Source organism: Nuphar pumila, chromosome 12 (genome assembly GCF_984573655.1).
Source record: "Nuphar pumila chromosome 12, dmNupPumi1.hap1.1, whole genome shotgun sequence".
Classification (NCBI taxonomy): Eukaryota; Viridiplantae; Streptophyta; class Magnoliopsida; order Nymphaeales; family Nymphaeaceae; genus Nuphar; species Nuphar pumila.
Window position 1 is genome coordinate 57728404 of NC_143260.1, and position 72089 is coordinate 57800492.

General features: G+C 37.2%; 1 protein-coding gene across 1 annotated transcript; it reads right to left on the reverse strand.

Moving 5' to 3' along the window:
• Nucleotides 1-952: 952 nt before the first annotated feature.
• Nucleotides 953-36775, reverse strand: LOC149820931 (proteasome assembly chaperone). The gene is made up of 6 exons (XM_089982978.1): nt 36631-36775; nt 35969-36224; nt 3574-3642; nt 3333-3408; nt 3191-3255; nt 953-1510 (listed from the first exon to the last, which is right to left on the reverse strand). Exons 2-6 carry the CDS (start codon nt 36164-36166, stop codon nt 1430-1432), a joined length of 489 nt encoding a protein of 162 aa, XP_089839104.1. The 5' UTR covers nt 36167-36224; nt 36631-36775; the 3' UTR covers nt 953-1429.
• Nucleotides 36776-72089: the final 35314 nt, after the last annotated feature.

The following is a 72089-nucleotide window of genomic DNA, read 5'->3' on the forward strand; positions in this document are numbered from 1 at the left end:
CAATTTGTTTATATTCTTTTTATTGTTCTTCTGAATTCTTGCTGCAGGTGACCAAAAAATAACATAAAATAATCATCACACTTGTTCATCCCATGTTTTAAGAATGATGTCGAGATTGTATCTCAACACTCATTCATCATTTTTCTACGAATCAGGTATCTTTGAAAAGGTATTTTTATCTTTTTTTTTGTTCTTTTCTGTGTTTTTCCAAAACTTTTCATTTTTTGGGTCAAAAATGAGTAGCAAGGTCTATCACAGATCATGGATACAATACTTGAGCACATTTGAGAAGAAATTTGTATATCTAAATAAAATTCATTTACACGAAAGTTCAAATGGTCATTTTAATGCCAAACATTTGTGGTTTTAGACATCGAGCATATTTTTAAAAAATGTATGGTTTTTCGAGAAACACATCACTTTTGTCATACACTACGGTCATTTTCTGTAAATATATCACCATTTGCAATTGCCACACGCTAAAAAGCAATAACCCATGGTCTTAAACAGCAAGTTCTAATCCAACCATAAGTCACATCACCATGAAAGTGAACTTCAACGTTTAATGTTTGAAATCTGGCTCATGTTCCCATTATACCACTGAAAATAATGGTGACATCACAATTATAAACCCTTTAACACAGAATAATGATGCTTCTAAGACATTTCAAAATCATGCATCCTTATAAAACAATTAAACTTCACACTCGTATTTTATATGGATGTGTAAAACTAATAACAAAAGTTGAAGTTGCACAAGCAAAAGTTTTAAGTTGGTACGTACATAAGATCATTGTTTGAACAACCGAAATACAATTCTATCACAACCATAAACCCTTTTAAAACCATACCTCAAGAAAAATTAAAAAATCGCCTTTTTTTTAAAGTCCAAAGAATTCTTCATGCTCTAAATTCTCATGGTTACATAACAATTAAGAAGTAATAACAGCAATGAAAGATGAAGCCACATAAATGGCCGTTTAACCTATTGTTTCTTGGCTACATAGATCTGTTCATGAGATCTTTGTTTGAACTAAAAATCATTCTAATAGGAGTCATCGACTTGCCAATCTAGCCTCGGCTGCCAATCCAAAGCAAAAAGTCAAGTTGAAACATGTAAATCAGCACTAACCAAACCTGAAGAATTTAAAGCAGCCTTAGCCAGCAGGTTTGCCTGTCCAGATGGTCCATATGGCTCGACCACCAATTGAAAATTTTGGCTATGCAACCTCATGCTGCTGGCTCTCTAAACGATAATAAAAAACGGTATCATTTATTGAAGAGACGAGAAGCTTGGTCCCCATTACCAAGGTCATTTATCACAGCTCTCAGTAGCTACAACTGGCGACAAATATCTTAGGCAACAGCATAACATGAAGCATTTCAGTGCTCTGCAGTGTTAGGTTGATGATAACTCAATGTAACTGGATTAGTTAGCAAAATCTTCAGATTTTGGCTTTACATAGCCTAGGCTCTTGAGCTTCTGTACCAGCAATCTCTCTGCATCAGCCTGCAAAAAATTTATGATGATGAACAAAAAGGGCTGCAATATTTTGCACCAACATGAAGTACCACATATATGCATGTATGTGTGTGCACATGTACACGCACATGCCTGTACACTGCACATGCATAACTGTAATGCCAAAGGAAACTCTAACAGGAAGGGCAGATGTGAGGATTATATGATGTAGTATGTGGTAATATACTTTTTCCTCAGTGAGATCCAGAATGACTTGCAGGATAACCAGCAGGTTTGACATAGCAATGACGAAGATAGTTCAAGCTGCCAAAATAATGCCAGTCGAGGAGGAATTTGAACAATTACAGAACCACCCACTATGTTCAGTAACCATTGAGAAGATAGTTTGCCTACGTGTTTTGAGTTGAATCATCCCCTTGGTCAGTAAAAAACCCACGTGATTTTGACATGGAAAGCAACTGTCCAGTGTATTGATCCCATACATTAGCATGTATAGTATCCCTATGCACTTGGGTGCATTGAAGAACCAATAACTCTACTTGTCCCTGGCCGACCATACTGATTTTTGGCCACAGAGTCGAAAATGGTGTCCCTGATGCTGGGTCCAGTTTTGTCATGCCCAAGCATGGGTAGTAAAATGTCCTTTTGGATGAATGCACTGGATAAGTCCATTTTAAGGCTAGTTCAACCAACTGCCATCCCCCTGCGTGACCAAGGCCATTTGGACATCCATTTAACCAGATGCCAATTTATGGAATCATCCATAATAGACAGTGCCATCCATTGCGTTCAACCAAGCTGGTGCCAGTTTGCTGAAAACCACCAGAGTCGCTTAATATGCATATGATTCATTGCCTGAACAAAGTGTAGCAGACATGAACAAATTCATAAACTAGCCTGAAATTATCAAAATATTTGTGGTTGTGCACCATATTCTTAGCACAACCAACTCTTACCTATTTAATTTTATATAAAGAATAATCACATTTATCAAGTTGCAGTTTTCCATGATTAAAAGAATCCATTTTTAAAAGGGCGGTAGTACTTTTCACATATTTACAGAAGTACATTGGCAGTGCCAAATAAGGGAAGATAGCACAATGGAATTTGACAATCTCTTAGGGGCAATAAAAGTTATGGTGACAAGGCAGCCAATCAGCACTTTCCAAGTAGTTAGTGAACCAGTTTGTGTCTAATGTAAGTTGCAGAGAAATACAATTAGTATGTATGCACACACACACACACACACACACACACACACACACACACATATATATATATATATATATATATGAGGGAAACGTGCTAAATGGGATTTTTGGCTTTTCCAATGCTTCTTTCACGATTCCGACCCAGTAGATGTGTTCGGCATGGTCGATTTAATAGAAATCAATGCCCGGACCATGTGTTTTCAATGAAAAAAATGATATTTGGAGCCTCAAAATTTTACAAAGATTTTGGACCGTTGAATTTTACCTTACTCACCCATGCGTCGGAATCGAACGCTCCAAGAGATGATCCCTATAAAATCGAGTATGTAGATCACATCTGTATGCTCAGAATTTAAAATAAAACGAAAGAAGCCCGAAAAACTCATTTAGCATGTTTCATGTCTCCCTCACTCATATATATATATATATATATATATAGATAGATAGATAGATAGATAGATAGATAGATAGATAGAGAGAGAGAGAGAGAGAGAACCTCAATCATGGGGGAGTTCTTGGGAATATTGCAAGCCAGCATTATATTGAGACCTGTCTTCAGCACTGAAAGGAAAAGCTTGGACAGTGAATGAAATGGAGCAAACAAAGAACCACAAAAGCCAACATCCTTATGAATCTACCTAGGCGACGAGCAATACTAAGACCAGTGTTATCAGCTCCTCCACCCAGTATTGGAGAAACGGTCACCACATTGTTCTGGATAAAATCACCAATGAACATGGACAACAATATCAGAATCCAACAAAAATAAGGAACCAAAAGGAACATAATGGCTTTCAAATTGTCCCCTACTCTTTTCATCCCACCAGTGCAGGTTATGGTTTACCAAATGAACAAAAGAAAAAAGCTAAGCTGACTTACTGGTCGAGTGGGTGCCGCTGCATATAAATGACCAAACTTGGAAGAATTGCAGCCAATCCACACATATATCTACTCATTCAAAACAATTTGAATTAGAAAAATCTACATCTTAGATTGCCAGAACCTGATGTCCTAACAGCATTAAGAAGACACATAAAAGAACAAAAGAAAAAGAATGCATCTATAAGTGTTCGAGATAAAAACAAACAATGACAGTGTAATCTTTTACACAACTCTTAAACACAAGCACCGTTTAAACATCCATTGTTGAGGATTAAGCACTCCAAGACTGGTTGATGTTCCATATGTTTTAAATATGTTCTAAACTGCCACCTAGCAATGGCCATTCAAATATCACATGTATAGGGGCAACATTTGGTCATGTCGACCTGACCATTAGAATGAGCTAGAAGTCATAAGTGCAGGTTGTCTCAACCCAATCAGACCTCATAGATAGATTCAGCATGGTCCAAATGTTAGGAACTGGCTCTTGGATCGTATCTTTGACGAAAAAACATGATTTTGTGACCCTAAAAAATATTGCAGATTGTAAGACTGATTTTTCAAGGCTAATAAAATTGTGCCCATGTGTCGTAATTGGGAAATCCAAGAGCCAATTCCCACTAATCAAACAATGTAGATCACGTCTGTAAGATTAGTTTCATGAAAAAATAACCAAAAAAAATGAAAAAAAAAACTCATTTGTACATAATGGCGACTTGGTCTAATATGTGCCCTATCATCATGGGTAAGAAATTCCTTAGTGACAAACTGTAATATTTTTAATTTTTAAATATTTTTTGCACATCTAATCCTCCAGATGTGATCTACATATTTAGGTTAGTAGAAATTGGTGCTTGGATCATCTTATTCCAACGTGCATGTAAGATATTGCAGGGGTTGAAAAATCAATGGCCTACAATATACCAAATTTTAACCCTTATAAAATCAAATCTTTATGTCCAAAAATACAATCCAAGTGTTGATTCCTATTATTTTAACCATGCTGAACACATCCATGGGGTTACATTTGGTCAAAACAACCTCCCACTATGAGTTCTGGCTAGGGGCTTCCTAACCCACGAGAGCACTAAATACTTTCCCCCATATATATATATATATATATATATATATATATATATATATAGGTTACTAATGAAGGTAAGAAACTAATGAGTAGAAATCACTCTTTCCTTAAAAAAATCAATGTTTTGTAGATCAAATGTAATGAATGTGATCTACATGGTTTGTTTAGTAGAAAACTTGTTTTGAATCATGTGATTATGACAATTAAGTTTTTAAAGGGGTCCAAAAATCAACGTCCCACAATGTGCTAAAATTTCATAACTCAAAAGATCACATTTTTATTGAGGTGTGATGTGTTATGGATCTAGATCCAGATTCATAACTGGTTCCAGATCTATGTTCCTTCATGAAAAGTGCTATTTGTATTATATTTTACATTCCTTCTTTACCCCTATTCATATATTGTGTTGTACATTAGAGCTAGGGATAATGTTGCATTTTAACTAAATTAGTTACTATTCATTATAATAAGAAAAAGAATCCCATACGTCAAGGTTGATTGACGTTTTGGGTTACTGCAGCCTCTCTCCCTTTCTCCTCTTTTCCGCTCGTCCCTTTTATCCTTGTGAGTTGCTTGATTAACATGGTATCAAAGCGCGTTTGATTCTGGATTGTTTATCTAAGTGAGATCTGAAAGGAAATAGAGCCTCAAACGGAAACTCCAAAAGCGAGCTCACAAAGGATCTCTTAATGAACACAAGAGTTCATTCAATACACTCACAAAGAATACTCAAAAGAGTATATACACAGAGGAAAAAAGAAAATACTTCATTCAAGTGGGGAAAACCCACATCCAAAAAGAATACAAAAGCATGGGGTGTTGCCCCATATTTATACAAGTGTTAATGTGGCTTAGAGAGAGTCGTTGGAAGGTCCAACGATTCTTTCTTGAATTATGCTTTTTGACTTAGTCAAAAAGCATAAGTTCAAGTTTGTCTTATTTGGCTTTTGCTTTTTTACTTTGTCAAAAAGCATAAGCTCAAATTAGTCCAAAAAGTAAAGAACTAAAAAAGAAACTAAACTACCTATTAACTAGCTATCCTATTGTAACTAAATTGAAAAAAGATTACATATGATGGGGTTTTAATATATGAGATTGTCTATAAGATTACAACTTTTAACACTCCCCCTTAAACTTACAGTTGAACAATCAAAAGCTTATGCAAAAGAAAATGGAACCGTGGAGCAGCAAGAGGTTTGAGAAAAAAGTCTATCAGTTGATATTCTTATGAGACATATGAAAGCTCAATAGTGCCATATAGAAATTCCTCACGCACGTAGTGACAGTCTATTTCGATATGCTTGGTCCGTTCGTGAAATGTCTGATTGTTAGCAATGTAAATGAAACTTTTATTGTCACAACATAGACGTGATGCTTTTGTACTCTCAATACCCATATCTTGAAGCAGTCGCCTCAACCAGACTACTTTCATGGTGGTTGTAGCCATGGCTCTGTATTCGGCTTTGGTTGATAAAAGAGAGATTTTTTGTTGCTTCTTACATCTCCAAGAGATCAATGAATCTCCTAAAAATATACAAAGCCTATTAATTGAGTATCGATCATTTGGATCACCTCCCCAATCTACATCAGTATAAACAATTAGCTCTAATGAAGAAGAAGCAGACAAAAAAAGTCATCTACAAATAGAGGTTTTAAGATATCTAATAATTTGCAATACTGCTCTTATATGAACAGTAGTGGGTACATGCTGAAATTGACTTGCTGTGTGGACAACATGTGCAATGTCAGGTCTTATGATGGATAGGTAAGACAATGCCCCAACAAGTTGTCTATAAGGTGTTGGGTTCTCAAGAAGCTCCCCGTCATCAATTTTCATTTTGATCTTCACAACTTCAGGAGTATCAACATGTTTGTCATCTGTGATTCCTGACCTGTCAATAATATCAAGTGCAAATTTAGATTGAGTTAGTAAGTAACCTCTAGGAGAATAAACTACTTCAATACCAAGAAAAAAAATTTAAAAACCTAAATCAATCATTTCAAAGTTTGTTTTGAGAATTTTTTTGATATTGTCAACTCCTTATTTATCACTTCCTGTGATGATCATGTCATCCACATAGAGAAGAAGAATGATGATCCCTACATTAGATTTCTTAATAAACAGTGTTGTGTCAGTAAGACAGAATTAAAAGCCAAAATCAAGAATTTATCATACCAAGCCTTAGGGGCTTGCTTAAGACCATATAAGGTTTTATGTAACCGAAGACCGTTTCCTTGGAGAACTACACCAAGAGGTGGTTTCATATAACTTCTTTTGCTAAACCTCCATTGAGAAATGCATTCTTGACATCCATTTGAAAGATGTCATTTCTTTATGGAGGCAAGAGCTATTAGAGTTCTTACAGTGGTCATTCTAGCGACTGATGCAAAGGTTTTTTCGTAGTCTATTCCATATTCTTGAGAATAGCCTTTGGCGACTAGTCTAGCTTTAAAGCGTTCAAGGGTGTCATCACTCTTAGTTTTAATTTTGTATACCCATCGACATCCTATTGGCTTTTTCCCAGGTGAAATATCTTGAATAGTCCACGTGTTTGCCTTTTCCAAGGCATTTAACTCAGTTGTCATAGCTTCAACCCATTCTGAATGTTCTTTTACTGAATTATAGTTTGAAGGTTCTATATAGGAGTGTAATAGGGCAATATATGCTTGATGTTTTGGTGAAAAAGATTCATAGGATACAAATTTTTCAAGCACTCTTGACACTCTAGAAGATTTTCTGGTTTCTATTTGATCCTGTGCTTTAATATATTTTTCTAGAGCATAAGGTTGCTCTAGATTTTCACGCCTAAAGTATTGAATGCAATATGGATGACATGTTTCAACGTTGATTATACTATTTTGATCTTCTTGATTAACTTCTTCTTCATTAATTTCTGGAACTAAGTCTAACAAGGAGTATTCATCAACCTCTCTAGGGTTTTTAGTTTCAAAGAAAGTTTCATTTTCAAGAAAAGTGACATTTCATGAAACATATAACTTCCTAGTTCTGAGATCAAGGCATATATAGCCTTTCTGATTGCTTGCACAACCAAGGAATGCAAAAGGAAAGGCCCGAGGGAAAAGCTTGTCATTTTTGTTGGAGAAAACAAAACATTTACAACCAAATATTCTTAATCGCGAATTGTAACGCCTCAAAATTTCTCAACTTGAAGAGTAAAGTTTCTTTGAAAGAATTCTCTTAAAACTTGAACTCTGCCTTTTTGAAAGCCTTTCAAAAGTATCTTTCTATTTTAAGAATCAAGTTTGTCAAATCCCAAAAACGTTAGCTCGACAAACCAAAAGTGACAACAACGGAAGATAGTAGAAAGCTGAAAAGAGTGCTAAATCCTTAATTTTAAAATGTTACTGTACAATGAAAAACAGGAGGCCCAGCTCCTATTAAAGCAAAAACCCAAAACTCGAAATCCTGCAACGATGGCCAGAAATCTAGAAGAAAGAGTACAGCCTCGAGCCACATCGCATGCACCATTGACTGTATGCCGCCGCTACTCGTCACCTGCCCATAAAATGGGTCAGTACCAGTAGGAGTGCAAAACAAAGAACAACTAACAATTAAAGCAGCAAAGCATACTTCAAGATCAACAGTGAGAAGACACAATATGATGCACAAGAAACTCACAAGTATGCTAGCACGTGATACCACAAGTACGCAAAAACAATAGCTGAAGGATGAGCATGTTTAATTTAGTTATCACTTGTTAATCGGGCACACGAGCCGAAACAATCGAGACCAATCCGAGGGTTTATTATGCTATGTATTTTAAGATACCTCGGTTGACTGACTGAATCCTATCCTAAGGGAACGACCGATGGTCGAGAGAGCAAGCCCCCAAAGGCCCAATAGGGATGCATCCAACTTCTGCAGAAGTGTTACGCTATCTATTGTAGCCCCTTTTCCCTAACCTCCGATGACTGAGGAAGCCGAGTCTTTTGCCCGTATATAACCATTAATGGCATGTCCATCGGAGTTGGTACCCTTCGTCCTCTCTCATGGCGAACCTAGGTCGAATCGAGCACGACAGGGGTTTCTTAACTGCCGCCGCATTCTTCATGCTCTGGTCCATTAGACTCAAACGAGCAACTTGCCTGTGAAGGCGCATGTGAGGCCATTTATGTTTATCTTGAAACCAATGCCCTTGCACGATTGAGATCTTATCTACCTCGTGGTAATCATTGCACCGTGCGAATCATATTAGCGCTGCAATAGTACCAAAACCCAATCATTTGCCCAAGACTCAGGTATTAACAGTCCTACGTGCAACGAGGCTCTTTTCTCGAGTTAGGGAAAACCAGTATCTCATTTCGTAACTCACGGTGGAGTTAAAACGTTGATACTCGCGCTCTTACGCTAACTAAGCTCTGTTGTCGAAACCCGACAATCGTGGCAGTGGTTTGATACTTCTGCGCAAGAAGAGTGACATTTGCAATATATATATAAAGAAAATAGCAAGAAAATAGCAGAGACAATAACAAGTAAAATCAACAAGGACCAGGATCGCGAAACCGCGTCCTGGATGTAAAGACATGTGCTCGAACGAAGCCTTGACGCAAAGTGCGGGGCTAAATAAAATATAAGCAAGAAAGCGAAGGACCAAGAACACGAAACCGCGTCTTGGAGGTAAAGGCGTAAGTAAATATACGTATAATAATTGCTAGGGCGCAAAGCGCGGGGCTAAGAAAATAAATAGACAGAAAGTACACTAAACAAGGACCAGGATCACGAAATTGCGTCCTGGAAGTAGATAGGCAAGCATACGCAAATAATTGTCAGGGCGCAAAGCGCGGGGCAGAAGGAAACTAAAAGACTGGAAAGGAAAGAGCGAAAACAAAGGACCAGGAATGCGAAACCGCGTCCTAGAAGTAAAAGACAAGAAAGGAAGGTACGAAAAGGAAAGCCTTGGCACATATAGCACGACAGCAACGAAAAGTAAAGTGCAGAAAGGGAAGAGGACCAGGATCGCAAAACCGCGTCCTAGAAGTAAAGACGTATATATTTATATATATATAATAAATATATATATAAATGTCTTAATTTCTTTGTCAAGTCCTTTACTTTTCAACAGTTCATTGTTTCAGTCCTTTTTATGCAAACCCCTACCTAGAAGGGGTGCGCGGATCAGTACGCTTGCGAGCGTAAGTGATCATCGACTCGAGTCGCGAAGCACGAGAAGACTCTGTGGTGCAACCTGCAAAACCATTTTGTTAATACGCCACACGGTATAAAGATAACCTCATTAGGCCGCCGAGGGCGCCCAAGTCAAAACGAGAACGCGAATAAAGCAGGGGCTTGCCCCTTGCCGAAAAGCAAACAGGGCAAGGGGGCCTTCCCCCAGCCAAGAGCAGACAGGGCAGGGGCCCTGTCCCCTGCCGAACACAAACCAAGCAGGGGGAGGGGGGCGTTGTTGCCCCCTGCCGAAAGTAGACAGGGCAGGGCCGTGCCCTGTCCCCTGCTGAACACCAACCGGGCAGGGGGGCTGCCCCCCCCCCCCCTAGAACCCAACGGGGCATGGGCCTCCCCCTGCCGAAACCGATCGAGGCAGGGAGGGCTTGCCCTCTGCCAAACTGATCGAGGTAGGGGGCTTGCCCCCCTACCGAAAAAACCTTAAGGTAGGGGGGTCATGCCCTCCCCCCCCTGCTGGAGACCCAGCAAAGTAGGGGGTACACCCCCTTGCCGGAAAAACAGAATGCAAGGGGGCCACCCCCTGCCTAAAACAAAATGAGGCATAGGGGGGCCACCCCCTGCCTAAAACAAAATGAGGCATAGGGGGGCCACCCCCTGCCTGAAAACAAAATGAGGCAAGGGGTGCCACCCCCTGTTGGAGAAACACAAGGCAGGGGGGCCACCCCCCTGCCAGAAAAACAAGCGAGGCAAGGGGGGAGGGGGGCACCCCCTTGTCGGAAAACACAAGGCAAGGGGGGGGGACCCCCTGCCGAAAAACAAAAAGAGGCAGGGGCCTTGCCCCCTGCTGACAAAACAACAGGGTAGGGGGGCATTCGACCCCCTGCTGAAAAACCACGAAGGGCAGTGGGGGCCCCGTCCTGTCAAAACTGGCGTGTTTTGATGTAGAAACCGAGAAGAGAGAGAGAGAGAGACTTCTTTGGTGAAATCGGCAGCCTTTACTTTTCTGTGTAGCTGCACTAATACTTCATTAAGATAAATAAGGTTAGAGTATTTTTACATGGACAAAATTGTCCTGTGTTAGTAAAACAAATTACATTAGAGTATACACGATCCATATGGATCTCCTACTGGATCCATATCTGATCCATATTCTAATATGTCCCCCCTGCCGGAGAAAGAAAAAGGGGCAGGGGGCCCTTCCCCCCTGCCAGAAAACATACGAGGCAAAGGGACACCGTCCCCTTGCCACCAAACAGAGGGAAAGGGGGGGCTGCCCCCTTCCCTTGTCGGAAAACCCCAAGGTAAGGGGGGGCACGCCCCGTGCCGGAGCCGCAGGCAGAGGGGGGGTTTGTTCCCCCTTTGCCAAAAAACAGGAAGACGAGGGAGGGAGATGCGTACCTGGAAGCCGCCGGTGGTCGGGGACAGAGGCGACGGACGGAGGCGGATGGCGAGAAGGAGAGGGAGCCAAAGAGAGAGAGAGAGAGAGAGAGAGAGAGAGGCGAGGTTGCACCTCGCACAACCTCGCCAGAGCCTTTTAAAGGCTCAGGCAAAGGTTCAAGAGACCGAGTCTGGTTCGGACCCGATCCGACCTGGACCCGATCTCTCTCTCTCGGATCCGATCTGGATCCGATCGAGTGGTCCGGATCCAGCCCGTGTCCGGCACACCGGGTCTAGTGTGTCGGACACGCGAAGTGACCAATACGGGTCAGACACGTGACGTGTCCGACACGACACACAATTTTTTTTTCCACGGGTTTTACACAAATAATCTGGAATTTGTTTGAAAAGTTTTTCAACAGGTGATACATTTTTTAACAAAGATGATGGCATTCTATTAATGAGATATATTGCGGTTAGCGTAGCTTCGGCCCAAAAATTTTTAGGAACTTGATGAGTAATGAGCAGAGTTCTTGTTATTTCTATAATGTGTCTATGTTTTCGTTCTGCTAAACCATTTTGTTGTGGAGTATATGGACATGACTTTTGATGTAAAATACCATGTAGATTAAAATAATCGCTAAATTCTTTTGACAAAAACTCTCCCCCTGAATTAGTGCGAAAGATAGAGATATCATTCTTAAATTGATTCTTAAACTAACTTATGAAATATTTGAAAGTGAAAAAATACTTCGGATTTATTTTTAAGAAACTAAATCCAAGTATGCCTTTTAAAATTATCTACAAAAATGACATAATACGAAAAAAACCCTTCAAACATAACTGGTGCAGGACCCCATACATCTGAATGCACTAACTCAAAAGGCCGAGATGAAACAAAAAATCGTCCTTGAAAAGGTAACCTCTTGATTTTTCCCAAAATACATTCTTCACAATTAAATGTTTCAGATTTACAAAAAAAATCCATATTTGAAAACAGATGAAGCTTGGATATGCTAGGATGACCAAGTCTCCTATGCCATATATTCAAGTTCATTTTCTGAACATTACAACAAAATGTATTCTTGAGAATTTTCAAAAATTCCATGTAGTATAAGCCTCCTTCTCTATGGTCTTCCCCAATCAACTTCCCTGACTGGTGATCCTGCACTCGACAACCACAAGAGGAGAAGGAAACATTATATCCAATGTTAGATAGTTGAGAAACAGACAAGAGATTGAGATTTAATTTGAGAATATATCTAATTTGTGGAATATGAAATCCTTTTAAGTTTTGAGAAACTTTTTCAAAATTCCCTATTGCTTCAATTTCTAGTGATGTTTCATCGACAGTAAAAACATTGGATCAATTTAAGTTATAACATTCGGATAATATTTCAACATTTGGAGTCATGTGAAAAGAAGCGCCTAAATCAAGAAGCCATAGAGTTTTACCTTGATCGAAGGTGCTCATGGAGGAGACTGCGGCTGTTGTAGATGAAGATGCTCTCTTGAGTAAAGGTCCAAGTGCTTCCACCAATTGAGCGAGAGGCATACTTCCAATGGATGTTTCGCTAGATTCTTGTGGTGGTCCGACGGAGGCAATGTTTTTTTCATAAGGCCTCTTTAATTTTGAACAGTGAGTTTTCACATGTCCAAGTTCACGACAATAGTACCAAATGATTTTCTTTTTCTCAAAATCATCATTTCATCTTCCATAGTTGGGAGGTTTGTAAGTCCTGACAAAGTTTCCAGGTTTCGAGACGGCTAGAACCGAGTCGTCATCGCCTTTAGCAATTCTACTTTTTAGTTTATTCCATGGTTGCTAGTTGAGGAAGCGGGAGCGGGAAGCGATACGGGAAGCGGGAGCGGGAAGCGAGGCACTTTCAAAATTTTAGGAAGCGGGGAAGCGTGGGACGACTTAGGAGCGATTCGGGAAGTGTCTCGGAAGCGACCTAGGAAGCGTCTCGGAAGAGACCTAGGAAGCGTCTCGAAAACGAGGGGGAAGCGAAAAAAATAAAAATAAAAATAAAAAATAAAAAATACAAAAAAATGAAAAAAACAAAGAAGCGAGGGGGAAGCGTGATGGGAAGCGTGCTTCCCATTAAAGGGAAGTGTGTCACCCATTAAAGGGAAACGCGCTTCCCAAAAAAGGGGAACGCTTCCCCCCACGGTTCGGAAGCGCGACGTTTCGCGCTTCCGAAGCGCGCTTCCCCTTTTAGCTAGGCGCTTCCGGTAACCCTGGTTTATTCTCTTCCATACTCAATTCCTCTATTGTATCTTCAATTGAAGGTATTTTTCCACTATGGAGAAGAATAGACTTAGTGGATTCAAATTCCAATCTTAATCCACTAATAAAATGTGTTCCGCATTGATTTGGTTTTGGCGGAGTTCAATATCTTGTGGACAATGCCATTTTGGTTCAAGAAGAGCTAATTCTTCCCACAACTCCAACAAGCCATTATAATACTCCCTAATGTTCGTCTCCTTGAACCATGTTTCTTACTTTAATTTGAAGATTGCACACACGTGCAATATCCTTAAGAGAATACATTCTCTTAAGATAGTCTCATGCTTCATTTGCATGCTCAAATTTTGCTAAACTTGAGAATCTCTTTATATCAACACTTGAGATAAGCCAAGACATGATTTTGGCATGTCCCATACGCCATTCTTTGCACCTTTTCTCATAAGTAGATATGGCCTTAACTTTTTCAAATTCTGTGAGAGGTATTTCTCTTTCCCCTTAATCTTTTGTAAGAATTAGAGTAAGTTCCTCATCGATTCCATCTACTAATCCCCACAAACCTTTCCCCCATATAAGATGCTTCATAATAGAAGCTCATGTGACATAGTTGGAATCATTTAGTTTGATGGGCTTGATGGTGACATTATCATTGTCATCTATTTTACAATATTTAGGAAAAGAGGTAAGAGAGGAAAGAGAAGAGAAAAATAGAAGGATACTCTACCACGAATGGTGAGTATAAATATTTCTTCAAGCTTTTTATGCCTCCACACGATCACCACTTCAAGGAAAAACACCTTTTTGCAAGAAACTTGTGTGGCACAATTCCCAATGCACTGAAAGAATTTGCTTCAGCCTCGCTCTGATACCATGAAAGGAAATAGAGCCTCAAATGGAAACTACAAAAGCGAGCTCACAAAGGATCTCTTAATGAACACAAGAGTTCATTCAATATACTCACAAAGAATACTCAAAAGAGTATATACACTAAGAGGAAAAAAGAAAATACTTCGTTCAAGTGGGGAAAACCCACATCCAAAAAGAATACAAAAGCATATGGTGTTGCCCCATATTTATACAAGTGTTAATGTGGTTTAGAGAGAGTCGTTGGACTCTCCAACGACTCTAATAGAGCCGTGACTCTTTCTTGAATTATGCTTTTTGACTTAGTCAAAAAGCATAAGTTCAAGTTTGTCTTATTTGGCTTCTGCTTTTTTACTTGGTCAAAAAGCAAAAGCTCAAATTAGTTCAAAAAGTAAATAACTAAAAAAAAACTAAACTACCTATTAACTAGCTATACTATTCTAACTAAACTGGAAAAAGATTACATATGATGGGGTTTTAACATATGAGATTGTCTACGAGATTACAACTTTTAACAAAAGGCTTGGCTGCTTCTTTTCTCTGTTCTATCTTTCTTTCTCTTATTTCTCTTGATATTCTCTCCTAAAACCTTAAATATTAATTTTTGTTCTTAAAATTCTCCTTTCTTGTTTTGGATTTTCATTTACCCTAAAAATATTTCCTTTTCTCTCATTTTGGGTCTTCTTTTACCCTACATATTGATTTTTGTATCCTCTTTTGTTGCTAAATCAATTTTCACGTGAAACCTTAAATTCACGTGGATATCTCTCCCTATTTCCTTATTTAATCTCATTTCTTCCAAACTTCTTCAAAAATCGACCCCAACAGCTGAATCGATTTCAGTTTTGTAACTGTATCTGATCTGCAAAAAAAAATGTGCAGACCAGTTCATCGCTGAATATTAACAATCTTCATATATTCTTAGTTCATTAATTTTCAGCAGCTTATTTGGGTATAAATGTGTTGCTTTCTTCCTTAAATCCTTGATTTCTCTAAAGTTTTCTATAATAGACTCTTATTCTTTATCTTCTAGTCTTTCTGCAAGTTTAATAAAAAGGCTTGTGTCTGAAAAACTTACAAATACCAATTTCCTCACATGAAATAAACAAGTCATTCCTTTTATCTGCCGTCAAGATCCTTTGGGTCATTTGAATGAATCAGTCCTGATCCCACCAGAATTCATTCTCATCTAAGGGTTACTCTGTATCGGATCTTCGGTCCGGGAAGCAGATTGGGCAAGGCCATGGGTGAAGAGATCTCTACTTCATGAATTATCTAAATCTTTCTTCAAATTCCTTTTGTAATTATGTCCAAGATAAGGATATTGAAACTTGGCATAAAAGACTTGGACACCTAAGCTACTAAAAGATGTATCTTCTTCCTTTTGGGAAAAAAAATTATAATGAAAAAGATTTAGTTTGCAAAGATTATATCTTTGAAAAGATGAAATCCATTATGTTTTCTAATAGAACTGTTGTCTCTAAGAGACCTTTTGAATTAGTGCATTCGAATATTTGGGGACCTTCTTGTTAGAAAGTGACTTGAAATACATTGGGTTCAATAATGAACCCATATCTATGCACGTGAAGTGCAAATATACCCATTAAAGGGAAACAACATAAGCACATAATGTGCTAACACATAAAACCCATAAAAAGGGAAAAATATGACATAAAGTCATAAGTTGCATATCATTGAAGAATAATGGAGAAGGGGTAAAAACCCCATTACAATGGAGCATAAGCTCCCTCAAGAAGTAAGTAATACAAAGGGGAGAGCCCCTATTTATAACAACAAAAAGGAGCCTTGGAGGGGCTCCACTCATAGACGTTGGAGCCCCTCCAACGATCACAAATGTGACCGTTGGAAGGGACCCAACGTCTATTTGAGTGGGCCCCCCAAGGTACCTTTTGGTACTTGAGAAAAAAGAAATAAAAAATAAAAGAAAAAGAAAAATAAAATAAATTACAATCACATTCATAAAGTGAATGTGCGTAAAACAGAGGAAAAGACTAAAATACCCCTACGGCTAAACAAAAGGAAAATATATATTTTATATATATAAATAGGAGGATACTTATACATATATACCATATATGTATATGTATCATCTTTTATATATATAAAATATGTCTAATTACAACAATTGATGGGTACATTTTAACACCCCCCCTCAAGCTTTGCAGGGAAACGAAAAGATTGAAAAAAGGGCAAAACTCCACGAGGCTTCGGCGACTCCAAGAGGCTTCGACAAGGATGCAATGAAACTTGAAATAGCCTTCCTCCAATTGTCTTCAAATGATGAACCCATTTCCCGAACCATCCAGGGTACTTCCCTTTGTCCTATCTCCAAGATCCTGAGAAAAGAAAACAACAAAGAACAAGTAAACAATATCTTTGCACTTTACTCAAAAAGGAACATTCCTAACAAGGTGCAAAATTTATGCATAATATGATAGTTACTTTAGTATGAAACAAAAAATTTAGAAAACCAAAGTTTCTAAATCATACATTATGTTAAAACAAAATGAGCGGAAGCAAATTATGCAAAAATTGTAAGAATGCATAATGCATTCATAAGGTCCACCATTGGACAAATATAACCCCATAATGGGGAATAACAAAATGATCCACTAAGGGATACCACAAGAAGCCTACGAAGAGGCATAACATACATATGCTTTATTGAATGAGAGCCCAAAAAAGGCCATAAAGAGCATATGCATATACGAATCATAATATGAATTGATACTCAAAGAACTAAAACATGCTTCAAACATGTAGTGAAGTTCCAAAAAAGAGAAACGAAGTCTCCAAGCATACTTTAGGCAAAATAAACCCAAGAGTTCACAAGGTTTTTAAAAACATTTATGAAAGTCACGCTTAATAAAAAAAACATTTTACATATAAGGGTGGCAAAAACCATAAGCACTTAATATATAGATTAAATGCTAAGAAATCAACTTGATATGCATATCAAAAAGATGATTTACTTGAAAAACACAAGTCATGAATGGAATTTTGCAAATTTCAATAATAGTTTATTCATTACAAACAACTTCCTCATTAGTCCTCCAAAACCCATAAATCAAGTGTATAAGCTACTAGATCAAGAATATAAAATCATTAAAGGCAAAAGACACACACAAAGGTGTGTAAACGAACCTCTTGTCTACATATAATAATACTTGAAATAAGTGCATCTACGACAAGAGCAAGAGAATACATGCCAACATGGACTAAAAAGTATCTCTTGTCTACGTAAAAATACACTTAAAACCAAGTATGTTCAGCTACTAGAACAAGAGTAATAAGCCAACCATGGGCTAAAACATAATACATCTCTTGTCTACATAAGATGGCACTTGAAATGAGTGAAATAAGCCAACCATGGGCATACATCTAAGCGACTAGAACAAGAACACAAACGCCAACATGGACTAAGATCACACACGATGGTGTGAATCAACGTGTCTTGTCTACATATAAGATCACTCAAGACAAGTGTGTTCAGCTACTAGACCAAGAGAGCAAAAGCCAACAAAGGGCTAAAAACACACGAAGGTGTAATAAAATTCTTGTCTACATATGATGACACTTAGATAATGGGCATAAAAGGAAAAGACTTTTGAGGCAATAAAGCTTGTAATGACAACATATAAATAAAACCTTGAATGAAACAATATTCCTTTTAAAAAAGAATACTCATAACAATAACATTTTGAAATAAATGCATGTAAAAAGTATCTTCAACAAGATACTACAATCGATAAAATAATATTCTTGAGAACAAATGTGTGAACATACACACACCAAGAACACTTGTGAAAAAACACAAGAACACATGTGCACAACAAGCACAACATACGGAATCACAAATGTGCAAGTGCACTCATAAGATTCTTAAACAAATAAAAGGTTGGGCTATAATCCCAAAACACCTTGATTTTAAATATACCTTAAAACATTTAAGGTTTCAAACACCATATGTCCATCACATTTACATAGAGGCATCCATAATATCAATGGCCACAAGAGAAAAAATGAGTGACGCACTCATAATTAGAGATCAAATAACAAATCATTTTAGAGTCCCAAGGTGCCCATAACTCACCTCAACAACCATCTATAATATGGAAGGTGGACAATCTAAAATGATACAACACGAGGTGCCCATAACTCACCTCGACAAACATCTCTAATATAACAAAAAATAAGGCCAAATAAATGATGCATTAAATAACATGTGATGGACAAATATAAGTGCCACAAAAGGGCAGTAACCACATAAGGAATCATTTTCCAAATAAAAGTTTTTACCAAGAGGACCGATTAACAAATTGAATCAAAGGTCCAATATAATCCATCAAAACAATTTTGCATAAACACGAATTATGCTTAATCTTCAAAAGAAGTCTTGTACCAAAAAAGACTTATTAAGCAACAAACACAACAACATAAAGAATTCATCAAGACAATCAAGCTTTTAATCAAAGAAATCATAAGAACCGTAATGGTTCAGAAAGAAGGCTTTAACACAATACTCAAGGAAAGAATATTCAAAAAACACTTGAAAATTTATAGATTTGGAATTAAATCCCATACAACAATTTTAAAATATTCTTTGATTGTGATGAGATATGCGGACACATACAAAGTGCTATAAGCACTTACAATGATTTAACAAGAACTCAATATCTAAATTCATTATATTTTTCACAAAAGAAATGTGCATAAAATACAAAAATACACAAAAGTGAGCAAGTATGCACTTTATAAAAAGAGCAATGCTTGAAATTCTCAAATTTTAATTATGTAATTACATGCTTGATAAGTGCAATTGAGGACAAAGAAAACCATATTATGGCCAATGTAGGCACCTTTAAAGATATTATTAAGAGGTTTCGAAACCTTATGAAAAATACAAACCAACAAGTTTATAAGGATGAAAAATGAAATCATTTATACCAAAAAGGATGTAATAGATGAACTATGCACTCTATGTGGGAAATTCCTTTTAAAACAATCTTTCCTAATGGTTTATCATAGATAATTTTTCAAAAAAGAAACATTGAAAAACTTTTTAGGAGTTCTTATAAGTCATCATTAACAAGAACTACTTTAGGATTCAACAAAGATTTTAGATGTGAGAGATTCTCATATAATGATTATATCAAATTTTTCAAAAATGCACTAAAATCCATAATCAAGAGGGGAACTCGAATCAAATTAGGGTTCATATGAGAGTTAAAAAATTTTAAGCAAAGATCATTATTTTAGCAAGAAATCATATATATAATTTTTAAAAGTTAACTTATAGGTCAATCATGAAATATTTATATAAGAACTATAAATCTCACATAATTGAAGGTAATTTTTAAAAACATAAATTACTATTATATGCGATGAGTAGTTCGAAAAACACGAATTTTATATTTGGACAACAAACGATTTCACCAAATTTAAAAGGAGATATTTTCAAAATATATGAGCACACGAAATGTGAAAAGAAATAATTCAACTATCATGACCATTAAATGAACAAACTATATGCAAGAAACATATTTTCAAATGCATAATACTTTTAAGAAAAGGGATACATACCGAATAACTTCAAAAGCATAATACTTTAGGAAGAGCAATGAATACTTCACCATTTCTTGAGCGACACGCTTTCCGTTGCACCAAAGGACAACCCCATCGTGACCTCGCTCTGATACCATGTTAGAAAGTGACTTGAAATACATTGGGTTCAATAATGAACCCATATCTATGCACGTGAAGTGCAAATATACCCATTAAAGGGAAACAACATAAGCACATAATGTGCTAACACATAAAACCAATAAAAAGGGAAAAATATGACATAAAGTCATAAGTTGCATATCATTGAAGAATAATGGAGAAGGGGTAAAAACCCCATTACAATGGAGCATAAGCTCCCTCAAGAAGTAAGTAATACAAAGGGGAGAGCCCCTATTTATAACAACAAAAAGGAGCCTTGGAGGGGCTCCACTCATAGACGTTGGAGCCCCTCCAACGGTCACAAATGTGACCGTTGGAAGGGACCCAACGTCTATTTGAGTGGGCCCCCCAAGGTACCTTTTGGTACTTGAGAAAAAAGAAATAAAAAATAAAAGAAAAAGAAAAATAAAATAAATTACAATCACATTCATAAAGTGAATGTGCGTAAAACAGAGGAAAAGACTAAAATACCCCTACAGCTAAACAAAAGGAAAATATATATTTTATATATATAAATAGGAGGATACATATACATATATACCATATATGTATATGTATCATCTTATATATATATAAAATATGTCTAATTACAACAATTGATGGGTACATTTTAACACTTCTCTCTATTGAGACTGAAATGTACAGGAATATACGGGTCCAGATCTGGACCCGTATCTCTATTAATATTGGGTCTGGATTATATCGGGTCTGGACCGAAGAGTCACAAACCCGACCCGATCCGGATGTTATAAACTTAAGTCAAGGAATAGGGCACGTGTGGTTGAAGATTGATGTGCAACTGTTGCAGCCTCCTCTCTCCTCCCCTTTCAGCAGCATCAACGAACCCGATCAGGAAGTTAACAGGTACGTGCATGATCTCTAACATGGTATCAGAGCAGGTCGAGGCCTAACGACCAGGTCGAGTTTCCCTTCTTCTCCCCTTGTCCTCCTTCCTCTATTCTCTCCTCTCGTTTAGTTTTTTTTAACGATCGTGTCTGATTCCCCTCCTCCCCTTATCCTCCTTCTATTCTCGTTCAGATTTCTCATTTTTTTTAATCTCGTTAACCTGATCTCCTTCTGCTTCTTTGATTGAATGTCGGATCTGACCATTCAGACCAGATCCTAACATTTGAAAGGAGATTAAACAAAAAAAAAATCTAATTTGAATGTGTCAAATTCTATTTCCCTTCCGACGTCAAATTCTATTTCTGAACATATCAAAGGCTGCTCTTTTCTCTTTTGCTCTCATTTCACATTTGAATTTTCTTAAATCAAAGGTTGTTCCTTCCCTGCATAGATCGTTGATCGCCGATTTTTTTTAAGTCACAACATATATCTCAAAGCACGAGTTGATATTTTTTCTTGTCTTCCTCCTTTGAATCATATTTGTAATTGTTCCAGATCATGATTTCCGCAAAGCATTTCTGAAGTTTGTCCGCAAAAAAAAAAAGGTCGGACAAGTCTGGGTTGCTGGTTCATTGCATTGCTGAGCAATTTTCCATACCTTCATCTTATTCAACTCGTGTTTTCTTATTCTTCTTCTTAGCCAACTTGCCTCGTTTTCTTTTTTTCATGGATTCCCCATCTCTTCTGTCCAGTTTTCTTGGCCAACTCATATCTGAGAAATTGAACAATTCCAATTACTTGACTTGGAAAAGGCAAATTTTGCCTTTTATTCGTAGTTTGGACATCTCTGGTCACCTCGATGGAACAATTCATGCACCACCTGAGTTTATCATGAACGAAGAGCGAGATGATAAAAGAGAAGTCTCTAACAAACTAGTTTGCAATCCAGAGTTTTCAACATGGAAAAGAAAAGATCAGGCTGTCGTGGCTTATATTACCTCTACTCTTTCACAAGAGGTATTAGTGGTTATTCCAGATGAATGTTCAGCCAACGAACTATGGCAAATACTTGTACAGACCTATTCACAGATTTCAGAGGCTAGGATTCTTCATTTAAAGATAGAGTTTCAGCTCTTGAAGAAAGAGAACTTATCGGTTACATAATACATGAACAAAGTCAAGAGCATCACAGATCAATTAGCAATGGTGGGTTGTGTCATTCCTGACAAAGAGAAAGTTCAACAAGCGCTGAATGGCCTTGGATCCGACTATCACATGTTGGTCACTTCTCTTCTATGCCTTTCTTCATTGCCTAACTTTGATGATATGCGGGCGAAACTACTGCAGTATGAAGTTACCATTAGAGGTGAGGAGCTGATTCAAAATAGCAATCATGAGGTTCTGGTCATAGGCATGGTGGCAGGGCAAGGACGTGGAGGCTTTCGGGGTGGACATGGACAGGGAAGAGGTAATCAAGGAGGTTGCAGGCTTCTTCCCACGCCTAACGTGTCACCTAACCCACTCTTAGAGAACCAATCTTCTAGACATATACCAACATGTTTTCAGTGCAATAAAAAGGGGCACATTAAGGCAAATTGTTGGCATAATCCACAAAACAAAGGTAGATTTAATGGTACTGGGGCTTCCACTAGAGGACAAGTGAGAGATGAAAAAGAGAATGTGAATAATCTTTTGATTTCTGTTCTTTCCAAGTTAAGTTTTAAGCAGACTGAGCAGAGAACTTGGTATATTGACTCTGGAGCTTCTGCACATGTGACAGGTGATGCTGGTAAGATTTTTCAACTCATTCCTTATTGTGGCAAATTCAGTATTAAAATCGGAGATGGTGCCCTTCATCCTATCTCTCATGTTGGAAATGTTTTTCTTCCACTCTCAAACTCTTCACTTCTTTTATCCAATGTTTATCACTCACCCAGTATTGTTAAAAATATTGTTTCTATTTCTAAACTTGTTGATGATATTAACTCTTTTGTCGAATTTACTCCTTCTGTGTGTGTCAAAGAACTTCTCACGAAAAAGACACTCGTTGAAGGAGAACGACAGAAAAATATGTATGTCCTCAAAGAATCTCCTATTGTTCGTGCTGCTTCAATAAAGTTACAGCCAGTTCAACCAGTGTTATTCAAGGATTGTCTTAGTCTGTCTCAGTGTAATAAGCCAGACATTTGGCATCGTCGTTTGGGTCATTGTAATCGTTCATTCATTAAAAGACTTGTGTATAGTGGGTTTGTTCCACAGTCTAGTTTGAATAATGAGTCTGATATTTCTCTTTGTCCCAGTTGTCATTTATGTAAGAGTTATGTTCTCCCATTTCACTAAATAAAACAAAGAGCTTTTGTGCCTTTTGAAATTGTCTATTCTGATGTTTGGGGACCTGCCCTACAATCTTCTTTGTCGGGCAGCCGCTATTATGTCACTTTTATTGATAGTTATTCCAGGTATACTTGGATCTATTTTATGAAACACAAATTTGAAGTGTTCCAAGTTCTTTCATGTATTTTGTGCCTTAATTAGTAATCAATTTGCATCTCAAATCCAACATTTTCAATGTGATGGTGGGGGAGAGCATTTGATGCAGAGCATCCTGAATATCCATGCATTGAAGGCAAAGTTGGATCCATATCTAACCCATCAAATCAAATCCGGGATGCGATCTATGGCAGATCCAATCATGTAGGACCATCTGGGTCCAATTTGATCTCCACATATCCAAATCCGTTTTGAATATCATGTTCCAATTACTAGGATATTTTGTTTTCTTAGAAATTGTATTTCTATGTTTGATTCTATTTTGTATGTCTGGAATCATTTATGTTTTTTTTATGTATTTTATTTTATGTAATTTTTATTTTTATTTTTAGGTGTCGAATTCTACAGATTCGGATAGTTCTAGAGTCTTGTAGGATTGTTTTGCGGTACTAGAGGGTGTAATGGGGTACTCAGAGTAGTTTTCTTTTTTTTTCCGATTTAGAAACCCAATATCGTGAAGGGTTTTTGGAGCAAAAGCATCATTTAGATCTTGGATCTTATCCAAGATCCAATTCAGCCCAAACCATAGATGGAGCCACCTTGATTGGACCTCTATAACCCTCATTTGAAATCAGTTTGAATAAAAGGTCAAAAAGGGTTGTTGGAGAGGCAATGATGCCCATTTTCAAAAGAAGCCCATGCATTGGGCAAGTGGGTGGCACCTTGGAGAAGCCCACCCTCTTTTTGGTGTGAGTGAAGCTGGGGGTTGGCATCATCAGTCTACCTTCCAGCAGACCTTAAGAGCCCATGGTGGTCGACCATGAGGGCAGGTGGCTATGTCACAGGGATTCGGCTAGGAGGGTGCCGCACCCGCGTCGACGCGACTCGACGCGGGTGCGGGTGCCGCACCGGGTGCGGTCAACTTGATCCTGGGTGCGTTGACCGCACCCAGGATCATTAATGTCCATTTTTAAAAAAAAAAATTGCCCAAATGGGCTTCGAATTTTTTTTTAAAAAACTTTATGCTAGTCTGTCAGCTGCTGACAGACTAGCATAAAGTAAGTTTTTCAGTTTTCACGCACAGCTGCTGACAGCAGCTGCCTGACAGCTGCAAAGTTTAAAAAAAAAACCCCGCCTATTCCCCAACCCCCTTTTTAAAAAAAAACCCCGCCTATTCCCCAACCCCCTTTATATATATATATATATATATATATATATATATATATATATATATATATATATATATATATATATATATATATATATATATATATATATATATATATTACTTATTACATTTTTGCCCCTGCCGCACCCCCGCACCCGGGTTTTTTGGAAGTGCCGAATCCCCGCACCCGCACCCGCACCCGCACCCATGTGACATAGGCTGGTGGTTGTTGTTTTGAGAAAAAAAGAAAAGAATTTCGAAATGGTGCTGAGAGAGGAAATGTTATTTGAAGGGTGAATTATAGCCTCGGTATTTTGACCGTATCTTCCTAGATACTGGTCCAAATTGAATGATCTTTAACTTGCTGAAAAACTAAGATCTTGATCTACAAGTTTTATGTTTACCATTTGGCTTGATTCGGCTCGGTTAAGCAGCTAAAGTCCCAGACATCAAGGAAGGTGAAAGGAAAGCACGAGTTGGAGCTTGGTGTGTGCTTGAAGGTTCGATTGGAGAAGCTCACGTTGGCTGAGTTGCTGCAGGAGTCACGTCCATGGCTGGAGGGCTCAACATCTCCTACCTTGCACGAAATGATGATGGTGTTGGTTGTTGCTCAGTCACGCCATCTTCTTTACGAAATTGTGTTTGCATCCCTTGATCTCTTGTTATTTTTGTGTTTTGATCTTGATGTTTGTTGAATATAACTGCAAACTAATTGATTGTTGTCAATGTACTGAGTGTTTAGAAGCATTTTATGTTATTAAATGTGATTTCCAGTCATATCTTGATTCTAAGCATTATGGTTTATCCATTTCGTTTTTCTGTCAAAAATCGGAATCCTGATTCCAGAGTTGTCAGAGACAACTCCAAAGAATCGACTCTATCTACTAAGATACTGGTCCGATTCTGCTGTTATTGAGCTTCCTAAAAAACTAAGACATGAACCTACAACATTGTTGTTGAGGTCGAGGCTTGATTCGGCCCTCAAGGTCCCGAAAAATCCCTGTCAAGCAGTCGGTCGAACAGAATCTGTCAGACACTGTCCCGTCCAGAACACTGTGAACAGTGTTCCGTATTTTAGGAATTTCTCACGATTCCTTCCATAAAACTTTGATTTCTTTGATTCTGTGGAAAGCTAAGACAATGGTCTGTAACTTTCATGTTTATCATTTCTGTTGATTCATATTGTAAGTAACTCAAAAGATTTGATCTTTCTGCATCTACCATAGAACTGAGCATGAGATTTCCTGTTATAGAATCCTGCGTATGGTTTCGTAATTTTCAAATATCTGGAGTTTTACTGCGAGATTTCTAAATCTGAAAGTTAGTCTGGTTAGCTAACATTCATCCACACAATAGTGACGTTCGAGGTTTCTTCTGAAACCCTCATTTGTATGCCCGAATCCAGGGTGTTTCACGCGGCCAATATGAACCCAATCAGTAGGTTAGGCTAGTTAGCAATTAGTTCGTCATGGACTTTAAAATTGAATAGAGGCGCGTATGATTGCCCAAAAATTACGAGTCATAGCTTTCTGGAAAGGTCTGAATCAGACATTCAGTTCATCTGTTGGGAGTTTTCGCAAACTCCATCGTCTGAGGAGTCAAAACCCTCTTCGAATAGGATGTCCCCCGAACTCGGAGAGTCTGTCATAGATTTGACTATCAGTGCTGATTTTGAGTCTGTGGAGCGGAAATTACTTATCCGAATCCAGTGATTTTAAATTCGTTGGAAAGGTGAGTAAGTCACGCACAACTTTCCTTTGGACTGCCTCTGTCGAAATAGAGCACATGAGTCCTAAAAACCCTGTTTCCCAGAGTCCTGTTTGGACTCATCTTAGTGAAAAAGCTTCTGTGCGTATTGAGATCTATTTGGATCTTTGATCGTGGATCAGTGCGTACCAAGTCCACATCATTTTGGTATCAGAGTAAGGTTTGCCAGATTTCTCAATCCGACACGATCACCGGTGTAGTGGTAAGGTCAAAAATATATTTTTTTAGATCCATGCGCCATGTCTGGGCGAACCGAATATACGAGTCGAAGCGTGTATATCCTTGAAAAGGACATTCGCGACCTTAGAGATGGAACTCAAACCTTGCGGCGTCAAATCGATAATCTTCGTTATAAAATAGAAAATTTTACCAAGGAGCGAGAGAAGTCATTCGAGCAAAGTCAATGTGTTTCTTGAAGAATACGTAGAACACCTCCTTATAACTCTGATGATGAATTTGAGTTAGAACGGGATAAGAAAACGAGGTTTTTGCAAAGTCTAATGCTCGCTGAACAAACTCGGATGGCAATGATAAAATCTAGGCTTTGTGAACTGGAGTTAGAGGAAGATTGTCGTCACAGACCTGATCTACTACAATCTTGGAGGTCTGATTTCATTCATGGGTCTGACCCACATCGATATTCAGACTCGTGTTGTCAGTTGGATCCGCCCAGGAGATCCAGTCGGGAGCCTAGAACTCCAAATCTAAAGTCCAACTATGCGAACTCTTCGCATAGAGAATGGAGGTGTAGCCCTCGTAAGCCCGTCTCAGCCTTTGGTCCCCGACCCAACCCCACCTCATTTGAATCCATTAATGCTAGGGCTAGGCTTGAGGAAACCTCGTACATGAGTTGCGAGGACAAAGAAAATCTCATTTCGTATGACTTAGAACCTCAAAAAATTGAAGAAGGCATAGACGAGAGTAGTGATGTCGAAATTAATTCGAATTTCGAAAGAAAGTCCAAGTGCGAAGAAATCAATTGCACTCAAGTCCATTTCACAAAGGAGCCTCCTGAGGAGCCTTTTCATGAAATTATCGGTGACCCAATATTTGATGAAGAACCTATCCTTAATGTAGTGTTTGATGCGTTGTCCGATGAAGTTGATAAAATCGAGAAGGAACCCTCACTTGAATTTGAGGATATTCCTATGAATGCGTTCATTACTGATCCAATCTATGAAAGCATGTATGAAGAGATGTCCCACATCTTATCATTTTGAGAAGTATCACCTCTAGAAGACCCCTATGTCAGTCTTGACAATCCGGTCTTCAAGAAATTTTATGAACCCATGGACGTTACAGTTTTGCCTCGAGTTGTATTTGACATGATTGTCAACATTGTTCTGACAAGTCTCATTAGTACATCCATTGTCGAGTCAATTGTCGAAAGTAAACAGGTGGATTCTATTGATGAAGATCGACAAGTCATATGTGTCAATGAGCGCTTAGATGTTGACACTCCTCCTGTGGGGTTGTTCGAGCATTTAGAGTCGCATGTTAGTCTTTGACACATTAGGACGAGAATGCTTGAAAGTCTCAAATCTTGTTTGTGCCCATCTGGAATTAGTGTACAATCATAATTATGCCGCATTGGTCAATTACAAAAATAAGTTCGAATTTCTGCTTTAGTGTGTTGCTTGTGAATTATCATGTAAACACCCATATTTTTATATCAATTTTGAAATCTTGAATCACATGATATATACTCAATTGATATCTGCGGTTCATCCGCATTTTTTTACTATATGTCAAGCTTTAATGCATGGAAAGGTGGTTAAATATAATGTCTTAGATGCTTTTGTGCTTCCAGCGCATTTTTCTGAATTTCATTGTGCTAAGTATGTTGAATTACATTGCCTAAATTATTATTCACATTCATATATGAAATTGCCTTTCTTGTATAATTTAGTTATTATTACTTTGGACAGTGACTGCACTGATTATATTTTGAACTTGTGCAGGAATTATGGCATAGCACTCGAGAAGAACAAGGCTCCGAGGACGAAGCCTTTCGACCCAGGAGGGAATGATGCAGAGCATCCTAAAGATCCGTGCATTAAAGGCAAAGTTGGATCCATATCTAACCCATCAGATCCGATCGGGGATGCGATATGTGGCAGATCCAATCATGCAGGACCATTTGGGTCAAATTGGATCTTCATGTATCCAGATCCGTTTTGAATATCATGTTCCAATTTCTAGGATATTTTGTTTTCTTAGAAATCGTATTTCTATGTTTGATTCCATTTTGTATGTCTGAAATCATTTATACTTTTTTTATGTATTTTATTTTATGTAATTTTTTTTTATTTTTAGGTACCGGATTCTATGAATCTGGATAGTTCTAGTGCCATGTAGGATTGTTTTGTGGTACTAGAGGGTGTACGGGGTACTCAGGGTAGTTTTCTTTTTTCCGATTTAGAAACCAAATATCGTGAAGGGTTTTTGGAGCAAAAGTTGTGAGAAATGGTGGGTTCCTTGTCACATGCACAAGACTAAGTACAGGATGAGGAGAAAATACGTAAGAGCTGCAGAATCCTTCATTGGAGGTTGCAGTATTGGCATTCCATTAAGTATATAGTGTTACAATTACTAGGGTACGAAGATACCCATTACACAACAATGTAATTTATAATATGCCATTAATACAATTAATGAACATGTGCTTAAATCTGAAATTAGATAAACTTGAATTGGGTTCAGTTCATGAATAATGTCTTCTTTTCATCCTCCCTCAAGTTGTACATGGTTTTGAACCATGAACAACTTGCCTTTCAACATCCAGAATTTGTCCTTGATAAGCCCTTTGGTAAACAAGTCAGCAACTTGATCAGTAGTCCAAACAAATTTTGGTTCAATTTTCTTCTCTTCGACTTTCTGTCTTACAAAATGTTGATCAATTTCAATATGCTTGGCACGACTGTGGTAGATAGGATTGAATGATATGTTGATGGCACTTTGATTGTCACATAAGAGAATACATTTAGATATCGATTCTCCTACTTTTGTCAACAAATGTCTAATCCATGTTACTTCAGCTGTAGCAGCTGCCATTGATCTATATTCCGCTTCGGTACTCGATCTCGCAATAGCCCTTTGTTTCTTACTGCTCCAAGAGACAAGATTTAGGCCAACGAAAACACAATATCCTGAGACTGACATCCTGAGACTGACCTACTCTCATCTGGATCTCCTGCCCAGTCTGCATCTGTGTATACAAGAAGTTCATGCATGTGACGTTCATTCATACTCTTTCTGTACACAGGACCATCCCCAATAGTTCCCTTCAAATATCGAAGAATGCGTTTAACAGCTTCCATATGCCCAATGCGCGGTTCATGCATGAACTGAGATACCTGATTAACTGAATAGACAATATCAGGGCGAGTAAAAGTGAGATATTGAAGCATCCCTACTATGCTGCGATATTTTGTATAATTCTCATACAAATCTCCATCTTGGGAACTGAGTTTCTGATGAAGTACACTGGGCATGCTTAGAGGCTTGCAATCTTTCATACCTGCCTTGCTGAGAACATCAATAGTGTACTTATGGTGGGTAAGTGTCATGCCTTCAATAGTTCTGTCAACTTCTACTCCAAGAAAATATCGCAGTTAACCAAGGTCCTTCATCTTAAACCTGTGATTCAGTTCTTTGACCTACTCAATATGTGCATTAGAGTTATCTATAATGATTATGTCATCAACATATATCAATAACAAGGTAACTGTGTCTTTCCATTTGAATATGAAAAGAGAATGATCAAGAAGAGACCGACTAAAACCATATTTCTCTATTTCAAGAGAAAAACTGTCAAACCAAGATCGGGAGGCTTGCTTCAAACCATATATAGCTCTCTTTAATCTACACATATTCTTTGGAGTTCCCTTTTGCATACCCCGTGGGTTGCTCTATGTACACTTCCTCCTTCAGAGTTCCATGTAGGAATGCATTTTTTACGTCCAGCTGACGAATAATCCGCTGGTACTCAATAGCCAATGATAATATGATTCGAATAGTGCCCATTTTCACAACCGGACTTAAGGTCTCAACATAGTCTTGTTCTTGCCCAGTCTAGCCTTATATTGTTCAATAATATTGTCCGGCTTATATTTTATTTTATACACCCATTTCGATCATGTGGTCTGGGAACAATCTCCCAAGTGCCACATTCATGAAGAGCCTCCATTTCTTCATTCATAGCTTCAATCCATCGCTTAGAATTTGCTGCTTGATAAAATGTTGTGGGCTGATCTTCCTTACCTAAAGAGGTTAAGAAGAGTTGGAAATCCATAGTGAAGTTCTCATAACTTACCCATTTGTCAATAGGATGTCGGGGTCGAGTGGATCTTTTGGGAACAGAGGAAGAAGAATTCATCTCCTGATCAGAATTGGAGAGGGTCCCCTTCTCACGTCGAGAGTAAACAATACTTTTATACCTTTCGGGAGGCAATGATAGATCTAAGAGGACACTTTCTTGAGTCCTTTGGAGAGCATCAGACATGTTTCCCTCATCTCTTTGATTACATTCTGAAGGACAAACATCATCAACACTAGAAAAGAGATCAGATTGTAACCAAGGGTGATAAACTTCAATTTCAGGAAGAGTGTTAACATTGTGGTCAAAATTCAATTCATCAAATACAACATTCCTGGATATTTTGATACGCTTGCTCACGGGATCATAGCATTTGTACCCTTTATAATCATCAGCATACCCCACAAATCTGCACTTCAAGGCCTTATCCTGAAACTTGTGTCGCATTGAACTGTTAACATAAACATAACATACACACCCGAATACTCGCAAATCATGATAATTTAGATGAACACTATGTAAAGAAAAGAAGGGTGATTTGTTTTCCAGGATATTCATGGGCAATTGGTTTATGATATGAACGGTTGAATGAAAAGCCTCTGCCCATAAGGTAATTGGAAGGTTACTATCATGCATCATGCTCATTGCACTCTCGACAATATGGCGATGCTTGCGTTCAGCAATCCCATTCTGTTGAAGTGTATGAAGGCAAGACACTTGCCTATGTATTCCATTTGTCTAGAGAAAATTAATAAAGTCATTTGAGGAGAATTCACCCCCTCCATCACATTGGAAACAAAGAATATTATCAAAGAATTGATTTTGAACAAAGAAATGAAAGTTCTGAAATAACTTGAATGTTTCAGATTTACATTTCATAAAGAAAATCCATATATATCGAGAATAGCTATCAACAAAAATAAGATAATATCTGACGTCAGACATAGAGGGAACTGGAGCCAGACCCCAAACATCAGAACAAATGATTTCAAATGGTCTTGAAGCTCTTTTATTAATAGAATGAAATAGAAGAACATGAGTCTTACATTGCAGACAACTTGAACATTTTTTATCATTGACATTTAAACTTAGACTTGACTTGGGAATAAGACTGCTTGAAACAAGCTTTTCAATGAAACGACTATTACAATGACCCAGACGACCATGCCAAAGATTTGGCTTATTACACTCAGAAAGACTAAAAATATTCTTAGGAAGGACTGAAGAAGATGATGATGTGAGCTTCAAGGTGAAAGGATTATCTTGGAACACGTACATATTCCCTTGGCGTTTTCCCTCAGTGAACGTTTCCCTCGTGTGAAGGTCCTTGACACAAACAGAAAAAGGAGTAAACTCCACTAGAGCATTAATGTCATCTACAAGCTTAGAGAGAAAAACAATATTTTTCTTGATATTCAGAGCATAAATGACATTTGAAAGAGCAAGAGAAGTAGACATAGGAATGACAGAGTTTCCAATGTGAGAAATATGATGGTGAGACCCATCTCCAGTGACTATACTATTTCTACCAGCATAAGGAACAGGAGTTAGGAGCTTACCAGCATCACCAGTGACATGAGTGTCTGCACCAAAATCGACATACCAAGTGCCCTGATCATTTTGTTTTAAATTCAATTCAGCTAGAGCAGATAGTAACAACTCCTTTGAAAGAACTCCTAAATGAATCAAGGAATCGGTGAGAGAGAGGAGAGATAGAGAAAAGAGAGAACTCGGTATTTGGGAATCGACAGCCACTCCAATACATTGATGGTTGCACTAATCCTGCATTAATACTAATAGGGTTACAAATAAAATACATGGACAAAACTGCCCTGTACAAGTATTACATATTACACAGAGACATATAAGAGGCTGTATCGGATATGGATTCAACTGGATCCATATTCTAATACCCTCCGTCAAGTTGTGCATGGGAGTAAGCCATGTGCAACTTGTTCTTCAGATACCATAAGCGGTTACTTGTGAGACGTTTTGTGAAAGCATCAGCGACCTGATCTTCTGAAGACACATATATTGGTCCAATCTCCTTGTCCGCTATCTTTTGTCGGATGAAATGTTGGTCAATCTCAATATGCTTAGTCTGACTGTGATGAACAGGGTTGATTGCAATTTGTATAGCACTTTTATTATCACACATGAGTGTCGAACTTGAGACATTCTCTCCCATTTCTTTAAGTAGATGCCTAATCCAGGTCACCTCAGTTGTGGCAGGTGCCATAGGTCTATACTCTGCCTTTGTGCTAGATTTTGCAACAGCCTTCTGTTTTCTGCTACTTCAAGAGACAAGATTTTTTTCAATAAAAACACAGTATCCTGAAACAGATCTCCGCTCATCTGGGTCCCCTGCCCAGTCTGCATCTGTGTATGCCAATATATCATGTTTGGATGTCCCCCATGAAGACTGAACATATATAAGTCCATCACCTACCGTGCCTTTTAAATAACGAAGAATACGTTTGACGACATCCATGTGACCAGTTTTCGGTTCATGCATGAACTGAGATACTTAATTTACAGAATATACGATGTCTGGTCGGGTAAAAGTGAGGTACTGTAACATGCCCACTATACTGCGATATTTGCTCGTATCTGAATACAACTCACCATCACAAATGCTGAGTTTCTGATTGACAACACTGGGTGTAGGTAGAGGTTTGCAATCTGTCATTCCTGCTTTACCCAGAAGATCAAGAGTGTATTTGTGTTGAGTTAATGACATTTTTCCATCCTGTCTGTCCACCTCTACACCAAGAAAATATCTCAGTTCCCCAAGGTCTTTCATCTTGAACCGCATACTTAGTAGCACCTTGATTCGTTGAATGTGATCCGGGGCATTGTCAGTGATCACGACATAAACCCAGACTAGTAGCTAAAGGGTACTCACAAGAATATGATATATATTATAATGAAACCTTCACCCCTGTTGCTAGAATGGCTGCTATTAGAATACATATAGTTGTGGCTGCTGTTAGGAAATGGCCTATCTCTTAAGATTGTATATACACTATATACACATATATAGTATATATATATATGTTTATTTCCAATTTTATGGGTATATGACATATAGGGTCATTTTTGTCATTTCACTCATATAATAAAATTGTTTTAATAAAACTATTTTTTACATTTCTACTTTTTTTTTTATTCTTTTTATCTGTAATATTAGAGGACCCTTAGGGGCTCTATGATCAAAATGACCATAGAGTCGTTGGGGGCTCCCAATGGTCAGAAATATGACCGTTGGGAGCTCCCAACGACTCCATTAGAAGCTCCCAATGGTCCTCTCCTTCTCCCTTTTTGTGTATAAATATGGGGGTTGTTCCCTCCTTGTATTCTATGCTTGTATGAAGCACTTTATAAATAAAAGCTTACATTTTTTACTTTTGTGTATCTTTTATGTGCCTTATTAATCTTTATATTATCATATAGAGGACTTGTGCATGTGCACTTGTATGATTGTAATCTTGTAAAGCCTTCAAGTGGCTAGTGTTTTTGTGCTTCCGCATATTTCCTTACACTATCTACCAACTAGATGTAAAAAATGTCTTCCTTAATGGAGAATTAAAAGAAGTGTATATGGATCCACCACCTAGGTATGATATTCTGAAAGGAAAGGTTCTTCACCTTAAAAGGCCTTGTATGGTCTCAAACAAGTACCAAAGGCCTGGTATGATTGCTTTAGTTTTGTTATGACTAGTCTTGAATATTTTTCATGTTATACTGACAGTGTCGTATTTGTTGAGAAATCTGCTGCAGGTATTGTAATTTTGTTCCTTTATGTTGATGACATGATCATAACAGGAGAAAATAAACAGAAGTAAATCATATTAAGTATATATTTAAACAACATTTTGAAATGACTGATTTAGGTTATTTCAGATTTTTCCTGGGGATTGAAGTTGCTTATTCTCCTCGAGAATATTTGTTAATTCAATCTAAATTTGCTACTAAGATTATTGACAGGTTTGGCTTGACTGACGAAAAGAGAGTAGATACACCAGAAGTTATCAACTCAAAGATAAAGATTGATGATGGTACTCCATTGGATGATCCCACACCATATCGATAGATGATCGGTGCCTTAACATACTTGACCATCACCAGACCAGACATCTCTCGTGTAATTCACACTGCTAGCCAATTTCAGCACTCTTCTACCTCAGTTTATATGAGTACTCTTATGTGTATTGTTAGATATTTAAGAAATCATGTTAACAAAGGATTATTGTTGCCTTCCTCCTCCTCTCTTGAATTAGTTGCATATTCTGACTCTGATTGTGGAGGAGATCCCAATGATAGACGCTAAACCATTGGTTTATGTGTTTTTATATGAGACTCGCTAGTATCATGGAAATGCAAAAAGCAACAAAATGTGTTTTTGTCATCCACAGAAGCCGAGTATCAGGCTATGGCTACCACAACATCCGAAATTGTTTGGTTGAGGAGTTTGCTAGTAGACATGGGAGTACCATCAACAATATCATCCACGTTATGTTGTGATAACAAAAGTGCTATATACATTGTTGGGAACCTTTCATGAGCGCACTAAGGACATCGAGATGGACTGCCATTATGTCAGAGAAGAATTTTTTAAGAAGACGATTTTATTGCCACATGCCATATCTGAATATCAACTTACAGACTTCTTCGCTAAAGCCCTTCATTCTCCTAGGTTTCATTTCTTATTAGGCAAACTTTTGATAGTCACACCGTAAGTTTGAGGAGTGTTAATGTATAGACATAGGGGTATTTTAGTTTTTTTGTACATACAAGGGCATTATAGCCATTTTACACCTTTTTATTTTTTTTTTATTTTAATCTTTGTAAATACTAGAATTAGTATAGGGCTTAATGGTCATTTGACCATAGAGCCATTGGGATCTCACCAACTGCTACACCTTGGCTACTTTGTGTATATATAGGGGTTCAAACTCCACACCTTGCTTTTGCTTAGAGCTTTTCCTCAATAACATTTAATATTTTTACTTGTGTTGTATGCCTATAAGTACCTGATTTGTGTGGTTTATGTGATTGATCCATAAGGGATCATTGTGGTTGTGTATGTCCATAAGCGACATTTGAATATTTTTGTATTCCATTAGAATATGAACAATGATCAGGACAGAAGGAAACATCAATTCACTCTGACCAACTTGCAGAAATTTATGTACAATGTATAACAAATAGAATCCAAATTCCGAAGAAATGCATATCGCTGTATTCTTTCCAACCAGTCTCCATGATTGGCACATAAACCTTTCATTAGTAACATATCATGTGAGAGGACACAGTCAAGACAGGATGTAGAAGAAAGTCACCTGTCTAGATAATCGTATAATCTGAAAATGGAGAGTCATATCCTTCAAATCCTCTGTAAAATTGGTAAGTTGTACGTTGTGCTCAGTTGAATTATTTACAGACCCACTTGACTGACCTGAGTCAGTCTTACATTCTTCAACACTTCTGCTATGTGCCATATCGTCGATAACAAGCCTATCCAACTCTTCCTGCACCATTTCTCAGACTTGGGCATTCACATAGGAAGCTTATCTATCCAATATTTTACTTTCCCTCCTGAAAATATGGTATAGACCAAAAACGAAAAAAGAAACAGATTTAATTGAAAAACAAAGGCGGATAAGATTAATAGAAGAATTACGCTGAAGAAAACAACCACATAACCCTTCCATTCCTCAAAGGCAAAATAAGAGCAAGATGCAAAATATAAAACCAAGAAAGCCCAATATTTCTGAATTTGACATTCAAACTGATCACTCTTGGCATCCTCCCAAAGGAAAAGTGATTCATGTGACAGATTAGGATTTCTGCTGTCCCGAAGCTTGCCTTGCTGCAGCTCAGCCATTAAAGAAGCGCTTCATTTCAACAAGTTGGTCAAAATCAAACCACAGATATTTGACCGTATGCAAGTTAGAATAGTTGCAAGAGAGAGAGAGAGATTCAGGCTGCCGGAGATGCTCACCAGACAGAAGGCGGAAGGGGTCTGTTTTACGGTTAAGACTTCGCGTTTGCTCAATGTCCTGGCCCTCGCTGGAATTCTGCCGGAGTTGCTGGAGAACAGCGAGCCGAAGGGTTGGTCAGTGGGTTCGGGAGAGGCCAAAAGAAGGGGAGGGGTTAATCGATTGGTGGGGTTTTGTTTGGTCTCTGTCATATGGTACGGTGTTTGTTGAGAACTTGATATGTGCCTTGAGTTTTATGTTACAACCCGGTTAGAAATTTTTTAAAAGTCTGTGGTGGTAGCGGATGGAGGCCTGGGCCCGAGACCGTAGGCCACCGATTTCGTGGGGGTGGGGGTCAAGCTTTTCCACGGTGTAGACCTAACAAGCTCCTATTAATATTCTTTTAAAGTTTTCTTGTTTAGGTAAAACTTATTTTGTGAGCTTTAGGTTTTATATGACAAGGAGTCATCATTTACATTTGGAATTCCTTTTTAATATAGTAAAAATCTTTGTTCTCCGCAGCTTGTGGACATAGGTCATTGGTTGAACCACGTAAATGTGTGCTTGTTTTCTTCTCGAATCTCTCTGGATCATGGTTTTGTTTCCCTGTGTAACTCTTTAACATTGTTAAAATCAGTTCACTAGGCAAATCGTTTTTTTTTTTAAATCAAATCCATCCTGAATTTTTTTACATCAAATGACACATTTCATTAAAAAAAGTATAATTCTTAAAAAATTAACCTTTTAAAATGTAGATGAAAGATGGAGAATCCTAGGGTTGGTCTATTTATGAGATGCAGGACTCCATAAATAGACTGATCCAAAAAGGGCTTATCTAAGAATAGCCCAGCCATTTCAAGGTTTATCTAGATTTATGTGTGCTTTTACTTGTGTAAAGCTTTATGAGCCCCTCCTTGGCTATATATTGGCTTAGCTTTTGGCTTGAGAATAATAAAAAATTAGAATCTCTCTCTCTCTCTTTTAGCTCATGTTCCTCCCTCTCTCTTGGGCTTCTCTAGCCCTCTTCTCTCTCAAGGACTCGTCCCTCTCTCTTACCTTTGTGTGCTAACCTCAAGAAAGTCTAGTTCACTAGGTGGACCAAGGTTGATGCAAAAGTCCACTCAAAGGACACAATCAAATCTGAGTTTTCGGTGGTCTTCACTTCCCAAGCCGATCCCGTGGTGCAACCTACCTCCACCAGCGGACTCAGTTGTTATAGAAGACTCTACCTAAGTCAGCCTAAACCCAGTAAGTCAATCAAGTCATTCCCTTGACCCAAACCTAAGTTAGAACCTAACCAACTCACTTCAGCCCAAACCTGAATTCTGACAAACCCAGAATTTTGTCAGACTTCTAAATTCACCCAACCCAAACCATGAAAAACCTGAGTCTGCAATTTGGACTATGTTCCTTAGGGTATCTAGTTTTAACCCTCCAAATTTCATGATTTATAGAGCTCTCTAGAACTCTATTTTTCAATTCGCGTATGTCAGTCCAAAATCAAGTTAGCTCTGCATGACCCTGAAAAAAATTGTCACTTCCTAAAATTGTATTTCCCTGGTTTTATTTCCTCTAACCTTCAAATTTGGTCAAAACTTAGTTTAAGGTGTCTAGAAACATCCCTCAAAATTTAGGATTTTTCTATGATATCGTTTGGGAGTTATTATTTTTCTCCCTAAACCTGTCAGAAACCCAGACCTTGTCTACCCAAGTTAGCCTATTTGATTTTGTATTGACCTAAGTGAACCCCAAACCCAAAATTTCATACTCTAGGCCCAGACACACATAAAAGTGGTAACAGAGTGAACCCCGTGCCTCTTAAGAAAAACCAAGACCAAATAGGTTTGTAGAGGACACACTTGAACATCACCAACTTGTTGTAGCAACTACAAACAATAGTCCACACTGCCCAACAACATCTCCAATTCACTAACGAAGGTGATAACTTTCATGAGGAGCATGACGATCTCAAGAAGAAGGGCCACATGAATCCATCATTTGATGGCACCTGAAGAACCGTGGAGCTGGCTCAAGGAAGCATCAATTTGGAATCTCTCCTTTGTGGCCTGTCAAGATATCCTTTCCTATCTTCACATGAAAAAATTCTCCATGATTGGATGTATAAAACAAAATAATATTTTGTAAGTCAAGCAATACCTCACGAAAATAGGCTAGGATGCATCGTGACTCACTTTGAAGGTGCAGCCCTAAGGTGATACTGATGGCATGAGCAACATCATGGAACAAACACTCAGCATGAGTTCAAAAGAGAACTTTTGAAAATATTTTGACTCTCTCCCTACATTAACCATAAGATAGAGATGAAAAATTTAAAGCAAAAGGGGTCTATCCATGGTACCAAGCAGAATTTGAGAACCTTAACACCATGTGCAGAGATTGGTCTGATCTTGCTTTGATAGGAGCATTCATGGGAGGATTATGAGAGGAAATTAGGGTTGAGCTCATAGCTTTGGACCCTCCAACCTTAGAGGAACCTTTTATAAAGGATGGAGTTGTGGAAGAGCACATGAAAACGACCATGTATGTAAAGAGGCCTAGTCGACCTTCCGATAGGTCGGGAACACGCACCCAAGCAAAGAAGCGAGTGTCAAGGCCAAATTCAATTCTCCTGTCAAAATTGAATTCATAAGCAAGGCCTAAATGATAAATAGGCACATCAAGGGTTGTGATACAATCATGATGAAAAGTGGACTCTCGGGTACAAGTGTAAAGCTCTTAAGTTGTTTGTGGTGTGTGAAAGCGAGGATAAGAGCGAAGATGAACAACCTAATATCATGAGAGAAATGGGTGAGAAAATAGAACAATGACATGAAATCTCTTATCTTGTCATTGCTGGTGTATCCATTCTGAATTTCATGAGGGTGAATGCGACGCCCCAAACCCCGACCTTGGAAAAATCCTTTGATTTTTGAGGATTTTTTTTTTGAAAGTTGGTTTTATGTCAAACAGCGGAAAGACAAAAGAAAGGGGTAAACAAGGGTAAAAAGGCCACAAGTCTGAGTGGGGCACAACACGTGATACATATACGTCAAAGATCCAAAATGTACAAAACTCAAACATTTCAAGTCTACAAAATGAGACGATATACATTCATTCTCACAGTCTCTCAAAACAAGAGGAAAAAACCTCTCAAACCCCAAAAACCCAAAAAGGTGCCAGAATCTACAGCTAAGTGTGGGTCCCCAAGCCTCCAGACCATGCGTCATCACATCGCAGTTGTGCCTACTCATCACCTGTATCCCGATAAAATGGGGTCAGTACTCTTGCGAGTTGGTGAAGAGCAACAACATCATATATCCATCTCTTAAAGGAAAAAGCATATATATAGCATGAAACATGTGACAACATATATATGTGCATGTGTCAGGCAAGTGCACGTGCTACAATTCTAAATAACAACAAAAGTACAAGTACAACAAGTTGTAGCAGTAAAACAAGGAACTGCGCAACTACTGTACACAAGTAGCTAAGATCAATAAAGGAAGCAAAATGAGAACAGTAACAATGTAGCAAGTAAAAAACTACTAAAGTAAGTTAGCTGTGATTGGTTAGTATTTATGTTCTTCTGATTACTTCTTCAGTTGCGCGAAGGAACCTCGCATTCTATAAAACATGCACCCGACGTCCGTTATTCAAAATTGAGTGTAGTAACCTCTGATGCTACAGACCGAGTCAAACCTCATGCGGGCAACCACAATTGAGAGAAAACTCACACATAAGTAAATGATTACAATCCATACTACTACAATAGTGAGGTACCTTAAAAGGTCGCATCGACCTTCCTAACTCTGAGTGACTGGAGGTCAAAGGATGCTTCAACTTCTATAAAAATATGTGTCGTAGTAACGACTAATCACTTAGAGATGTACCATCCACCCTCTCTAAGGTGAACCGTTTTGTGAATGGGGCGTGGCGGTTTATCTTTCTGCGGCTTGGCTTGACAACATACCTTCTTTCGAGGTGTTTATGCATCGTGGCCCCCGCGGAGTACGCAAACGAGGACTTAGTCTGCCCATTCACGTGCTCAGCCTCACACGGCCAACAAGGAGCACATCGCCTGTGAAGGCGATCATAACACCACTTTATCGTTTTCATTCTGGGGTATAGACATACATGAGCTCACTCGCAAACATGGGGCCAATGCCCAAAGACTTCAGCTGAGTTGAAAAACCACAACAAGTGTATTGCCCATACCCTATGGTGTTCAAGTTTTTGTCATTATATATATCACATGTGTAATGTGCACTTTGTGCACTCATCCATGACTCAAGCACGAAACCAAAATGTACCTCTTGAGGTACGTACTAAATAGTACAAGTGTCAAGATGTGCTATGTGAAAGTACAAAGCTAAATGTCACATTTTCTCAAGTCCTTCACACAGGTAATGATACAGAGACAAGATACGTATGCATAATTATGAAAAACACATTTCAATAAGTGACAGTGTGCGAGTGAGTGTACCAATTCACATTCTTAAGCGATACGAAATTTACAAAGCCTAACTTTATCATAATTGCATATAGATGTCAGAATTGTCAAGTATTGCATATTTTTTAGTACAAGCCATAATTCAAATTCCAAGCAAATAGGCTTCAAATGTCATATATTAGAATTTCTCGCACAACGAGACCATTTCCATAAGAAAGATCCATGATTTTGACACACTCATGTGTTGATATTGAAATCTAAAATATTCCCATACTTATGGGAATTACATTGGCATTTCCACGGTGGATCGTTGCGCTTGCGGAAACCAACGATACCAAAATGATGATTTTTGATGAAACTGACAAAAAACCTAAGATGAAGAAAAATTCTATATACGTGTGGGCAGCGTACTGATCACCCAATAACTTCGCACTAATGCTGCCTAGACGGGACAACGAAGGGCCATGGGGTTTGCTTCGGGCCCAACATACATTCGGCTACCCGAATGTGTCAAGCATGAGGCACAATATGCTCACAAAACCCAAAACACCTACTGTGGCCCGTAAGGCCACTGGCCATGGGTCTGGACAAGACACTAACTGTGCCAAGTATCCAACTGAGTCTGCTGGACAGCGTTCTCAACTACGTTCTCTCTCTCTCTCTCTCTCTCTTTACTTCTTTTTTCTTTGATTGATCGCTCTGCAGGTTGGCGACAATGAGGGGATGGCTGCATCCATTTAGCGAAGCATCTAAGGGATCAGTCTAGTCTGGTCCAGATGGGACCAAACTTAGCTAGTCTCATCTTTGCCTAGGTTTGACCAAGAAGGTGCTGCAAGGGTGGGTGGACTGGAACTCCCTGGACTGGTACAGTCCGGGTGTTCCAATCCAAAACAAGACCAGACCCTAGAGTCTAGCCCTTCGGACCAGACCCGAGGGGTCTTAGGTTCAGATCAGGCATTGCACTCAATGTGCAGTCCGAACCAGGGCCCAACAGGGCTGGTTGGACCACCCGGGTGCACTAGCACCCGACGCCTTCTACCGCGCCACAACAAAGGCCAAGGGGAGATGGGATCTGCAGTCTGGTCCTTTGGACCATGCCTAGGTCTAGCATGGACCCTGGTCTGAACCCACGTTCAGACCAGGTTGCTGCTAAGGGGTAGCAGCCCGCCACACGGCACCTGGTCTGCAAGGCAATCTGGGTGTGGTTAGCACCCGACAACCACTATTGTGCCAGGGCCAAACGGAGGAGGGTCAGGGCACGAGTCTGGTCCCCTGGACCAAACCACAAGGTCGAACAAAACCCCTGGTTTGAACCCCCGGTTCAGACTAGGTACTGTCGTAAGGCAGTGGGTCCAAAACTAGGGGCCCAGGTCAGCAGGGCTACCCGGGTGCAATTAGCACCCGATGGCCTGTTGTGCGCCAAGGGTGAGGGCCAAGAGACTGGGTGCACCTGACTGAGCTCTGCTCGAACCAGGGTGCACCTAGTTGGATCTGTCTCAGTAGGGGACAGACCAACCGAAAGCAAGACAACCCTACAAAAAAAAACTTAAGGACAAAGGGGGAAAAACAAAGAAAACCGAGCAACACTATGGTGTTACATGGCTAGGAAAGTAGGCATGTCAGACTGGCTACCACCGAACCCAGTCCGATACTACAGCCACCGGAGGATTCAAGAGAAGCCCCCAGCCATCCTCAAGACAGAGAGAGAGGGGCTGGGAAAAACAAAGGCAAGCTAAAAAAAAAGAAAACGGCTCCATGCGTGCCAAGAAATCCGGACTAATCCCTTTGCAAATGCATGCGAGCAACAAAAGGAGCGATACAACAAAATATAAAAGCATTGGCTAACTAATTTTTTTTTGGAAAATATAAGTGCATGGACTAAACTCCGCCTGTGTAATTATACACTGCCGGTCCCAAGCCCGGATAAAGGAGGAGGGTTGCGGTAGGCCTGTGACAGCCAGCATAAAAACTTTGTCATATCCTATGAAAATGAACCAATATGAGAATTTCGTTGGGGCGTTCCCTACTGAGCGACGCGCTGTACTCTCTAGGCCCGGAGGCAGTGATAAATGTGCAAGGGTTGCTAGGTCGTCGCCCAGAAGCGACGCGTCACACCGGCGCCCGGGTGTGGTGTCAAATAGGCAAGGGTTCCCTCACTTTGTTGGACGGGTGGGGGTAAAGAAGTTAGTCCAAGACCATAAAATTAGGTTAGCCACTTGGAACATAGGGTCTTTAACTGGTAAGTTGGTAGAGTTAGTAGATGTTATGTGTAGGAGAAAGATTGATATTTTATGTCTTCAAGAGACCAAATGGGTAGGTGAGAAAGCTAAAGTGATAGAACCTTGGGGATATAAGATTTGGTATACAGGAATAAATAGGAATAGGAATGGAGTAGGGATTGCTATGAGTCGTCAGTTTATAGATAATGTAGTTGAGGTCCGTAGGAAGGGTGATAGAATTTTACTTATTAAATTAGTATTAGGTACGGATATTATTAATATTATTAGTGTTTATGCACCTCAAGTAGGTTTAGATGATTCCATTAAGCATCAATTTTGGGAAGATTTAGATGGAGTAGTACAAGAGACATCTTATGGAGAAAAGCTTTTCATCGGCGGTGACCTTAATGGACATGTAGGCATTAGTAGGGATGGATTTGAGAATATCCATGGAGGCTATGGTATAGGAGAAAGAAATGAAAGTGGAGAAAGGATTTTAGATTTTTGTTTGTCCTATGATATGATCTTAGTAAAGACTTGGTTTAGGAAGAGGGAGTCTCACCTAGTAACATTTAAAAGTGGGGTTAATACGAGTCAGATAGATTTTTTCCTACTTAGAAAGAGAGATAGGGGTTGTTGCATCGATTGTAAGGTTATACCAGGAGAAAGTGTAGTTACACAACATAGAGTCTTAATTTTAGATCTTAGAATTAGACAATGCCGCAAAAGGGATAGACATAGGATAGATCCTAGAATTAAGTGGTGGGCACTGAAAGGAGCTAAACAAGGAATGTTTGTAGAGCAGGTAGTTAAGGAAGTTGATTGGTGTCTCGAGGAGGATTCAGAATCAATGTGGAATAAGATAGCGGGTGGTATGAGAAAAGTAGCTAAGGAGGTATTGGGTGAGTCTAAAGGCGGTGCACCACTAGGTAAGGATACATCATGGTGGAACGAGGATGTCAAATTAGCTATTAAGGTTAAAAGAGAGTGTTATAGAAATCTAAGTAAGAGTCGTGATAATGAGAATTTGGAGAAGTATATGATAGCAAAGAAGGAAGCTAAAAAAGTTGTTCGAAACGCGAGGGCTAAGGTATATAAGGAGGTTTATGACAAGTTGGATACCAAAGAAGGCGAGAAGGATATTTATAGGCTTGCAAAGATGAGAGATAGGAAATCGAAGGATTTGGGTATGGTTAGATGTATCAAAGATGAAACGCAAAGGGTTTTAGTCAAAGATGAGGAGATTAAGGAGAGATGGAAAGATTATTTTGATAAGCTATTTAATGATAGTCATGCTCAAGATCTTGGAGACTTCTCCATTCCTTTTCATGAGATAAATCGTGACTTCATGCGCAAGATTCAAAAGAAAGAAATTGCAGAGGCTTTGAAGAAAATGAAATCAAGAAGGGCAGTTGGCCCAGATGGTATACCTATCGAGGCTTGGAAATGCTTGGGAGAGAAAGGTTTAGAATGGTTGACAAATCTTTTTAACTTGATTTGGCGAACAAATAAGATGCCTAATGAGTGGAGGAAGAGTACTTTGGTGCCTTTATATAAGAATAAGGGTGATATACAAGATTGCACAAACTATCGTGGTATAAAACTCATGAGTCATACTATGAAACTTTGGGAGAGGGTGATTGAGTCTAGGTTGAGGAAGGTTGTCATGATATCGGAGAATCAATTTGGTTTTATGCCTGGAAGATCAACTATGGAAGCTATACATCTTCTTAGACAACTTATTGAAAGATATAGAGAGAGGAACAAAGATTTGCATATGGTTTTTATTGATTTAGAGAAGGCATACGATAGAATACCTAGGGACGTTCTCTGGTGGACAATGATGAAGAAAGGTGTTTCTCTCAAGTACATTAGTATAATTAAAGATATGTATGAAGGAGTAGTAACCAATGTCCGCACTTGTGGAGGGGTGACAACCAATTTTCCGATAACGGTTGGGTTTCATCAAGGATCTGCTTTAAGCCCTTTCCTATTTGCGATAGTGATGGATGAGCTTACGAGATCAATTCAAGAAAATGTACCGTGGTGTATGTTGTTTGCTGATGATATTGTTTTGATTGATGAGTCTAGAGCTGGGGTTAATGCTAAGTTAGAATTATGGAGACAGACATTGGAAGCTAGAGGTTTTAAGTTGAGTAAGAGTAAGACTGAATATATGGAATGTCGGTTTAGTAAGCAACGAAGTAGTGATGGGAGTGTAGTGAAGCTTGGTGAGCAAGATATACCGGTGAATGATTATTTCAAATATTTGGGATCCATCATTCAAATGTATGGAGAAATTGATGGAGATGTAAATCATAGGATAAAGGTTGGGTGGATGAAATGGAAAAGTGCTACTGGAGTGCTGTGCGATCGTAGAATGCCATTGCGGTTGAAGGGAAAGTTTTATAGGACGACTATTAGACCCGCTTTACTATATGGTACGGAATGTTGGGCTGCCAAGAGACATCATATTCAAAAAATGAGTGTAGCTGAGATGCAGATGCTTAGATGGATGTGTGGAAATACAATAAAAGATAAGATTCGGAACGAAGAGATACGTAAGAAGGTAGGTGTTGCACCCATTGAAAATAAGATGCGAGAGAATCGTTTACGGTGGTTTGGACATATTCGGCGAAGGCCTAATGATGCTCCAGTTAGAAGGTTGGAGAAATGGGAAAATATATTAGTTAAAAGAGGTCGGGGTAAACCTAGGAAGACTTGGATGGAGATGATAGGAAAGGATATGAATGCTTTGAACCTCACCGAGGACATGGCGTTGGATAGAAATGATTGGAGGAAAAGGATTCATGTGGAAGACCCAAAATGAATTTCTTTTTTGGTTCATATCGCTGACCCCAATTGTTTTGGGATGAAGGCGTAGTTGTTGTTGTTGTTGTATAAGTGCATGGACTAAATACAAATTGAAAGAGAAATTTAGAGCAACAAGCATTTTAATAAAAGCAAAGCATGAGGAAACGCACAAAGGTGAAAATGAACAATCGGTTAGCTTGGAGCATCCTCTTTCTTTTCATGGATTGAAAGTAGAGGAGATGCTCAAAACCTAAAAAAAAAGATATATTTCTAAATCCATCAAGATCCATGCATGCTACAGATGCAAATGGCTTCAAGGTTTCATGCTCCAAGGTATATGCGATTTTTCTAAGAGAGAAAGGAGCACAATATTGAAACTTCACCTTGATTTTCGGTTGGAAGAGGAGGAGAACACTTGGTTTCTAAGAGCTTCCACGAAAAACACACCCCACGGTTTGGGGAAGAAGAGAGAGAGAGAGAGAGAGAGAGAGAGAGAGAGAGAGAGAGAGAGAATCGCCACTATGGGCTTCTCTCTCTTTCTTGTAGGCTTTAATAAGGAGGAGGGTGTGATGGACGGTTGGGAAGGGGTTGGAGAAGATGGAGGGCTGGGGGTGATTCACCCCCCCCCCCCCATGGCCATGCATGGCCGCCCAACTCCACCACTCATCTTCTAGCATTCAAAATTTCTCAAAGGAATTAAAGGGTGCCATGGGGCTGCCGCCCCATGCACCCAATGAGGCTCACCCTTCCTCATTATTGCTCTCTCTTGAGAAGAGCTATAGGGATTTCAAAAATCCCATGGAGCGCAGCCCCATGCAAGTGCTTTGGAGGGGTGCCCCACCCTTATAATGATGCCCCGTGCATCATCATGAGGTCACACATATGGGTAGGGCCAATCGTAGCACTCCCTTTAGATCTTGCTCCAACTCTTATGAATCTGCCACCGTCCCAGCTGGTCAACTTGACCAGCTGGTCTTCGTGGCTAGGGTCATCCAAAACAAAACAAAACAAAAGGGTCGACCAAGGGCTTGGGTCAACCCCTTGGTTGGACCCCAGGCTAAAACGAGATAACGATTCATAATTAAAATTTTATTTACCCACTCGATTTCAATCAAAATTTTAAGACCAATTCTTGTTTGATTTTCCAATTACAACTAAATTCTCAAAGCACAATCTTTAAATTTTCATTTCTTTCGAAAATCGCTCTCGTTATGACCCATATCCTATCGATATACGCTTTTCAGTAATTCACATGAAATAATGAGGTTTTTTCCTCGTTTGGGTCCCAAATTCAGGGATTAACTAATTATATATATTATGAATTTAATTTAAGATTCTTGGAAATTAATTCATCCTAAATTATACTCATATTACTTCATACATATTACTTACGCAATTTCGGACCTCACTCATCAATAGGTATATATATATATATTATGAAAAGTCCTCTTAATCATGCAAGAAATTTCATCTACTGAAACACATCAAATATTACATTATCTCAGAAATATCGTGGGCCTTACATCCTTCCCTCCTTAAAAAGGATTTCTTCCGCAAAATCATCAATGTTAGGTTACGAAAAGATCGGAGTATTTCTCTCTCATGCTCGCTTCTGGCTCCCATGTGCATTCTTCGATGCCATGGTGTTGCCAGCGTACTTTAACTAACGGTACAGTCTTCATGCGCGACACTTGATCTCGTTGATCAACGATCTCAATAGGTCGCTCAACCATCAATAGATCTTCTTGAACTTCCACGTCCTCATACTGAATGATGTGCGATGGGTCAGGAATGTATTTCCTTAGCATCGACACATGAAAAACATTGTGAATATGGGCATACTGCTGAGGTAGCTTATCCCGATATGTCACTTCACCGATCCTTTCCAAAATCTCAAATGGTTCAACGTATCTGAGGCTCAACTTTCCCTTCTTACTATTATCATCGCAAAAATTTTTCCTCCCTTTGCGAGAGAGAGAAACGATTCTTCGAGTCAAACTCGACCAAAGTTTTGAAAATGGTTTTTTAAAAATTACTCGCCTCTGTTTTGAAAATTTGTGAGAAAATTTCGTGGAATGGGATCCGCCTGTCGGTACGATGTTTAACCGTTCTTGGCGTCTTTACCAGGGGTAATTGAACCAAGGATCAAAAGCGTGCTTTAACTAGGCTCAATTGTCTAAATCATGTTCTATTTCCTAAATGCATAGAGAATCAGACATGTGCTATGAGATTTTTGAAAAGATGCACATTTTGAGAAATATGATGTTTGCTTCTGATGTTTGAGAAATATTTGGAAAAGAAATTCCTTGAAAAATCATGAATTTCATTGGAAAATGACTTTTGAAGGAAAATTTGATTCTTAGGAAAATTGGAACTTTGAAAAATCAATTTTTTAAGATTTGAATTGTTTTTTCTGAGAAGATCGATTTCTAAAGAAGACTTGGGAATTCTGGGAAAACCAGTTTCAGATGTAATTCAAAGATCTTTGAGAAAATCGATTTTGGGACTTTGAATTGTGAAATTGAAAATGCTAAAACATTGAAAAATCATGATTTGAACTTGGAAAATACTTGGAATCTCATTTGAAAACTCAGAGTTTTTGAGAAAATCGATATCTGAGAAAGACTTAGAAAATTTTGAGAAAATCGATTTCGCTGAATTAAATTAAAAGCATATGATTATTGAAAATACTTTCATGATGCAAATTGAAATGAATGAATATGGATTTGAAGGATATTTTATAAGGAATTGGGAAAATCCCTTTTTTGAAATGCAGTGCATTTTTGAAGTTATCCTAAGAGTGTAGGCTGAATGTGGCTAATACGAAGATCACAAATCTGGGTTTCCTTTGTATTCTGACTATGGCCATAAATACGAATTCTACCGAATTTGTCAACTCTCTAAGACCTTGTGCACGTGCCATTCATGTCAACCATAGTGGATTTGAAAAAATATGCATGAATCATACATCAGATATTGAATTATGAAAGCAAACTATATGCAATGCATCATATTCTAAGCAGAAAATGTCACTCTTATTCCAAATTTACAACTTGATATTATATTAAATTGAAATACAAGAAAAATAAATGAAGTATTCTTCCTGAATATCCCTGCAAAACTAGAAAATGAGGTTAGCACAAAAATATAGGTTTATTTAGATTTATCCAAAAATATTGGAAAATTATCGGATATTATCCAAATGTAAACACTGATTCATACCTCCATGATATAAACATAAGAAATAAATGATGAAAATTCAAAAAATAAGACTTGAAATTCGAAATTGGAGTAAAAATGACCAAAATGCCCCTGATAACAAGACTATGGCCTTGAAATTAGGGTTTTCAAAAAGATATTTTGCAAAGAAGAGATTTTGAAATCCAAATAAAAATAAAATCAAACACAAGATGATATGATATGATTGAATATATGAAAATACGAGAATTAAAGTTTGAAAATTCAAAATTGAGGTAAAAATAACTAAAATGCCCCTGATAACAAGACTATGGCTTTGAAATCAGGGTTTTCAGAAATAATTTTTGTAAAAATGCAAAATTTGAAATTTCAATGAATGCAAATGATGTGCAAATCAACTATAATATGATATGAGATGATGATATACATGTTAAAACTCTAAAAATGCAAAAATATCATAAAAGCTTTGAATTTTGCTTGAATTTCGCCTTTGATTTTAAAAGTTAACTAACACACAAGGCAAATGAACTTGGAATTGCCTCAAATTTGACATGGACACCTAGACTAACTCTAAGAATAGAATGAAATCCAAAAATAAATTTTTTTTTGTATTTTCTAATATGAAAATTAATTAAAATCCTAGAAAAATAAGATTTTTGCCTTCTAGCCTAGACCTATCCTAATGATAGCAGGCTTTCGGGTACTAAATTACCATAGAAATGTCTCAAATTTTATGAGGTGACATAGGACAATTAGGCAAGGATTTTTTCCTTTTACATATTTGAGATTCGACCTATAGTCGGAGATTTACAGCTCTGACAAGATTGTTTATAATCCGGTGACTCTAGAACTTAAGGCAGACTGACAAAGATTCACAAAAAAAATTGGGAAAAAGTGACAGACGGCAGCCAAAGTGGGTGACATTTTAAAGGGATGTCCCCGACACATAGAGAAACAATTCCTATTTTTACTATTTTGGCATCCGACTCATGGTTACAGAAGACACAGAGGATTATCAGACCTCTAATTCTGATAAAATAAATTAATAGAGAATTAACTAGTGAACTTGTAAAATCTGGAAAAATGGAAATCCTAGCTCTGAAAATCCTGAAATTCTAGGAAATGATAGAGGAGTTCATGAAGAACAATTCCTTTTTTGATAGTTTTGGCATTGGACCTACATATTGGAGTGACACAGTGGATTAAGGTCAGTTTAGACCATGACAAGCATATAACAAGATTTTCATAGAGGTATGCAAAACCCGAATTTTGAAGGGAAATAAACCATTTTGGAAAAATCTCATAAAATATAGTAAATTAGTAAATTCCTCCATAGATCTACTGTAATTTTTAGAGTATGATTCAAATCTCCCATGGGAGAGATCTCGGGTCCACAAGTCTGCTAAAGGGAAAGCTGAAATTTTCATAGGGTTAAAAACCTGATTTGGCATTTTATTTGTTTAATGGGGTTACAAAACCCAAATAGATTCAAACTTTCGGTAGAGGATCACAGACAAAAGAATATGACTATCATAAGTATTTTAGGATTTTTAAATAAAAAATTAAACATAAAATTATTACTGGACTTTACACATAAAATCAAAACCCATAGATTTTAGACAAAACTAATGAAACCTATACTATATGAATAGAACAACTAATTAAATCATGAAATGCAATGCTAAAATATGAAAAATAAGAAAATAACCAAGGAGGCATGATTTCTTTTGTGTTTATGTTAGCTATTGAGGTGAGAGACTTCATCCATGGAACGGATGAAGTAGCTCACTTGATAGCTTTATCATAACCAAAACAAACAAACACAAAATCTCAATAAGCCAAAGGGGTCACACCTTGGGATTTTTGCTGAAACAAGGAAGGATGCAGCCTCGGTTAAAGGGGATTGATGGTGTAGGCTTCGAAGCTGGATGTGCTGCAGTGGAGGTGGCTGGAGCCGTGTGCTGAAGCAAAACTTGTTGTTGTACTGTTGATGTGGTGGAGGAAGGTTGCAGCTAGATGGACGTCCGGCTAGAGGTGGCACCTTGCTGCAAAGGGGTGTGACCTGTTGGGCGTGAATGAGAGAGCTGCAGTTAATCTGTACCTTGCTCAGATGGGAGTCGTGGCCAAGAGAGGAGGTGGATGTTATGGTGGGAGCTGTGGAGGCTGGATCCGTTGGAGGAAGATGGAGGACGTGTAGTGGTGGTTGAAAACTTGAGGCTGAAGGTAGGTGTGAATGAGAGGGAGAGAAAAGAGATTTGGAGAGTTGAGGAAGGTTTGGCGTGAATTTAGAGAGAGAGAGAGTTAGGGCTTGAGAAGGTAATGTGAGATGAGAGCCAAGAGAAGGGGGTTAGGGCTGAAAGGAGCAACCGTATCCTCCTTTGGGGTTTGGAAAGAGTGAAGGTAATAAGGAGTGGGTTGGACCAAGGAGGGAAAGAGAGGAAGGAGGGAAAGGAAGAAGGAAAGAAAGAGAAGCAGAAGAAAGGAAAGAAGGAAGAAAGGGAAAAGGAAGGAGGGAAGGAAGAAAGAGGAAAAGAGGGGGTCGACCAAGGGGGAAGAGGAAAGAAGAAAGAAAAGATAAAAGGAAAGAAAGGGAAGAAAGAAGGAAAAGAAAAGGAAAGAAAAGGGAAGAAGAAAGGAAAGAAAAAAAGAGAGGAAAAAGAAGAAGAAAGGAAAGAAAAATGGGGGAAGAAGAAAAGGAAAGTGGAGAAGAAGAGGGGGTCGACCCCTCTTGTGGGTCCCACTTCAAAAAAATGAAATAAAAATGGTAAAGAAAAATAAAAATAAAAATAAAAACAAATAAAAAGAAAATATTTTTTTATTTTCTTTCTAAAAACTCAAAGTGTGGCACCACTTTGAAAGTGGGCCCACACATGATTTTGAAATTTATTTTTAAAGGCTAGAGGGGTAGAATGGTCTTTCAGAAAATTTTTGGATAAAATGAGCTATTTTTGACAGTTTTTGAAAAAAGCTTAGAATTTGAATTTTCATACCCCGTTGCAGAGCAAATCCAGTTTAGAATATGAAAAATCAAGTTTGAAAAGAATCCAGATTGTTTTCTCGAGAAAATATTTCCAAATTTAGCATATTGGGGGTAAAAATGTCAATTTCAGAAACCCAGAGTTTGAAATTGATTTTGAAAAGCTTTAAAACTCAAATCTGGATTGAAATTTTCAAAACTGAAGTCTGGATCTCGAAAATAAAATAAAATGTTATGAAATGATAAAAAATGATGAGAAATGATATGAAATGCCATGCAAAATGCTAACCTTGGATGAAAAAATTTGGATATTGGACCTCGATTGACAGTTGTACCAGTTCAGAAAGTGACAAAATTAATAAAAATGGGCAAAATGGTTCAAAAAATGGTTTTTGGTCTCTACCGGGCCAGAGTGACACTAAAAATTGAGGTTTAAGCTGCTTTAAACTGAAATAAACTGAATTGAGTTGGATTATGAGGTTTCTGAACTTAAATAGACTAACGAGACACTGACTCAACTAAACTCCTAGACCAAATTATCAAGAAATACTGTCATTTTTAGAGAAATGGTCACTAGAATGAAGTGAATTACGAACACGAGCTGGGTTTGAGCTGGAACAAAGATCAATAATACTGAGATGAATTAAAACTGAAGCTTAAACACTAGCTCAACTGATTGGACTCAGCCCAATTTTAGCTGAAAAAGCTAAAATGGGCTCTTAGGCACTTGGAAGTGGTTTTAAACTGAAACTGGAGCACTTAAACTCCTAATGAGCTCAATCTAGACTCTGGAGAATAGAATTGACTAGGAATGACTGACTTAGAGACAATTGGCTTAGATTTGAGTGAGAGGTGAGCTAATTTCTGAAGAAATGGTCCCATTTTGACAGGAATGACCAGAAATGAACATGACCTGTTTACTGTGAGCTCAGGTGAACTAGAAATGACTGACATTTTAACTGTTTTGAGCTTGAGAATGAGCTTGGTCGACTCTGACTGATATGGGTCTCAGGTGACCTAGGGGTAAAATGGTAAGTTTCTTAATAAAAGTGGGTAAAATGATAATTTTCTAAAACAAACTCGGGGTTGGACTCCAATACTGACCCTACCAAGGTTGGCATCCACACGAGGGTGGTTGTTCGAGAATGGATGAGGAAAATTTGGGGTGTTTACAGATGCCCCTCTTCGCTACTAAGTCGGTTTGGGGCCAAGCTTAGTGGTAAAAAAAACACGCCAAATTTGGGCTATATAAAAAAGTGCCCCAGTTAGAAGGATCCGACTGGGTACGAAGAAATTAGCCCTGATGAAAATGGTTGGTATAGAATGAAGAATGACGAAGAAAGATTTACTCTATAGGAGTGAAGCTCAGGTTTTGCCCTTAACCTGGATGGGACGAAAAATACCTCGTGTAGAAAAGAGGCTCATGCTTGATCCTTAACCTGACCGGAAAATGAAATACCTCAACAGAGTGAGGCTCAGGTTTATCCCCTTAACCTGATCGGGAAACAAAATACCTCATCAAAATGAGACTCAGGTTTAAATCCTTAACCTAATTGAGAAATGAAATACCTCATCAAAATGAGGCTCAGGTTTAACCCCTTAACTTGACCGGGAAACAAAATACCTCATCAAAATGAGGCTCAGGTTTAAACCCTTAACCTGATCAGGAAATGATAGAATCCTCAAAAGAAGAGACCATGATGGAACCTTCGAACTTTGCACAATGAATCCGATAGGGGTTTTGCAAAAGGATGAAAATGGGGGTCTCTAAAGCTTGAAAAGGGGTTGATTTTGAGAACCTCATTGCTGAGACTAAATAACTTTTGAAATTGATGATCTTTTGCGAGAAAATGATTGGTGGTTCAACCTCGAACCGAAATGAGATTGTCTATGGTGGGACACAGGGAAGTGTATGAATCTGAGAGCCCAGACGCTCAAATTATAACAAAGAAGGGAATGAATCTTGAAAACTCCTGTTATCAAGTCCTAACAAGAGATGACAAATGATGCCAGGATGTGTCAAAAGCAGACAACAAACTCTCACTTTATGTCAGGATAGCTAGAAAATATTATCAAAATATTGAAAATTGTTGTTGATTCAAAATAATTGAAAATGATGCACGTTTGTGGGAAAATATTTCCTCTTTTCTACCTGAAGTATTACCTCCGATTAGGCTTAACTCCGTAGAATCAAGATTCGAATTCAAATTGCTTGCAATTGACCTTCTTTCAAGGAAGCTATCAATTTTCTTGATATGAACTGAAAAGAAAGTATTCTTGATATTGTGAAAGCAATTGGTGAAAGAATATTGATAATAGAATTTCACAGAATTTCAAGAAAATTCTTGGCAGATTTGGCAGTTTAATATCCTGGAATTTTCCTCATGATGATCTTTTTGCACTCTTTTTTGAGACATTGAGTTTTCTTGGGTCTTTGGGGAGTTTATTACATCATCCTTCATTTTGGAGATGTCCTCACTTTTCTTTTTCTGAGAATGGTACGTCACAAACTCCTTCAACTTGGAGATGCTCCGATCCTTTTTTTTTTTTTTTGGGGGGGGGGGAGGGTACGTCACAAACTTCTTTAACTTAGAGATGTTCCGAGCCTTCTTTGGTTTCAAGGGTTATTTTGATAAAATAGTCTCTTTTGATTTAAATCTCTTTAGATGATAGCTTTGATTAGATACCTTTTGAGGATTGGCAGGAGGCTCATCACATAAGCCTTCAACTTGGCTATGATTTGAACTTTCCTTGGAAGGACTCATCACAAACTCCTTCAACTTGGACATATTTCGAGTCTTCTTTGCCTCCGGGGATCTGACTCATCCACCGTCTTCAACTTGACGATATTTGAGTGATCCCTTTTGCAGATATATAATTGCAACTTGATATTTATTGAAGAGAGATTGAAATTGAATGGATTTTTTATTTATCGCCCAAGATATTTTCACTGCCTTATTACCACAAGAATGGTCTTTAAAAATGTGCCCTTAACTGCGATCAATATCGACCACTTATGGCTTTGCGACAACATTGAATTTTCTTTGCTGGCCATATCGAGGATTTATTCTTCATTCTTTTGGTGGCCGATAGAAAGATTTTGAATTTTGAATCCTTTTTCGCAAAAGTTTTGCTCTTTTAGAAGTAATGCTGAAGGTATTCTGAGGTAGTTTTTTTGTGCAATAAAGGTTTTGAAATCAACAAATATTTAATGACAAATTGATAAAAATGTTCTTAAAATCCTTGGTGAAAGCGAGCATTTAGAGTCCGACTTAACGCATATGTGACAAAAATTATGCTCTCCTTTCCCCAAAGGAGAAGATTCAGAATAAGAAATAGAAAATACTCCTCTCTTCCCTGAAGAGGAGGTGTTTGCAAAATAAACTTTTAAAGAGAAATTAAGCTTTCGTCAAAACTTCCTTACATTAGTCTTCTCTTATGGAAAGGAGGCCGATAATGGTGAGGTCAGTGAATTGGTCATGAAGGAACGAGTCCATCACACTCTCCCTGAAAAGAAGGTCCTCCATGATGAAATGTCCTAGTATAAAAATTTGGAGGCCACAAGGAAAACGAGCCTCCATCGAAGCTCTCCCTGAAATAAGGGTTCCTTTTATGAAATTAAAATTTTTTTTTGCAAACAATTCACAAAGACACGAGTCCCTTCAAACTCTCCCTAAAAAGAGGCTAGGTGAACAAAAAGGATAGCATGCGAAAAGAACAAGCTCCCTCGAACTCTTTATATAAAAAAGGTCCCTCGCAAGAGGAAATGTTTGAGATTGATAATGGGTGACCAGAAGGTCGAAATTGAGAATTTGGGGACCCGTAGGTCAAAATTGAGAATTGGGTGATCCGTAGGTCAAAATTGGAAATTGGAAATTGGAAATTGGAAATTGGAAATTGGAAATTGGAAATTGGAAATTGGAAATTGGAAATTGGAAATTGGAAATTGGAAATTGGAAATTGGAAATTGGAAATTGGAAATTGGAAATTGGAAATTGGAAATTGGAAATCGGAAATTGGAAATTGGAAACTGGGTGACCCGAAGGTCGAAATTGAAAATCAGAAATTGGAAATTGGGTGACTCAAAGGTCAAAATTGAGAATTGAGTGACCCGAAGGTTGAAATTGAGAATTGAGTGACCCGAAGGTCGAAATTGGAAATTGAAAAGCCCGAAGGCCGAAATTGAGAATTGAATGACCCTAAGGTCGATTGACAGAATTGACATTGTGTTTGATGTGAAATTAGTATAAAGATTGAATTTGAAAGAATGACCAACACAAATACAGAAGTTGGTTAGATTTTGTAAAATGACCAATTTGAAAGTCTGAGCGGTGTAAAACTTGGTTTGGCTAGAAGATTCGAATCGGAATTCAAATCTTCAAGGGAAGACTGAATGAATTGGGTTTTGAAAAAAAAATCGACTCAAAACTCGGATCTTCTAGACCAATTACTAAATTTGCTCATAAGTTTGAGTAGAAGTTCAAACTTTTAAAGGAAAGCTAGGCGAATTGGATTTGGAAGAAAATTTGAGTCGAAACTCTAATTTTTTAGACCAATTCTGACATTTGAATTGGATTTGGAAGAAAATTTAAGTCGAAACTCGGATCTTTTAGACCAATTCTGACATCTGGAGGAAAGAAAATTAGATGAATTGGAAAATTTGAGTCGAAACTCGAATCCCGAAGGCAACTAGAAAATTCAAGCCGGAACTCAAATATTTAAAGGAAAACTAGTTTCATTCGGATTTAAAGGAAAAAAAATTGAGTCAAAACTCGAATCCCAAAGGAAACTTAAAATTTAAAGGAAAGAAAATTTGAGTCGGAACTCGAATCTCGAAGGAAAGACTAAACTGGATTAAGGTTTTAAGGAAAGAAAATTTGAATCGGAACTTGAATCCCAAAGAAAACTTAAAATTTAAAAGAAAGAAAATTTGATTCAGAACTCGAATCCCGAAGAAAAAAATTAATGGAAAGAAAATTCAAGACGAAACTCGAATCCCGAAGGAAAAATTAGAATTTAAAGGAAAGAAAATTCGAGTTGAAACTCGAATCCCAAGGGAAACTTAAAATTTAAAGGAAAGAAAATTCGAATCGGAACTCGAATCCTGAAGAAAAAATTAGAATTCAAAGGAAAGAAAATTTGAGTCTTAACTTGAATCCCGAAGGAAAAATTAGAATTCAAAAGAAAGAAAATTCGAGTCGGAACTCGAATCCCGAAGGAAAAGTTAGAATTCAAAGAAAAGAAAATTTGAGTCGGAACTCGAATCCCGAAGAAAAAATTTAAAGAAAAGAAAATTCGAGTCAAAATTCAAATCCCGAAGGAAAATTAGAATTTAAAGGAAAGAAAATTCGAGTCGAAACTCGAATCCTGAAGGAAAAATTAGAATTTAAAGGAAAGAAAATTCGAGTCGGAGCTCGAATCCTGAAAAAAAGATTAAACCAATTACGTTTCAAAGAAGAGAAGACTCAGTCAAAACTCGAATCTTGAAGTAAAGCCAACTCAGATTTAAAGGAAAGAAAACTCGAGTTGAAACTCGAATTCCGCAGGAAAAACTAAATCAATTTGGAAGGAAAGGAAATTCGAGTCGAACTCGAATCCCGAAGGAAAATTAGATCAATGAGGTTTTAAGGGAGAGAAGATTTGAGTCGGAACTCGAATCCCAAAGGAAAACAAACTCAGATTGAAAGAAAAAAAAACTCGAGTCGGAACTCGAATCCCACAGGAAAACTAGACCAGTGTGGATTGGGTTTTGGAAGGACCAACTCAATGGATTTTGGTAAAGGACCAGTGCCAAACTGGGTTTGAAAAGACCAATTTGAAGATTGGACTTTTATGGAAGGACCGATACTAAACCGGGTTTGGAAGGACCAATTCGAAAATTGGCTTTTATGGAAAGACTGATGCTAAACCGGATTTGGAAGGACCAATTCGAAGATTGGTTTTTAGAAGGACCGATGCTAAGCCAAATTTGTAATGACCAATTCGAAGATTGGTTTTTGGAAGGACCGATGCTAAATCGGATTTTGAAGGACCAACACAAAGATTGGACTTTGGAAGGACCGATGCTAAACCGGATTTGGAAGGACCAATTCGAAGATTGGTTTTTGGAAGGATCGATGTTAAACCGTATTTTGAAGGACCAACACGAAGATTGGACTTTGGAAGGACCGATGCTAAACCGGATTTGGAAGGACCAATTTGAAGATTGGTTTTTGGAAGGACCGATGCTAAACCGGATTTTGAAGGACCAACATGAAGATTGAACTTTGGAAGGACTGATGCTAAACTGAATTTTGAAAGACCAGTGCTAAACTGAGTTTTGGAAAAGGCTTAATCTGAAGGTTGAATTTGAAAAAGATAGGTGTTTTGAAAAGTATTTGTTGGTCGCGATGAGAGATTTTCAATCTTCACCCTCGTGCTAACTTTGGACGACTTTGTTGGGGTCTCAGGATTATCCCTTATCCTGAATGGGAAAGTAATTTGATGCAAATAGATGCAAATGAATGTAAATGAAAACAAATGAATGCACATGTGTGCAAAATAAATGCACATGCGTGCAAAATGAGAGATTTGTTTATCCTGCCTGCATACAAGATGTTTTGAAAACCAATTCTTTAAAAAAATTTCCCAGTGTAATGGGGGGAGAAGATTTTGAACAGAAGGATAAATGATTGATGTTTAAAGAACGCTCTCTGAAGGTGACAAAGCAACTAACTTTTGATTGATTCAGGAGGGACTCTGGAGAGGGTCATTCCTCAAGAAAAGACATTTTGCAGAGAAGAAGAATAAAAAGGTGGCAACAAGCTTATGAGGAAAATTGATAATTTTATTGATGCATTGAATGACAAATTTAGAAAAGAATGAGATTATATTGTTACTTCAGAATAACAAAGTAAGAAAGGAGAAAATATTAGGCGGATCGAGGAAAGGCTCAATCAAGATGTCGGTTGGTTCTCTTCTTCATTTACCACAAGAAGTTTTTTGTCAATTTAGTCTTAAATAATGTTCTTGAGGACAAAGCAACGTTCAATATCATTCCTGTGAACAACCCAAATTTTTTAAAATTTTGTAAAAATTCTCTTTTTGCCCTAGCCTCCATTTTCTGAATAATTGAGTCAGTTTTGATCAAAAATCCAGTTATTTATCGAATTCACTAAAATCAGAATCCATTTTCTATATCTGACTCGATTTCGGATCCGGATCCAATATCAAAATCCAAATCAAAGCCTCGTTATCTCATTTTTAAACAAAATTATGAAAATACCAAAAATATTTTTTAATGGCTCAGACAGTCCATCCGATATCCATTTGTATCCACTATTCTATATTCCTTAATTCGAGGTCCAAAACTCGAATATTTTCTCAAAACTCTAGATCAAGGTCCGTTTTCTAAAGAAATTCTCGAAGTTTAACCCTGAATTCTCAGAAAACCCCTCTCTTGTAAATATTTTCAAATTTTACAAAAATATTTTGAAACCCTTTATTTTCTCCATAATTTAAAAAGTTTTATTTCAAAAATACAAAAAAATATAGAAATCCAAAGAAAATACAAAAAAAAAAGAAGCGTAGAAACCACTTTTTGAAAACATTTTTGTAGTTAAAACCATCTTTTGAGAATTTTTTTGAAAAGAACCACTATGGTGAAAATGTTGAAAACTCAGGGGACCATTTTTGTAAAATTCTTTTAACGACATTCTGTTACAAAAAGCCTCTCTCTCTCGATCTCTCTCCATCGCTCTCTCTCTCTCCCTTCTCAATCTTTCCTCCCTTTTCTATATAAACAACCACCAATCTCCTCTTCCTTCATCCCTCTTCACCCTTCCCCTCTCGACTCCTCTCCCTGAGATCGCGTTTTACCCCCACACATTCTTCTTCCTCTTTCCCATCTTCTCCCTTGCTTTTCTTTTCTCCACCATGTATTCGTTCAGCCCCAATAATCCAGGTTAATCCTGCAACGAAGGGCCAAGGTAAGAATCGTCTCTTTCATTTAATAAATTTTATTTTTTGTTCTTCCCCCTTAACGCAACCATCATAGTGTCAGCTTGCTTATTGCAAAACCGACCTACGTATATGCAATATCAATGAAATATATATTCCGACATCTTTCCATTTCTTCTTTACAGTTTATTTCTGAATCTTTTTTTTTGTTTTATTTGCTTGTTTTGTTTCTTCTTTTCTATCTGTAATACATTTCATTCGTAGACTCTTACTCGCATCTAGTTTATGGCGTTTTGTTTAATCTAGTATTTCGTTTAGTTCTGTTTTGATCCAACAACTTTGTTGATCTCATTCTCATCAATTTCCTGTTTCAATAGTGTTTAATAGCATTTTTTTCACCTTATTTTTTTTCATCTTAATTGCAATGCATTCAGATTTCATTGCCTGTCTTTAGCATCCATAGAAACCATCATTTTCACCGATCTCCTTTCCTTTATCTTCCTCTTCCTCGGATTCCCTTCTTTGCCAGTAGATCTGATCATCTGAGAGGTAGATCTGATCATCTTAATCATAATTAAATCAATTAAAATCCAAATTATGTGGAACGGTTGTCGATCGACTGATCGTGTTGCTACTGGCAATGGGAGCCATTTACATGCTTCAAAGATGAAGACTCGGCTGGAGCTTCCTTATTGAACCTATAGAGTATAGTGAAAAAGAGCTCGCTATCTTTCTGTCTTGACTTGAACGGACCTGAAATTGGTACAGAATTTGTTCAACAGAAGACATTGAGGAATCAGTTTGTGTTTCTTCCAATTCATCTCGATTGATCAAGTAAGAAGCTATTCCTTCATCCGTCTATTCTTTGAAAAAGATCATCTATTCCATTTTAATCACTTGTTTGATATGATTGCTTGAAATTAGTTAGTATTCGTTTGATTTAATCTTACTCCATCACATTTCTCTGTTTAATATTACATCTAACTCTGTCCATGAATGATCTTTTGATCTATATGCAATTAGAGATCCAGATTAAATTGGGGACTCTTAATGTCGTTTGATTTCACTTCTAATTCATTTTCGATTCACCGTGAAAATCTCTGATTTCACGGTGAAGTCATCTACACAACATCTGCCATGAAAACTTTTCATCAGGATGCAATGTCTCTGTAGTTGCTGGATCATTTTAATTCTACTTTTAGGATCCCCGTGAAGAATAGTTCTGCCAGATTATTTTTTTTTTACTTTTAAAAAAATTCTCGTGAGAAACCCCTCTGTTCACCAAGAAATCTTATGATTTCACAGCGGAATCGTTTTACTGAGAAATCGTGAATCTGACTCAGTTGTTGGGGAGTATCTTCACATCTGTTGTGAGGCTCAACATGAACATTTCATTCCGACACCTGATCCAAATTAGAACCGCCTCAAAGTCGAGTATCCAATCTGGATTCACTGTGAAAACATCTTTACTCTGATCAGAAGTTTAGCCTTCACCTGCTTTTACTTCCTTTTTGAGAATGTGTTTTGGCTTCTCAATGATGGATTTAATCTAAAAATCCTGCCAACACTTGTCCGAGTTAAATCTCTTGCAACGCATCGATTAGTTTGATGCATCTTTGACAACTCAAGTGGTGGATGAGCAAGTATATCCTCTTGTTGTTTCTGATTCCTTTGCCTTCATAAATTGACACTTAAGATCTATAAGGAATCAACAATCAAGGCAGATACAATAATTCTACTTAGGAATATAGCCAGTTATCTTTAATGAGATACAAAAGAGAGTTTTAGATAAATGCTTTCACTGCTTGTGCATTGTATGATAGTTTTTTTTTTAGCCAGGACTGCAGGTGTTATGATCTTACGTATCATTGATGTATATTATGGCATGACAGAACTTGCAACTCATATTCTGCCAAATATTGTTGCATTCCCAATTAGTCCTGAAGATAATATGAGGTCAAGAGCATTTGTTGCTGCTCTCAATCTCTGCAAAATGTCAAGACAATGCTTCCAGCTCACTCTCTGCATTACCAATGCCCTTGCTTCAATATATCTATTATTGCATATATGTTGTTGATTTGAAATAAGATGCATATTTAATCCATTGTGAAATTTTTTGATCTCATTGTAAAAGTTTTTTTTTTCTCTTCTAGGTTTGATATACCTTCAACCACTGCTACCATCCTCATTTACACGATTTCCATTACCCTCAACTCACCTGCTTCAGCACTAGAATGCCATGCTTCCACTGTGCATGCCACCTACCTTCTTCACCTCACATGCACACAATTACCTCACCTGCTCCCATTCAGTCACTACCACCATTCATATATGTCTGTAGGATTACCTACTTTATATCTACCACACACTTTCCACTGCTACACTTGGGTATCCAACACCCTTTTGCCACTCCATGTTTCTAGCCTACAATCCACAACACCATTTCCTGCTGTATACCCCTTTACTGTTGCAATCAAAGGCTGACTTACCCACACTGTTGTCAACACATTACAGCAACACTCCCAGCACATCTACCACTCCCATGTACAATCCTACACTCACTATCACTCATCCATATTCAGCATACCTTCAACTGTGTATCTGTATTACTTGCCCAGCCACCATACTTCAGTTATATGTTCCCTGCATTCTTACCACTTTATCTTCATTTCTCACCTTACCCATTTCACTACTTCCGGTCTCACACTTAGGTGCATAGTAACTACCATCTCCCACTATGGCATTCTACAACATGCATCTCATTGTCCATTTCTTGCATTGTTACAATACTCACCTTCACAATACCATGTTGGAGCACTTCTAGCACTTCAAATCATACATGTATATATCTTTGCATAAGTCCATGATCATGCATACCTCTGCATCAGCCCACAACTGTGTGTGTTTCTGCATCTTCATTCATAGTTAGAAATACCTCTGCATTGGTCCATAACTGTATGCACTCCTGCAGTTTGGTTCATGGCATGTGTTTTCCTTTGCATTGATCCACAATTATGAATATCTATACATCTCTGCGATAGCATTCAATTCCATCATCATCATGATGTTTCAATTTCACAGATTTTCCCCATTCCATTTGAGTGGTGTTGTTCATATTTCATTAATGCCTAATGTCACCTTAGAATTCTAGGTTTTCTTTTAGATTATTGCATATCATCACAGATGTTCTCTATAACTACCTACAAAATGTGAAATGCAAATCATGCTTATGTGCACCAACTACAATTTTGCCATATTCTAGTTGCAATTGCTACCTTCACATTTCCTGCATATCATACATTATCCTCATACTTACAATTTCCATAGCATATCATATATGACTTTCATCTGTTAAGGCAAGCATCACATTTTCATTTGAATGAATGTATTTCCATATGTATTTCCCATTTGATATGAATATGACATTTAGATTTTACTTCACCCTATATATTTTGCAATTTTGCCCTACACTAATTATGTTTTGCAATAAATACATGGAAAATATTATTTTTATTTCTTAGTTCTGAGATTTTTCAATTTAAATGATGTAATAGCTAGATATTAATGAGAATTTACATTTCTAGCTTAGAATAGAATGTATGAGCATGCATTTTTATAAAATTATGTGTTTCATATTATTTTGCTCTTTTCTTTAAAAAATTCACAAATGGGAACACGAATGGCACGTGCACCATTCTAATCAAAAGTGACTAAATCCTAAGTTGACGATTTGCATTTATGGCCATAGTCAAAATGCGAACAAAACTTAAGGTTTTCATCTTTTATGGAATAACATTAGATCCATAGTGGATCTCTTTAAAAAATCATCATATTTTTCTAAACATTTTCTTCCTTTATCAGAGTTTAACTTAAAATTAACTCAAAATATATATCAATGGCCATAGTCAAGATATATTGAGAGTTAATTTCATTTCAAACTCTATAAAGGCACCAAAATGTGTTTTATTCTTCATCTAAATTAAAATATAGATTATCTTATAATACATTTTATGACCATAGTCAGAAATGTATTATATCTTCAATCTTATTAAAATTTATTTAAAGATTGAAATATGCTTTTTAATATCCAATTTCAAAATTCTTTAATTCATTCATCATTTAGGATAGAATTGCATTTCTTTTAAAATTACTTCAAGTTTTCTTAAAAAATCCAAGTGATTTTGAGATAAAATTTCATATATTTCCTCATTTCTCAAATCAATCTTCAATTCTTATTCAAATTCATCTCCCTATTCTTAATTCTATCTTATTTTTCAAAATTCAATATTGCAATTTCAAAGTTCAATTTAACTTTGAAATTTCAAATTCATCTCTAAATTCAAAATTCAATTTCCAATTCAAATCAAATTTTAAAGTTCCATTCAACTTTGAAATTCCAAAATTCATTTTCAGGATTCAATTTTAAATTCAATTCAATATTCCAGATTGAATTTCAAAGTTCAAATCAACTTTGAAATCCCAGATTCATCACCTGATTTCAAAAATTCAAGTTTTAAACCAAGTTTATTTTCTATTCTTTACTTCAAATTCTCAAATCCCCAAGTTCTTTTGAAATCTTTTGAGTTTTTAATCTTAAAATCACTTTAAGATTAAGATTGGTGCTAAATTCAAGTCCATTTTTCAAATTCAATCAGGATTTCTGAAAATCCAACTTCACATTTTCGCATTCCACTTGGATTTCTCAAATCCACTTCCAAAATCAAATTCAATCTGGATTCTCAAATCCAATTCCATCTTGGATTCCAGACTTTCAAATCCATTTCCACCTTGGATTCAGATTTTCAAATCCAATTTCAGCTTGGATTCCAGATTGCAAAATCCAAATCCATCTAGGATTCCAAATTTCAAATTCCAAGTTTTCCAAATTCCATCTAGGATTCCAGATTTTCAAATCCAATTCCACCTTGGATTCAGATATTTCAAATCCAGTTCCATTTTCCAATTCCAAATTCAAATCCATTTTCAAATCTCATCTGGATTTCAAGATTCCAATTTCAATTTCAATTTCAATTTCTATTTTCCAAAATCACTTTTAAATCTACTTTTCCAAGTCTAAATTTCATTTCCAAATTCAGATTCCTATTTCAGGTTCTGAATTTAAGACTCAAGATCAAAGATCTCTTTTTAAAATCGATTTTTGAGAATCAAATTCAAATTCAAAGTTTATTTTAACTTTGAAATCTTATTCTTACTTCAAATTCTACCTTAGTTACAAATTCTCCTTTTCTCTTCATTTCTTCAAATTCAAGAGCTATTTTTAAAATCTTTGATTATACCAAGACTTAGAACTTCAAATCTCTTTCAAATCTATTTCAAGTTCTAAGTTAGATTCAAAATCTTCAACTCTCAAAAACCATTTCTTCACCATATTCTCAAATTTATTTCAAAACCACTTGGAAAAACCCCAAAATTTCTAAATTATTCTTCTCAAAAGTATACATCTTTGCATTTGCATTGCACAAGCATGATTCTTTATGCATTTTTAACGTAAAATAAATTCTTAGATAATATTTAGGCAAAGCAAAAGGCATTAGTTCGATCCTTGGTTTGATTACATCTGGTAAAGGCGCCAGGAACGGTCGAACCTCGTACCGACGGGCAAATCCCGTCTCTCCATTTTCTCATAAAATTTCAAAAATGGAGGTGAGTAATTTCAAAATATTTTCAAAATTAAGGTCAAGTAAGACCTTTGCAAAAGAATTCCTCTCTTCTTTTCTTTTCTCTCATCTCTTCTTTTCTATCTTTTATTTCCCTTCTATTATCATGGCAAAATTTTTCCCCCTTTCTTGCGAGAGAGAAATGAATTTCGCGAGTCAAACTCGACCAAAGTTTTGAAAATTGTTTTGAAAATTAACTCGCCTCCGTTTTAAAAATTTGCGGGAAAATTCTGTGGAATGGGATCCGCCTGTCAGTACGAGGTTCAACCGTTCCTAGCGCCTTTATAAGGGGGGTAATTGAACCAAGGACCAATTATGTGCTTTAACTCGACTCAAATATCTAAATTATGCTCTATTTTTCCTAGAATGCACAGAGAATCAGGCTTGTGCTATGAAATTTTTAAAATAATGCAATGTTTGAGAAAATATGATGTTTGCTTTGGAAAATGACTGGAAAATGCTTGAAAATGGAATTCCTGGAAAAATTATTGAATTTCATTAGAAATAAGAAATTTGCTTTGGAAAGTGATTTCTCAGGAAAACTTAAACTTTGGAAAATCGATTTTGAGTTTTGAATTACTTTTCCGAGGACATGGATTTGAGAAATTCTGAGAAAATCAGGAAATTCATTGGAAAATGATTTTTTTAAATGGAAAATAAATTCTCAGGAAAATGAGAACTTTGAGAAAATTGATTTCTAAAAACTTGGGATTTTTGAAATTTGAGAATTTTAAAACATTGAAAAATCTTGATTTGAACTTGGGAAATGCTTTGAAATGTCATTTGAAAACTTAGAAATCTGAGAAAATCCCATCCTGAGAAAGACTTGGTAAATCCTTGAGAAATTTGATTTTTTTGAAATTGAAATTGAAATTGAATTTGAAAATAGTGCAATTTGAATGAAATGAATGAATGAATATGAATTTGAAAAGGGAAATTCAATTGAGGAATTGGGAAATCCTTTTGAAACTTTGAGAAATACAGTGCATTTTTGAAGTTAGCCTAAAAGTCTAGGCTAGATGTGGCTAATATGAAGATCATAAATCTTGGTTTTCTTCGTATTCTGACTATGGCAAAAAATACAAATCCCATCAAGTTTATAAACTCTATAATAGCTTGTGCACGTGTCATTCGTGTAAACCATAGTGAATTTAAAATAAATGTGCATGAATGATATATTCAAATATCAGAATTTGCATAAATTAAACTATATGCAATGCAGTTCTATTCTAAACAGAAATGTAACTCTTATTCTAAATATTACATTGATTTTTACATTAATTGAATAAAAAAAGAAATAAAATAACTAAGTCTTATTCTTGAATGTTCCTGCAAAACTAGAAAACAATGTTAGCACAGAAATATAGGTTTTTTTGAATTTATCCGAAAATATTGGAAATTATCAGATATTATTCAGATATAAACCCAAATTCATACCCCCTTTGATATAAACACGATAAATAATGAATAAATTTTGAAATTAAACTTGAAAATTCTAAATTGGGGTCAAAATGACCAAAATGCCCTTGATGACTTTGAAATCAGGGTTTTCTAAAAGAATTTTTGTAAATTTTGGAATTTTGAAAATCAAATGAAATAAATCAAATAAAATATGATGATATGCTTGAAAAATTATGAAATTAAAGATTGAAATTTCGAAATTTAGGTCAAAATGACCATAATACCCCTGATAACAAGACTATGGCCTTGAAACCAAAGTTTTTTGAAATAAATTTTGCAAAAATGGAAAATGTGAAATGAAAATGACATTGAAATTAACCCTAATATGATTCTACATGCTAATTTACATGAATAAAACCCTAAAATGGCGAAAATATCATAAAATATCAAATTTAACCTTAATTTCGCCTTATTTTCGTTTCTGAATTTAAAGATAAACTAACACATGGAGGAAATGAACTTGGAATTAAACCAAATTTGGCATGGACACCTAAAATAACCCTAAAAAGAGAATTAAGCTCGAAAATCTATTTTTTTGTATTTTTAAATATGGAAATTTAAATAAAAACCCTACATTTTGTGATTTTTGCGTAAAATGTTGATTCTAAAGGGAATTTCGGATATCAAACTTCCATTAAAATTTCCTAAATTTTATGGAGTGACAAAGGAAAGTAGGTCAAAGAATTTTGCCTTTTACACTTTCTGGTTTTGACCTATGTTCGGAGCTGTACCACTCTGGCAAGTTGGATCAGAATCCAGCGACTCTAGGATTTAGGGGAAACAGAGAGGTTTCAATAGAACATATAGGAAAAATAGTAAACAGATGGGAAAAGGATAAAATTGTGGGAAAATGTCTTTGACAAACATAGGAAAATTTTATCTTCTTGAATCATTGAGATTCGAGATACGGTTTGGAAAAAGGCACACTGTTATCAGAGACCCGAATCTCTAAAATTCCTGGATATTGGAATCTGTCAGATAGAAAATAAAATTTCCGGAAAAATAATAAAACAGTTCCAAAAATCCCAAGATTTTGGTAAATGACAGTAAAATATGTTAGGAACAACTTTTGCGTTGAAAGTTTTTGCAAACGAGCTATGGATTGAACAAACTTGGTGCATTAGGATCTGCCTATATCCTGACGAAGGAAAATTGAGATTTTCCGAGGGGTCTGAGAAATCCGATTTTTCACAGAGGTAAAACCTAATTGAAAAAACCTCAAATTTTTCAGATCATTAGTAGATTCAATTATCAATCCACTGTGATTTTTGGATGACAATCCGGATCTTCCACGAGGGTGGTGTTGGAGGTTCTTGTCTGTTAAATCAGGAATTCAAAGTTCTGAAAATAGGAAATCCCAGTTTGGGATTCAATTTGTTTGAGGGGGTTTCAGAATCGAAATGAACTCAAATTTTTGGTAGAATATCAATAACATATAATGAAATTTAGAATAAAATTATCAAAGTTTAATGAAAAACAAATTTACATAAAATGATGAATAGACTTCCTATATAAATCAAAACTTGTAGGCTTTCAAGCAAAAACTAACAAAACTAATAACTTGATCTACAAACTAAAAAAAAACTAATTAAACATAAGAAGAATGCTTGAAATAAATAAATAAATAAATAAAAGATAGAGGAGTATGAACCATCTTGATATTGGCTCTCACAATGACAGATCCAATCCATCGAATGGATGGATCTATCATTCTCTTAGCCCACGCATGTAATAAACATGCATCTTCTTATTTCACTCTATTTATTTTTTTTTTAAACAACAAAAAGAAGACCATGTAAAACGAGAAGCCTTGCCTTGGATCAGTTGGATGTGCTGCAAAGTCGAAGAAGGGAGGTTCCGACTGCTTGGAGTTTTATTGGCTTGGAGGAGAAAAAGTTGATGATGCACAGGCTGGTATACTGCTGAAGGAGGCTGCAACTGGATGTGGCTGCACTTAGTGAAGGTGAAAGATGGCTGCAATGAGGTGCTGGAATAATGAAGAAGGCTGGATGACCCTCGTGGTGGTTGCATCTGTTGTGCGTAGAGGAGATGGAGTCTTCAAAGGGGAGGCGCCGGCTAGAGCTTGAACTTGTCGGAGGCTTCAAAAGGAGGGTGCCGGCTAGAGCTTAAATCGGTTGGTGGCTATTGGCTGGTAGGTGCTGGGCATGTAGTGGAGGCTGTGCAGTGGCTGTTGCAGCAAAGGAGAGAGAGAGAGAGAGAGAGAGAGAGAGAGAGAGAGAGAGAGAGAGACGTTGAATTGGGGCAGCCGTCTATTCCTCTTTCACTAAAAATCCTAACTTAGCCCTTAATGTTTCCTTAAACTTAGGTATTGATAGCCTAATGAAAAGAGAGTCAAAATAGTTTACGTGAATGGGTTGGAGGCTAGGGAAAAAGAAGGAAGGAAGGAAGGAAAGAAGGAAAGAAAGAAGGAAAGAAAGGAAAGAGAAAAGGGAGAAAGAAAAGGAAAGAAAGGGGGAAAAGGAGAGGGAAAGAGGAAGAAGGAAAATGCTGGAAAAACAACATACGTGAGTGGTGGGAGAGGAAAGAAAGGAGGAAAGAAAGAAAGAAAGAAAGAAAGAAAAAAGGAAGAAGAAAGAAAGAAAAGAAAGAAAGAAGGAAAGAAAAAAAAATGGAGGAAAAAAAAAGGAAGTGGGCTAGGGTGGTCGACCCCCTTGTGGGTCCCACCTTAAAAAGAATAAAATAATTAAATAAAATAAGAAATAAAACAAACAAAAAAATAAAGAAAAAGCTAAATTTTTTTCTTTTCTTATAAATTAAAACAAGAAAATGCAAATGGATGGGCCATCTCAGAGCGGGTCCAAATTCCACTTTTGAAATTCATTTTGACGAATAAATAAGTAAAATAGTCTTTTCAGAAAATTTCCAGACTAAACGAGCTATTTTTGGCAGTTTTTGAAACGAGCTCGGATTTTGAAGTTCAGTACCCCGTTGTAAAGCAAATCCAGTGCAGAATTTGAAAATTTGACTTTGAAATAATTCCATATTATTTTTCTCGAGAAAATATTTCCAAATTTAGAATCTCGGGGGTAAAAATGTCAATTTTGGAAACCCAGGGTTTGAAATTGATTTCTAAAAACTTTTAAAACTCAATCTGGATTGAAATTTATAAAACTGGAGTTCTGGACTTCGAAAATGAAATGAAATGTAATGAAATGTTATGAAATGCTGAGAAATGATAGGAAATGATGAGAAATGACATGCGAAATGCAAACCTTGAATGAAGAATTTTGGATATTTAACCCTGATTGGCAGCTGTACTAGTTCAAAAAGTGTTAAAGTTGATAAATTTTGCAAAATAGCTCAAGAAATGGTTTTCGAGCTCTACCGAGCCAGAGTGACACTGAAAATCAGAGTTTGAGCTGAATTGAACTGAAATGAGTTGGATTGAGCTGGATTCTAGAGTTTCAGAACTCAACTGAGCTGACCAGACACTGACTCAACTAACGTTTCCGACTGAATTTTCAAGAAAATGAAAGTGCAGTAGGATCGAGGCAACGAGCACTAGGGGGGGCGAATAGTGCTTTTTAAAAATTGTCTGCAGAATATTGACGGATTTTGCAATACACAAAGCAAACACACAAAGAACATAATAATTTATCCTGGTTCGGTCTTTCCCGACCTACATTCAGTCCCAAAGCAAAACCCGCTTTAGATTTTCACTATCAACCTTGTGTAACTACAAGATCATACAGACCAAATCCGGTCCCACTTTCAGTAACACACCTACTGAAAGCAAACAACTCCTTTAAACCAAGGAGTCCTTCCTTTTACAGAACATACGTAACAATTTACAATACAACCTATGAGCCCTTCTTTTGAATGCAAATGAGATGCAATTGGCTTTTGAGGTTGTTGAAATACTCTACTCATGAATTCACTATCTCTCAAAGGAATTTGAGTGAAAAACTGAAGTGAAAAATATCACGTGAGTGAGAAAATGAATATGAGTGAAAAGCAAAGAGTAATTGATTCAAATTGATTGAATTGAAGTTATTTTGTGTGTAAAATGCACTCATATTTATAGTTGAAAGTTTTCATACGTTGAGGGTATAAAAGGGTGTCAAAACAGTCCATTTTGAACGATCAAAACATTTGAAAAATGAAAAGACACGACTTTTTTGAAGTTTCAAGAAAAATGACAAAATTAGTCGACTGGAACAGTAGTTAGTCGACTAATAGTTAGTTATTAATAGACTGACAGTTATCGTCGGTCGACTGATCTGTTAATTGAGCTGTTTGAAAATCTGAGCTTTTGAAACCTAGTTGACTAGAGATAAAATTAGTCGACTGATAATATCATCAGTAGACTGAAAAACCTTTCAGTCGACTACTGCTAAAATCTTCTAAAAAACATACATTCTGTCTGGTCGACTGATAAAAGCATTAGTCGACTGCTCCTGAATTTCCAGAAAACACATGTTCTGTCCAGTCGACTGATAAAATCATTAGTCGACTACTGCTAAATTTTCCAGAAAACAGACATTCTGTTCAGTCGATTGATAAAACTTTCGGTCGACTAATTTGACAAAAATGACTTTTTAGAAAATATGACGTAAAAGGATTAGTTGACTGGTGAGTTTATTAGTCGACTAATAAACACGAAAATTTAAGAAAAGGGTTTTCTAAAAAGATTTTCATGAGGGGTTCTTTTAGAAAAGTTTTCCTAAAGACTTTTTAGGTGAAATGCAACCTAAATATGCACTCTAAGTAAGGCTCTTACAAGAAT

Coding starts and splice junctions, on each gene's coding strand:
- LOC149820931 (XM_089982978.1), bottom strand. CDS start 36,166: ATGGTGCAGGAAGAGTTGGATAGGCTTGTTATCGACGATATGGCACAT. Junction 3,409..3,573: donor CAGCGGCACCCACTCGACCA/GTAAGTCAGCTT, acceptor GATTTTATCCAG/AACAATGTGGTGACCGTTTC. Junction 3,256..3,332: donor TAGTATTGCTCGTCGCCTAG/GTAGATTCATAA, acceptor TTTTCCTTTCAG/TGCTGAAGACAGGTCTCAAT.